Raw genomic sequence first — 72089 nt, 5'->3', positions numbered from 1 at the left:
GATGGATTTCTTGAAAATAATTTCTAATGGAACAACAATCTCATTTTTCATTTCCTTTAAGATTCTTGGATGCCAACCGTCAGGCCCTGGTGTTTTATTAACTTTGAGTTTGTCTATACACCTTTTAATTGTTTCTTTTGTTATATTTACCGTAGTGAGTAAGTTTACCCCAGACTTTTCACAGGTTTCAGTTTGGAATTCACTTTGAGGTGTTTCGTTTACGAATACCGAGCTAAAATAATTGTTTAAGAGATTACACATTCCTTCATTTGAATATTCAAGTTGACCGTCAGCAGATAATAGTGGACCAATGTGATTCCTAACAACCTTTTTATCTCTAATGTAACTATAGAATTCTTTGGGATTCTCTTTGGATTTATCAGCGATGTTCATTTCGTATTGTCGTTTTTCTTTTTCTTATTGTCTTTTTTAAATCTCTCTGTATTGATACATAACTTTCATAGTCATTAGATGCACCCGAGCACTTATATTTCTTATAAGCCTGTCTCTTTTTAGCAATACTTTTTTCAGTTTCTTTGTCGAGCCACTTTGGGCGAGCCTGATTTGGGGGACGTCTGTCCTTAAAAGGAATGTAAGTTTGAATCATCTTAGTGAGCGTATTTTGAAATATTTCCCACATCTGATCTACAGGCCTTTCGTTTAATTTTTCCTCCCAATCTGTAAGCTGAAGCTCCTGACGTAGTTCTATGAACTGAGCTTTACTGAAATCGGGTATTTTAGAAGCACAAGTATCTATTCTAAAATTGTTTAGGAGTTTGAATCTGACTAAGTTGTGATCGCTATTTGCAACAGATTCACCGACTTCTACATCAGTTGCCATGCTTTCGCGGCTAGTGATCAATAAATCGAGTAAGTTTCCATATCTTGTGGGCTCTTTTACATGCTGAATTAAGTAATTGTCACCAAGAAAATCAATCAAGCGACTACCTATATGGCCATGTTCAAGGGTCATCCAATCAATGTCAGTAAAATTGAAATCACCCATTATCAATAAATCCCGGTTGCAGAAACTAGACAGTTCTTGAAATAACAGTTTTGTCGTCTGCTAATGATAATGTCTTTGGCCTATATATTACACCTATATTCATTTTTTGTCCATTTGTTTGGGTTAACTCAACCCACAAACTGTCATATGCATCCTGTTTCACTTTCTCTAAAACACAAGCATGAACATTGTTTTTAACGTACAATAGAACATCCCCACCTTTCTTGTGGTTTCTATCCTGATGAAAGTGTTTAAATCCCGCAATATTAAATTCAGCTTCGAACTCTGTACCATTTAACCATGTCTCAGTTATTCCTATCATATCGAGATTTTCGCTTTTGACATACGCCTGTATTTCTTGAAATTTGTTCCTAATACTACGAGCATTAAAGTACATAGTTTTAAGAAACTCCTGATTATTTCTTTTTGACACATTTTGAGTTTCAATATCATGTCTTATATTATCATTTTGTTTTTTATTTATGCCTTGCTCTATATTATTATTATTTGGTCCTTCATTGACATTCAATGTCTCATTAACATTTCTCCTATCAAAATTAACATTAACATTTCCCCATCACGGACATCTGGTCGATTACGGTCATCCGATCTATTTTGTACATTTTGTCCCCCTACGTCACCGTGATTCACGCCGGCCTCCCGTCGTTCAGTGACATTATGTCCGGCATCCCTTTCTAAAATCATATTTTGTCCTCCAGTGACATTATATCCTACCGTGATATTTTTTCCTCCACTATAATTACATCCCATCGTGATCTTTTGTCTTCCACTGTCATTACATCCTATCTTGATATTTTGGCCTTCATTGACATTCTGTCCGGTATCTCTTCCTAAAATTATATTTTGTTCTTCCCTGAAATTATATCCTACCGTGATATTTTCTCCTCCATTATCATTACATCCTATCGTGATATTTTGTTCTCCACTATCATTATTTCCCATCGTGATCTTTTGTCCTCCACTGTCATTACATCCCATTGTGACATTTTGTCCTAAGACATTACATCCTAATGTGTCATTTCGTCCTCTAGCGATATTACATCCTATCATGATATTTTGGCCTTCATTGACATTCTGTCCGGTATCCCTTCCTAAAATTACATTTTGGCCTTCAATGACATTATATCCTACCGTGATATTTTCTCCATTATCATTACATCCTATCGTGATATTTTGTTCTCCACTATCATTACTTCCCATCGTGATCTTTTGTCCTCCACTGTCATTATATCCCATTGCGACATTTTGTCCTATGACATTATATCCTAATGTGACATTTCGTCCTCTAGCGACATTATATCCTAAAATTATATTTTGTCCTATACTGATACATTGTTGTACATTAATGCTATACTCTACACTGTTTTCCCAAGTACATTCTATTTCCCCTTCCCTTTGGCCTTCTACCCTAAAAAAGGAGCTAGTTCATTACAAACTCCCACAATGAGGTTTGTAAGAACATCTTTGCCTCTGCGGGTAAGGTGGATCCCATCAGAAGCGTAAAGGTCATGGCGCCTAGAAAAGAGATACCAAGGATCAAGAAAGTGGTATCCCAATTGTGTGCACAACTGCGATATCCTATCATTGATCCCTATGGCTCTACTGTTCCAACACGAACCTGCGTAGATCCTCGGGAGGATCCCACAGACTACGTGACGGCTCCCACGTTCCTTCATCTCCTGAAGGAGGACCTTGTAATTCCGAACAAGCTCCTCTGATCTCACCCTACCTACATCGTTACTACCCGTATGTACAATCGTAACCGTGTTCTTCCGTCCTTGCTCCCTGATGGACCGGGTACAATCAACGATCCCACGGCCCGGTTGATGTCGGTCGACTGCTGTTGTCTGTCCACGGTGGCCGGGGGTGGGGTGCTCACTTCTTTCCAACGACGTGCCTCGGTCGCGGACCGTGGCGGAGCACCCCTTTGGACGGGCTAAGTTATGTCGATTGACTGGTGTTGTCTGTCCACGGTGTCCGGGGGTGAGATGCTCACTTCTTTTGGCTGCGTGCCCCGGCCCTGGTCGTCCCGTCCCGGTCGCGGACGAGCTAAGTGATGTCGGGCGGCTGCTGTTGTCTGTCCATGGTGGCCGGGGGTGGGGTGCCCACTTTTTTTGAACGACGTGCTCCGGCCGTGGACCTTAGCGGAGCACCCGTTCGGACGGGCTAAGTGATGTCCACCGAATGGTGTTGTCTGTCCACGGTGTCCGGGGTGGTGTGCCCACTTCTTTCGGCCGACGTGCCCCGGCCCGGCCCGGCCCGTCCCGTCCCTTCCCGGCCGCGGACAGGCTAAGTGATGTCGGCCGACTGTTGTCTGTCCACAGTGGCCGGGGGAGGGGTGCCCACTCCTTTCAGCCGACGTACCCCGGCCGCGGACCTTGGCGGAGCACCCCTTCGGACGAGCTAAGTGATGTCAACTGACTGCTGTTGTTTGTCCACGGTGGCCGGGGGTGGGGTGCCCACTTGTTTCGGCTGACGTGACCCGGCCGCGGACCGTGGCGGTGCACCCCTGCGGACGGGCTGAGTGATGTCGGCCGACGTCTTTTGCATGTCCACAGTGTCCGGGGGGGGGGGGGTGCCCACTTCTTTGGCCGACATGCTCCGGCCGCGGACCGTAGCGGAGCACCCCGCGGATGGGCTATGTGATGTCGACCGAGTGCTGTTGTCTCTCCATGGTGACCAGGGGTGGGGTGTCTACTTTTTTCGGCCAACGTGCCCCGGCTGCAGACAGTGGCGGAGCACACAACAGACGGGCTAAGTACTTTCGGCCGACTGCTGTTGTTTATCCATGGTGTCCGGGGGGGTGCCCACTTCTTTTGGCCGACATGCCCCGGCCGCGAACCTTGGCGGAGCACATTGCGGACGGGCTAAGTGTGGTCGGCCGAGTGCTGTTGTCTGTCCACGGTGGCCGGGGGTGGGGTGCCCACTTCTTTCGTTCGACGTGCCCCGGCCGTGGACCGTGGCGGAGCATCCCTTCGGATTGGCTAAATGATGTCGGCCGACTGCTATTGTCTGTCCACGGTATCCGGGGGTGGGGTGACCACTTCTTTCGGCCCACGTGTCCCTGCCCGGCCCTTCCCTTTCCGTCCCGTCCCGTCCCGTCCCTTCCCGGCCACGGACGGGCAAAATTATTTCGGGTGACTGCTGTTGTCTGTCCATGGTGGCCGGGGGTAGGGTGCCCACTTCTTTCGGCCGACGTGCCCCGGCCGCGGACCGGGGCGTAGCACACCGCGGACGGGCTAAGTGATGTCGGCCGACTGTTGTTTTCTGTCCACGGTGTCCGGGGGTTGGGTGCCCACTACTTTCGGCCGACGTGCCCCCGGCCCATCCCGTCCCGTCCCGGCCTCGGACCGTGGCGAAGCACCCCGCTGACGGGCTAAGTGATGTCGGGCGACTGCTGTTGTCCACGGTGGCCGGTGTGTGTGTGTGTGTGTGTGTGTGTGTGTGTGTGTGTGTGTGTGTGTGTGTGTGTGTGTGTGTGTGTGTGTGTGTGTGTGTTTGTGTGTGTGTGTATTTACTTAGTTGTATTTACCTAGCTGTATTGTATAGGAAGGGGAGTTATACCTGTGGTGACCTGCCTGTCTTTGTATCTCGCAACATCTAGTTTGTTGATAAATGATGGAGACTGACTCTGGATGGCCCAGGGTGGCCGGGTTGCCCGCGGAACTTGTAGCTTAAATACTCTTGATAGGACTCGGAATTTCAACTTCACAAATGCTTACTTGGCATGGCTGCGTACCGGCACCGGTCCGCGCGGACCACCACTTTGAGTAGAACTGGTTTAGACTGATTGCTGGTCTACGTCACGGTAGTGGGGCGGGCCGGGCCGGGCCCGACCGACCGTCCTCGAGGAGCAGGTAGGGGGATTGTAGGTTGGTGTGGTCGGCGTATTATTTGGACGCCAACCCAGAGGTTGATTCTGTTTTTCCATATTTCGCGTGCGCTCCCCCTAGACTCCGCCGTGGCCGAGAACTCCCGAAGGGGTTAAGTGATGTTGAGCGAGTGCTGGGTGACGGTGGTGGGCATACCTCGATAGTTGGCGGGAGGCCGGCAAGGTAGCGGGGGAGTGGATCGAAGCTGGCTCAGCCGGCTCGTTCCGACGTGAGCCTCGTTGGGCCCAATTTTGGGACTGTTGGCCAAGATTGGGACATGGAGGGCCGGTTAAGCCCAACTTCTCGGCGTGACGGAGGACGAAGTGAAGGCGAATTTCCCCTTCATATGAGGTCGGCAAAAGAAATCCGGGACCCGACATCCGCAACTCTGGCATCTTGCGTATGAAAGTGAAGGGCGAAATAAAAGTGAAGGGCCTCACCCGAAGGGGCCCGAGGGCCGATCCGCCTCGCGGCCGGCGCAAGCTCGTGACTTGCACACCCCACCGTGGATGGTGAGTACCAAAAGCAGACATGTTGGGACCCGAAAGATGGTGAACTATGCCTGGCCAGTACGAAGCCAGAGGAAACTCTGGTGGAGGTTCGTAGCGATTCTGACGTGCAAATCGATCGTTGGAGCAGGGTATAGGGGCGAAAGACTAATCGAACCATCTAGTATCTGGTTCCCTCCGAAGTTTCCCTCAGGATAGCTGGTGCTCGCTACAGAGTTTCATCCGGTAAAGCGAATGATTAGAGGTCTTGGGGACGAAACGTTCTCAACCTTTTCTCAAATTTTAAATGGTGAGAGGTCGGGTTTGGTTGACTGAAGCCTCGACAGTGAATCTGGAGTACCTAGTGGGCCATTTTTGGAAAGCAGAACTGGCGCTGTGGCATGAACCAAACGTCGAGTTAAACAATTATTTTAGCTCGGTATTCGTAAACTAAACACCTCAAAGTGAACTCCAAACTGAAACCTGTGAAAAGTCTTGGGTAATCTTACTCACTACGGTAAATATAACAAAAGAAAAAATTAAAAGGTGTATAGAGAAACTCAAACTTGATAAAACACCAGGGTCTGACGGTTGGCATCCAAGAATCTTAAAGGAAATGAAAAATGAGATTGTTGTTCCATTAGAAATTATTTTCAAGAAATCCATCATATCCGGAGATGTCCCAAGAGAATGGAAGCTAGCTAACGTTACTCCCATATTAAAAAAAAGTGACAAAAAGAAACCAAATAACTATAGGCCTATAAGTTTGACTTCAATCGTAGGGAAAATGATGGAAACTATCATCAGAGATGCTATCGAACATCATTTTGAAAGTAACTGTTTGATAAATGATAGCCAGCATAGTTTCAGACGGAAGCGTTCTTGCGTGACTAACTTACTCGAATTCTGGAACACAGTTATCTCAAATTATGACAAAAGAAACAATATAGATTTAATATATCTTGACTTTGCAAAAGCTTTTGATACCGTCCCCCACGAAAGACTACTTACTAAATTAGCTTCACACGGAATAGGTGGTAGCCTATTAACTTGGACTAGTAATTGGATGAATGATAGAAAATAGAGAGTTTTTTTAATGGAAAAACTTCTAGATGGAAAAATGTTACAAGTGGAGTTCCTGAGGGTTCCGTTCTTGGGCCACTTCTATTCATAGTATATATAAATGATATAGACCATGGACTAAAATCTAGTTTCCAAATTTGCTGATGATACAAAACTGTGCGGAGTGGCAAATGATCACTTAAACCAATTAGATATTCAAGAAGATTTAGGTAAATTACACCAATGGTCTGAAAAGTGGCTAATGAAATTTAACACGAGTAAATGCAAGGTAATGCACATAGGTAAAAATAACAGTAAGTACGATTACAAGCTATTTGGAAATTCATTAACAAATGTGAATAGTGTAAAAGATCTCGGCGTAATTATCAGTAACGATCTAAAATCATCCAAGCTGTGTATTTCAGCCTCTGAGAAAGCAAATAAGATTCTAGGACTGATTGCGCGATCTTTTGACTTCAAAAGCCCATCACTCATCAACAAGCTATATAATAAATTGTTAGTTCGTCCACATTTGGAATATGCTGTTTCTGTATGGTCACCGAATCTCATTAAAGACATTGACAGACTGGAAAATGTACAACGACGAGCCACAAAACTGATTCCAAGTATGAAAAATAAATCATACGAAAATCGACTAAAACATATGAATCTGTTTTCCCTAAAAAAGCATAGACTCAGAGGTGAGCTGATACAGGTCTTTAAAATTCTAAAGGGAATTGACAACATCAAAAGTGACAAAATTTTCACACTGAATGAGAGTCAGACAAGAAACAATGGTCTCAAACTGCCCGGAAATAGATTCAATTTGGAAGTGGGTAGAAACAATTTCGCCAACCGTTTAGTTAATGAATGAAATAAACTTCCTGCAGAGGCAGTGCAATGTAGTTCAGTTCGAAGCTTTAAGAATCATTTAGATAAACACATAAGCAAGATGCTGTAGTGATTATAATTTATTTTATATTATTTGTTTTTGTTTTGTTATAATTCGTTTGTTTGATTCTCATTTATTATTAGTCATATGTCAATTTATTATTATTTTCTAATTACCTGTTTGTTTTTTATTTAACTATGCATATTTATTTATTTATGGATTTTATTTGTCATTTACATTATTATAGTTTTTTATCTATTCATTCATTATTATCATGATTTTTTTTCGCATCCGACCTAGAAATGGACCAAAAAGTCTTTTGTCGGCATGCTCAGCTTTTGTAATCTTTTGTAATACTTTGGAGAAACCATGCTGTGTGTCACGAATTAAATTATGTCGCTCGATGTGTTCTCTGTGTCTATTTTCTATTATTGATTCAAGCATTTTACCTATAACTGGTGTCAAACTGATTGGCCTGTAGTTGCATATAGACGATATATCTCCCTTCTTAAAAACAAGAACAACGTTTGCCTGCCTCCAAGCAGTAGGCACAAAACCAGTGTCTACCGATTTATGTAATATTTCAGTTAACTGGTCGCAGATTTCAAATTTACACTCCATAAGCATTCTCGGAAAAAATTCGTCAGGTGGAAGAAATATATATCTAAATATCATTGATATTAGACAATGATGTTAGAGCATGTTATTCTACTCCTAGGTATACACACATTTTTTGGATTTAACGTCAACATCATTTACTAAATAATTTGGAAATTATTGAAACTCGCACAAGAGGGTCCCGTGTGGTAGCCCAGTGGATAACGTCTTGTGCTCGTGAACAGGTGGTCGTGAGCTCAAGTCCCGAGACCCTCTGCGGGCTTGTTGCATTGGTTCTTGTCAGCTCTGGCCAGAATGGGAGGCAATCCAACGTCGGCCTAAAAGCCCACACCAGATCAGGCCCAACAGAGAGTCCACTGTAGCCACGTTGCCAGGAACCAATGAAAAAAAAAAATGTACTTGGTCCTTCTTTGAACCAGAGCTGGTCTTGAAGTCTTCGTGGGCTGATGGGGACGTGTGGAGCAGCCGCAACTGTGGTCAACCGCTAAAAGCTGTTGGAACCGTGTCAAGTAGTCTCTTCGGATTTTGAGGCAGCTGTGGATTGTGTAATTCCTTTGGGTAACTGCTCAACTGCTCGCTATCAAGTTTTCGGGATCCCCTCAGCTGAATAAAAGTGCCTGCCAGAATGATATTTCAAACAAACTAGAACGGATAGAAATGCAATATCTTGAAAAAAATCCTCTTTGCCCATATCTCTTCCGACTTTACTTATATGGGGAAAGAATATTTTTGGTACACAGAATAAAACATATATGCCTATACATACGTGTGTGTTTCTGTGATGTGCTTGTGTATGAATCACTTTAGGAGCGAGGTAATGAGCATATGATTAAAGATATTTGTTTTAGTTGCCACAACACACACACACACACACACACACACACACACACACACACACACACACACACACACACACACACACACACACACACACACACACACACACACACACACACACACACACACACACACACACACACACACACACACACACACACACACACACACACACACACACAGAGAGAGAGAGAGAGAGAGAGAGATAGAGATGTAAAGTATGCTAAAACATATGCACATTATTTTAATACGTAGTAGACTTAAAAACAAGCCACTCTATTATCCCTCGTTACCATCCATGTTAGTTAGTTTGATTATAATTTTTGTATATCTAGATTTTTACATTCATCTTTTGACTTTAGAATAAAACTATGTAATACGATTTTTGTCTTTTTTGTGTCTTTTCAGGCAGACAAAGAAGAACTGATTAGCGATCTGCAAGATCCAACATATATATTTTCAATCAGTACTCTAGAATATTCTTAGCCTTTCTAGAATATGTTCTAGGATGTTTTCAATATGTTTAGATTATTCTAGAACCTACTTTAAAATACTCTGTATCATTCTAGAAAATAGTTGTAGATTCTAGAAAATTCTCGAATATTATACATATTTCTATTGTACTCTAGAAAGTTTTAGAATGTTCTGGAAATGTATACTTTGAATAGAATGTCTAAAATGTTCTAGAAACTTCTGAAAAATAGTATAACATTCTGGAAACTTTAAGAGGGTTTCTGAAATATAAGCAAATTCTTCTAAATATGAAACATTTCTTGCTTGATCTGGTCAGTTCAAGAATTTTCTTATTAAGATAAAAAGTCTTTAGAACATATAAGATTAATTCTTTAATTGTCTTAATTTATTTGCAATATTTCAAAAGCAATTAGATAGGCAATTAAGATTTTGCAAAGGTCCTTACCGGATATGAAAACCAATAGCAACCCATACTATAATAAAAGAAGGCAAAAATGTAAATTTATTGTTCTAACCACAACAGCAAATTTTTAGGATTTTTTTTTTTTTTTTTTTTTTTTTTTTTTTTTTTTTTTTTTTTTTTTTTTTTTTTTTTTTTTTTTTTTTAAGGAGATAACTGGAGAATTATGGTTTGGGGCCAAAGACAAGACAAAGGTGAAATGGTGTTACCCAGTGCAATAAGAAGTAAAGTTGTACTACAACTATCTTAAGCTCGTCTGGTGGAAGAGACATATATCTAAATATCTTAATATTAGAAGAGAATGTAAGAGTATACTATTCTATTCCTAGGATTACACATACTTTTGGATTTGACTATAACACACTTTACTAGGTAATTAGGGAGAATATATACTATACTCCCCATGAATTTGTTTCTTTGACAGTACTTCGATATACGAGTATTCGCAGCATTGCTAATCAAGATGTGCTAAATAATATGGAAATTATCTAAACTTGCATAAGAGTTGAAGAGACCTATATTCGCACCAACATTCACAGAGGGGGGGGGGGCACACGGTAGCCTAGTGGATACCGTCTTGAACTCATGAACAGGTGGTCATGAGGTCAAGTCCTGAAACCCTCTCTGGACTTACTAAGTTGGTTCTCGACAGCCCTGGCCAGGTTAGTTGGCGATCCAACATCGGCCTAAAAACCCACACCAGGTCAGGCCATAAGCCTACACCTGAGGATGGTGAGCAGGTGAGCAAGTGGGCATTACAACGGAGAGTCTAGTCACATTCCCGAAAGCCCCTGATGTTCTATTAACTGATTTTGGGTTACATGCTTGCTTGATAAAGGGGCTGTGAAATATTTCAGAGATTAGATGTATGGTTGCCATATCGGCCTTCGCTCATGGATATGGCGACTCACTTCTCCCAGTTATCATCTTTTGTCTACTTGAATCAAATCTCCTTTTTATTCTGATCTCTGTTAATTCTTATACACAACGCCCTCTCTAAAGTTCTTCCAAGGAATCCCCCGAGAGATGTATACAAGATCCTACGTGATCTTTGCAGTGACATAGTGGTTTTCTTAATCCAATGATCTTTAGCTTTATATTTAAGATTTTCCCCAAAGTGCGTAATCTTACTTACCAGTTGAATTTTCTCCTCCTCCACCCTTTCACCAATCAGATTCTTTGTTTCAAGTCTTTACGGCAATATTCTTTACTTGGAATAATCTCGAGAGTCTGCATAATTTCCACTTAGGTTACAAAGGAATGTCATGTCGGCAACATGCATATATACCCTCGAGCTCCAAGACTGTTATTTACAAGTAATGTTTTATTACCTATACAAAGGGGAAAAGTGGACTCAGGCAGCTCGCTCGGGCTATTATTTACAAACAACCTACCTATTAAATGCAACAATACGTCTTCTAATCCTCTTTCTTCCCTCTTTTCAACTAGCCTCTTACAGGGGGATATAATATTTTTTACCTGTCTCGCAAATACTTTGGGTATTTATAAACATGTTTTCTTTGTATATTAATTTTACCACATTTTTTTCTAAATCATATTTTTTACGAAGAAATTTTTTTTTTATTTCCTTCAGTTCAAATGCAACAATTTGTTCAAGAGGATAATATTCGTTGTCATCATTATCATCTATGGATACATGACATAGTTTCATTTTTGGCATAAACATATACCGCACTTTGTTACAAAAACAAACCCCTCTTTATTTTCTAAATCTTCTGTTTATCATCAAAGCTCGGTATCAGATGTCCTTTCCAAGTTTGTTTTGCCTTTTCTATATAGGTTTGAACTTTAACATTGGCACGTTTCTTTTGTTGTTGTTGTTGCTTACATATTTCAACTACTATTCTTGCAAAAATGTTCATTGTCATTGTCAGTTTATCTGTAATTTTTTGTAGTTCTCCTCCATTCTTCCATTTTTCTGATAATTTTGAGTATCACTGAATAGATCAAGGCTTTCAGTTTTGTTATCGTTATTATTCATCTCGTGGATCAATTTATTGATCTCTTGATAGATATTGTCTAATGAGCTGTGAAAGATCATCATCGCTCTTGGCCAATGAGTGAATTAATTTCCTTGCCAGTGACCCATTGTTTGAATTCATAATTCTATTTTCTCTATCTGGTGTGTTCTTATGCGTATTTGATATTTGTGAACATACTTCGTTGCAATGGTATCATCTACTACAAAATGACATATTGCATCTTGTTGAGCTTGCTCTCTCACATAATTTCTGTTTTAACCACTACAGCTTCGTTTACTTTCTTAGTTTTCCGACCTTTCTCTATATTCTGACTATGTCCTATTGCTAGACCTAAGATATCTCTAAAAAGGGGTTTTTAATATCTTTATGATTATTTAGTTTGCCCATTCCATTGTATTTTCTCCCTCTCGCCTGCACTATTTGATGACAAACTACGGGAATTTCACTCCTTATCAAAGTAAACAGTTGAAATTCAAAACGTACAAGATACCTACCACTAAAGATCAGTTGTTACATTTATACCCTCACCACTATTTAAAAACCAAAAGAAATGTATTGATAAGTATCTCCAAGCAATCGGGGCTTGCAATGACGTCGCCACAAACCTGGCTCAGTTATTTAATGCTAGCAACATGGAATTATTATGCAAACCAGGTACACAGACAAACTTTTTAAAAAACGAAAGAGAGAAAGAGAGAGAGAGAGAGAGAGAGAGAGAGAGAGAGAGAGAGAGAGAGAGAGAGAGAGAGAGAGAGAGAGAGAGAGAGAGAGAGAGGTTAGGTTAGGTTAGGTTAGGTTATATATATATATATATATATATATATAATATATATATATATATATATATATATATATATATATATATATACGTACCCAATGTGTGTGTCCTATCTGAGAGTTGACACACACACACACACACACACACACACACACACACACACACACACACACACACACACACACACACACACACACACACACATATATATATATATATATATATATATATATATATATATATATATATATATATATATATATAGTCACGTACCTAATGTTCACGTGTTTTCTTTCTTTCTTGTGATGATCGTAAGTTGTCTGCAAGCACACAGTTTTCATCCCCCCTCCTTATTGGTCAGCTGTGTAGACCAGTTGACACACCCAGAAGGTCAACATGGTCAGATCAGCTGCTGTCTTTTGTTGTCTTTGCCCTCACGTCAAGTAAGCGTTAGTATTGGAGCGTAATTTTCCAAGTAGTAATTTTGGTTATATTTCTTTTATTTGTATTTCACCATTTCTCTTTTATGTAATGCAATCAGGTTTCCTACAGCTTGTTCTTGTAACACAGCTACCATATTTCAGTACACTGCGACGTACTCGATTTTTTTTGTATTAATTTCTTAAGTGAATTTAACTTGAATACGTATGGTAACATTTTCTATCGCCGGCAGGCTGCGCATATCGAGTTACCTAGTAAACCCTATCATACTTCTCAGACATCTCATCTCAAACACATTCAAACTCCTCTATTCCTCTCTTATGTTCCATGTTTCTGCCCCATACAGTGCTGTCGGTACAATCACTCTTTCATACAATCTCCTCTATTTCTTATTACACTTTTTAGTCCACCAAGGCATTTACTCGCTTCTCTCAATCTACATTCTACCTCCACCTCCACTCCTCCCTTTCCTGCCACATTCGCACCCAAGTATCTAAAACTATCCACTTCCTCCAGTCTCTCTCCCTTAATATTCACTTCCAGTCTGCTGCCACTTTCACCCCTTGTACATCTCATCACCTTATTTTTACCCATATTCATCTTTAACTTTCTTCTTTCACACACCTTCCCAAACTCTGTCACTAGCTTCCTCAATCCCTTCTCTGATCCTGCTACAAGCGCAGTGTCGTCAACAAACAACAACTGGCTTATCTCCCACTTTTCTCCATTTTCTTTAACCATCTCCAATCTACGACCCACTACCCTTGCATTTACCTCTCGCACCACCCCATCAATGTATAAATTGAACAGCCAGGGTGACATAACGCATCCCTGACGAAGTCTCACCTTTACCTCAAACAACTCCCTCTCTCCATTTCTAATCCTGACACACGATCCATAAAAGCCCCCAAAAATCCTTACCTTTTCCTATAGCTTTCTCAAATATCTGTTTACCACAAAGATCTGATCTACGCAACCTCTACCTGTCCTAAACGTACACTGTTCCTCACCAGTTACTCCCTCTGTTCCTCTCCTATAATACATATAATATAAAATATACCGGTATATTATATATAATATAATATATATAATACATATAACATAAAATATATAGTACATATAATATAAAATAAATAATACATATAATATAAAGTATGTAATACATATAATATCGCATATTAAATATTATATATTATATATTACATATTATATATCATATACTATATATTATATATTATCTACTATAATAAAGTAGTAGCCTCTGTCTGTCTGTCTGTTTGTTTGTTTGATCACGAACTCCTCCTAGGGTTTTGCAGATAGACCCCCATAACCATATATATTCTGATACCCTATCACTCCAGGTACTTGGATAACTATATTTTATTTTAAAGAATCATTTTGGTTAGTGTCAAGGGTTAAAGTTAGGTGGTTTATGGTGTGGGAAAACGTCACTACTGTAGTATTCCCTTAAGTTACGTAGCATTTTTGTGACATAGGAATTAATATGATTATACAAACCATTGTATGTGTTCATAAACATTATTTATATTTGTGAAATTAATGTTGCTACAAACCATGATATCTTTTGTAAGAGGAAAGCATGTAAATGTAAAATGATTCTATAATTTTACCAAAATGTTGAAATATTGGTTATTTTCAGTTAACTTTAGTGTGGGCGGAAATTGTTTATTCACAAACTCCTCCTAGGTTTTTGCAGATAAACCCCTATAACCATGTATATTCTAAAGATAAATAAACGAGATACATTTCTTTATCTTTTAGTTGTAGACATTTATTGTCAATCCACACACACACACACACACACATGCCCATACACACGCACGCAAAAGAATGTATACATATGATATTTGTGTTTGTGTATGTATGTATTTTCAAACTAGGATTTCCGAACTTTGGGGGGGGAGCGCACACCTGGAAGGGGGAGTGCTTAAAGCTATATTTCATTAAAAAAGTAATAATGATATTGGTTAGGGTTAAGGGTTAAAGTTAGGTGGGGTATGGTTAGGTTAGGAATTATTCACGAATTCGCAGCAATGAGCGGGAATTTGGCTAGTATATTATATATAATATATCATATATTATATATTATATTTCACATATCATATATTATATATTATATATTATATATTATATATTATATATTATAAATTATACATTATATATTGTATATTATATATTATATATTATATATTATATATCACATATTATATATTATATATTATATGTTATGTATTATATCTTATATATCATATATTATATATAATTTATTATACATTATGTATAATTTATTGTATACTATATATTATATATTATATATTATATATGATATACTATATATTATATATCATACATTATGTATTATATACTATATACTATATATTATATGTTATATATTATATATTACATATTATATATTATATACCATATATCATATATCATATATGATATATCATATATCATGAATAATGCCTGACCTAACCATACCCCACCTATCTTTAACCCTTAACCCTAACCAAAATATTTTTCTTAATGAAATATAGCTACCTAAGTACCTGGAGAGATAGGGTATCAGAATATTTATGGTTATGTGGGTCGATCTCCAAAACACTAAGAATTCGTGAAAAAAAAAAACAGACAGACAATGAGAGATATTTATCCACGTACCTTGGGTTATAAGGTTTCAGAATATATATGGTTATAGGGGTCTATATGCAAAAACCTGGGAGAAGTTCGTGAATAATCCTTAACCCAACCATTGTAGTGGATTGTTAATACTACATGGCGAACGGTACTCGCACGTAAGAGACGAACTCCAACAAACTTTAGATATTTTACAGGTCGCCCGCCAGCGATAAAATCAAATAAAAATAACCAATACTTTAACATTTGGTAAAATTATACAATCATTTTTCATTTACATGCTTTCTCCTTAAAAAGGTTATCACAGTTTCTGGCAACATTAACTTCACAAATATAAATAATATTTATGGACACATACAATAGTTTGTTTAATCATAGTAATCTTTATGTCACAAAAATGGTATGCACTTTAAAGGGACACTACAGTAGTGGTGTGTTACCACACCATACCCCACCTAGATTTAACCCCTAAACCTAAACAAATGTTTTAATGAAATATAGTTATTCAAGTACCTGGAGTGACAGAGTATCAGAATATATATGGATATGGGGGTCTATCTCCAAAACCCTACGAGGATTTCGTGAACAGACAAACAAACAAACAGGCAGACAGCCAGAAGCTACTACGTTATTATAGTATATAATATGTAATATATAGTATATGATATATGATATATATAATATTTAATATGTAATATATAATATATAATATATAATATATAATATATAATATATAATATATAATAAATAATATATAATATAAAATATATAATATATAATATATAATATATGATATATGATATATAATATATAATATACAATATATAATATATAACATATAATATATAATATATAATATATAATATGTAATATACAATATACAATATACAATATACAATATATAATATATAATATGTAATATATAATATATAATATATAATATATAATATATAATATATAATATATAATAAAATATATAATATATAATATATATATATATATATATAATATATAATATATAATATATAATATAATATATAATATATAATATATAATATACAATATATAATATATAATACATATATAATATGTAATATATATATATATATATATTATATATATATATATATAATACATGATGAATCATATATAATATATAACATATGATATATAACATAAAATATATAATATACAATATATAATATATAATATATAATATATAATATATAATATATAATATATAATATATAACATATAATATATAATACATCATATATTATATATCATATATATCATATATATGATATATCATATATCATATACCATATAATATATCATATATTATATATGATATATTATATATAATATATCATGCACGATGTACAATGTACAATGCAGAATGTATAATGTATAATATATAATAAATGACATATAGCTCATAATGTATAGCATACATAATATATATCATGATAGTCACTTATCATTGCCCTCTATCAGAATAAGGACCTTTATCATATGGTTACCCATATCGGTTGCCAAGGTCCTTGTTCCACATAGTAACTCTTGGAGACGATGACAGAGGTATAAATACTTGCAACGAAGTCCACAACAGCAGTCGTGGTGCGGTCTTCAGACAGACACCATGGCGCGAACACTCCTCTTTCTCGTCACGACCCTTAGCCTTGCCTTAATTGCTCATGTTTGTAAGTTCTTTTGGCTATCCTGAAGATTTTTTTTCTATTTTCTCAATAACAGTATAGATTTTGCTTATAAACCACACACTTCGAATGCAAGTTGTGCCGATATTTTCAGTCATGTATTCGAAAAGGTTGGCGCAGTTTAATCTTGTGACTAGAATGTACAGAAACACAATTGTTCCTTTTCCATTCACACAGATTCCTACGACGGAGTGCGGTGCTCCACAGAGTGCCCGGTAACTGGAAGCCCCAAGCTCAGCTACGCCCCTGGACACACCTATGTTTACCAACAGCATGGGGAGTCCAACCTTCACTTCGAGAATGTGGAGAACGCAAACACCCGAGTCGAATGGAACTCCAAGGTGGAACTGTCGATGCTCACGCCCTGCGACGTGGCCATCACCATCAAGGAGTTCCAGATGAACGGAAAGGACGCGAGCGTCGTGCCAGAGATGGGCAAGGTGTCTGAGCGTCCCCTCATGATGGCCATCATGGACGGGCGAGTGCAGCACGTGTGCGTCGACCCCGAGGACGACACGTGGTCCGTCAATGCCAAGATGAGTGTGGCCTCCTACCTCCAGAACACTCTTCCCTCCTTCTCTGAGGTCAACAAGGAAACCACCATCACAGAGGTAAGGCTCACTACAACTCTACTCTCTATTTTCTTTTTATTCAACGACATCGGTGATTGCTCCTCTCTAAGATCTAACATGTTGGTAGCTCTGACCGATCTCATTCCTCTTTCCTCAGAGAGACATCCAGGGTAAGTGCCCCACCAGCTACACCCTGACTCCCGTCTCTGAAACTGATGTGCAAGTGGTCAAGGAGAAGGACAACAAGAGGTGCGAGGACCGTTTCTACCGTCCGGCTGAAACGATGAACAACCTACCCTGGCTCAACATGCCTCTTCCTCTCGAGGAGTCCAGCTCGATTTGCCAGCAAAACGTCCAGAGTGGTCTCTACACCTCCATCGAGTGTACTGACACCAACATCCTCAAACCCATGTATGGCGTCTACAAACACATCAAGGCTGTACAAAAGGCCACCCTTCAGTTCGAGTCCCAGGTAGAGGTGGACCCTGCCCTCCTCACCTTCTCGTCCGACCACCTGGTCAAGAAAGAGCTCAAGTTCGACTTCACCACTCCCAAGAAGAGGGACACTGTTGTGCCTAGACTCGACGCGATCCTCACAGACATTTGCGCCAAGGTCGAAAACACTGTCGAGCCCGAGACAGCCGCCCTTGTCTACCATGGAATGACTCTGCTCCGCCACGCTCCCGATTCTCACGTCAAGGCTATCCTCGACAATATTCGTGCTGGCGCCTACTGCCCCAACTGGCATAAGATCGAACAGATGTACCTCGACGCCATCGCCTTCCTCGGTGAGTCTGGAGCCGTTCCCGTCATGATGGAAGAGATTTCGCAAGGAGTGGCCTCCCCAGGAAGAACTGCCCTCTATGCCACAGCCCTTCACATGATGGCCCGTCCCAATGCCCTCGCCATCAAGTCACTCGCCCCTCTAGTCACGATGGATCATCCCCCTAAGACCGTCCTTTTGGCAGCTGCTTCCATGGTCAGTACCTACATCCGCCAACACCCTAGATACAGAGAGGAAGGGATCGTCGATGAGATCATCATGCTGGCCACCAGTAAGCTTGCCGAGACATGCCACGGAGCCACACCTGAGGAGCGCGAGCACGCCAAACTCCTCCTCAAGGGTCTTGGCAATGTCGGCTACTTCCCTGAAGCTGTAGCTGCCACAGTCAAGCAGTGCTACCATGACATCAACGTGGAAACTTCCGTTCGCGTGGCAGCCGCCCAAGCCTTTAGGAAAGTGCCCTGCAACTTGTGGGTGAGTCCCAGTGCAGTAGCCTCTTTACACTACATCCGTTTTTTGTTCTCAATCTGAACACAAAGTAGGAGGGTGCGTACTCACTTTTCCGTTTTTTTTTTTTTTTTTTTATTCCAGAATCCACATGAGATGTTAAACCATTACTATGACATGAAGGAAGAGACCGAAATCCGAGCAACCGCTTACCTGAATGGCGCTAGATGTGTCGAAGATATGGCGGAAGTAAAGCGCATCATTGACTATGCAAGGAGGGAGACAAATATCCAGAGTAAGTTCAACGTGCGCGTTATAGCTTTCTATAATAATTTCTTTATTCAGTAACCCCACCTCTCCATCTATGCATATTGAAAATAAAGAGGATGAGAAGTATATGTCAAGAGCCTTGTACGTGTCGCTGTAGCCTTTACTTTGGTCAATGTGTTTGCTTCCCACACCATCTTACGAAAAGGATAAAGTGCCTCTTTCACTCGAGGCTTCATATAGGATCTCTAAAATTTATGTTAGGTGTGCCTAGAAGAATGCATGTTTTTTCTGTAACCTGAGTCAATTTTTATAGAAAATGTCTCTCTATTTGTTGTACTGTTCCCCCTTTGCCCAGGGACCCATAGTTCTCCCTTATCATGGGGAGCTGCCTTGGTTCAGCCCAAACTAATGGAAGATGATAGATCTCATCCTTCTAATGCAGCATTTTGCCCTCGATCTATCCTTCAAGATTAGTGTTGAATTCGATGTCTTCCATGCACAATTTTTCTTATGTCATATCACATAGGGGTAACCCATAGAATGCAGCAGGAAAACGACTTAAATTGTATTTTTGTCAGATTCTTTAAGCAACCTATCTCCAGTACCCCACAACGCATCCATCCAAAACGCATATGTACAATGGTCACAAAACAAACGTCCTTAACTTGATAAAAAAAAGTCACTACCTCACCAGATATATAACTATAAGGGAGATCACTCTCAAAACATGCAAGGGTTGCACTAGTAAGCCTACGATCAGCTAATCACTCGGCAGTGTAGAATATATCTGGCAATAGACACCAAGTAACTTAGGTGCCATCATCACACAGAAAATACAACACCCTCATCTTACACTTTTCTAGATTCAGTCGAGATAAATCCACAAAATATTTTCACTAAGTGAGCTTTAGAATGAGCCGGTGACCAAATTTGGTTTCCTAGGCCCATCGGGTTTTCTGCAAAAGAGAACTGGGGCGATGAATTGATTGATACAACTGACTTTTCCTTTATATTCATCTGTAGTCATACAGTCTTCCCTTCCTTCATATTTGATTTCATCTCCCTGCGTATTGCTCCACTCCCAGAAAGTGGTCAGTCCCGATAGAATCATAATCACTAGATATGAAGTTTTACTCAGTAGAACCCGTGAATACAGTGGTTTGCCTCTTTTTAATTGCTTGCCGAGTATGGATGGAGATATACTTTATGAATTTACCTATATACGTGTGTACACATGTATCTGTGTATGTATGTATGTATGTATGTATGTATGTATGTATGTATGTATGTATGTATGTATGTACGCATGCATGTATGTTTGCATATATGATAATGTGCGTGTGTATATTAACAAAATGTACGTATGTGTATAAGCATACGTGTGAATTTATTTGTGCCACATCCTTATTCATTCTGTATAAAATTACAGACCAATTCTATATTTCGTTTCAGTTCGCAGCTTGGTACTTACTCATCTGACTAACCTTCAGGAGACTAATTCACCACACAAGGAGCACCTCCGTTACCTCCTCTCCAACATTGTTCTTCCTGCTGACTACAGTGAAGACATCAGAAAGTTCTCCAGAAATACAGAAATCTCCCATTTCTTCCGCACTATCGGTTTGGGAGCTGAAGTCGATTCCAATCTCATCTATTCCCGCAGGTCTACTCTTCCACGATCTGTCAACTTCAACGTAACTGCCGATATCTTTGGAAACATGATGAACTTGGCTGAAGTAGGCTTGAGGCTAGATGGCTTCAACTCACTTCTGGAAGAAGTCTTTGGTCCTAGAGGATATCTGATGTCTACTCCTTGGAACAAGGTGATCATGGACATCGCCGCCTTTGGTCAAGATAAGGGATCCAAGGTTGTCGAGCATTTGGCCAGCTCACTTAGAGCCAAGAGAAATGTAGAATTCCAGGTTGCCGAAGACTTCGTTGACTCCAAAGTGCGTTCTCGTAACCACCAGGAAAAACAACCTATGATTGATCTAGCTCTTCGTCTTTTCGGGCAGGAGATCTCTTTCGCTTCTCTCACATCTGACCTTAAGAATATCGACGTTGACCAAATCATCGGTGATTTCTTCGCTTACATGGACCACAACATGGAATCTATGTCCAAATACCTCATAAATACTGCCAGGACTCTTCCCATCTCCTTGGAATATACAATCCCAACTATGCAAGGAATACCACTTCATGCTGACCTGTGTGGTGCTGCAGTTCTTGGCCTTGATATGGATTCCGATGTCGACATCAGACAAATCTTATCCGGTGAGAACCCACACGCTTCCTTGAAATTGATGCCTAGCCTATCTGTTGAGTTGGACGGTTTCGTTGGCTTCAAATCTGTACTCAAGCATGGCGTTAAGGTTAAGAACAATCTCCACATTTCAAACGGTGGAAAGCTTGACATCGATTTAACTGGTGGATTGAATATCAAATGGAGTATACCAGAAAAATGGGATCTCATTTCATTCAAGAGCGAAACCTATATGGTCAACGAAGAGATTGAAATACTGAACGAAAACCCAGAACACAAAATCATCCCTGAAGGCATTGTCGACGCTCGTTTGGTAGAGAAGGACGAGTGCACCGACTTCTTTGATAGCCACCTGGGTCTTCGCTTCTGTTATAAACTCAACTTGCCCAACATCATCAGCAGCACCTCTGTACCATTTGGTCACCCAATTGAGATCAGCCTGACTGCAGAAAAAACCGAGGCTTCCATGGAAGGCTATAGACTGGCAGCCTTATTGACCAATGAACCCGACAACAAAGTCATCGACTTCACCATTGACACTCCTGGATCCAGTGCTCCTCGCGGCGCATCTGCCAAGGTCTCCTACGACAGGAAAGAAAACACCCAAACTCTCTTCGCTTCCATCACCTCCTCTTTCTTGGAGTATGCTACTCAGACTACGCTTACCACCGATGCTGACAAGAAGGCTCTGGAAATGTTCTGGAAGTATAAGATCATGCATGAGTCCGGCGAATATGCCTATGGTTTCAAAACAGATATGATGCTGAAAACAGAAGATCCTCACAGGAAGTTGGACTTCAACATTTACTTCAGCCCAAGCTGGGAATTCCCTGCCGAGTCTCAAATGTTTGAGGCCTCTGTCCTTACTGAGATGCATGAGGGTAACACCGGCATTGATGTAGTAGTTAGATCTCATAACGCACTGAGGAACTTCATCGTATTGGACTTTGAAGGTAAGTATTAAGTTTTATAATTGAAAAAAATTTCTGTTTAATAGGTGTAGTAAAATGACAAAGCTTTTTTGCGGTAATCTTAAAACAAGTGGTTCATTTTACAGCCGGATTTGATTTCCATTCCACGCCCCGCATTTACTTCCCACTTATCGACAAGCTGCGTAAGTGGAACGTCAATGTCGAAATTATCGATTGGAAACTCCACCAACATATCGCACCCACAGCAGAGGCCGAAGACAGTGCAGAATGGTCCGCTAAATTCAGCTTGATGAAGGGAGAGCATGTTTACTTTGACATCGAGTCCCTCGCTAAGAAGAACGGCATCTTCCCCGCCAACTTGAACGTTGATGTGGAAACAACAGGTAAGATTACCAAGCCTACGGACATCCATTTGAAATGGAATTGATAGTTTAATTGATACACACTGTGGCAACTTATTTTGTAACATCTGTCCTTAGCCATTGTGGGAGACATTGACCTGAAGTCCCTTAACAAGCTGCATTATGACGGCATGCTATTGGAAACCTCTTGGGAACTTGAAAACAGGAAGACTGAGGAAAAGATCGCCCATGCATTGCTGTCAATCACGCGAAAGGAGGAAGGGAAGCTGTCTTTCGAAAATAAACTGGAGGTAAGCCCTCCTTATTTTCAAACTAATAGTTTTCCAATAGATAATCTAGACTTTCTAAGTTTGTTGATGAGCGTATTAGCTACTCATATAATGTCAATCCTTTAGAATTCAGTGGATAAGCAAACATTCTTACTCATAGTACTAATAACTGCGCTTATACTCCTCTCCTTTCAGTTGCAGGCACCCAAGCTTATGGAGCGACTGGACATCGTGGTTCATATCGACGAGGTCGAAGAGTCCAAGTATGATCTGACAGGCACTGCTGTGTACAATGAGGAAATGACATACGAGGCTAAAGGTCCTGTCACACTGGAGCTTAAGAAGAAATGGCTCCAGGAGATGGATCTTGAGATCTTAGGATTCAGCGAAGGACCACATAGATTGACAACTGCTATAGAAACTTCGCCCAAAAAGAAAAGAGTCCTTCTTCAATTAAGTGACTCCACCGGTATTCTCCTCAACTCTATGATCGACAGAACAATCATCTCTGAAGAAGAGAGTGATATCAAGACCAGCTTTGCCTTCCTCAAACTTACAGATACCAAGGCAGATTTCCATCTTTCCAAGGAAGCACTCCACATCAACTTTAACAGTCTTCTCTTCCCTCAAGAAGAGTACCAACGCAGGATTAAGGGCGTTTACGATCGAGATTTTACCACTAAAACTATCAAGGCTGAGGTCTTCTTCGACGCTGAAGGTGATACTTCAAAAATGATTGGCACTGAAAGTAACTACGATCTCGCAGAGGATGGACTCTTCAATATGCAGTAAGTCAAAATAAATAAAGAAATATATAAATGAATAAGTATACAGATAAATCAATAAACAGATAAACAAATCAATCAAATAAAAGATGAATAAAAATATATACATTATACATTTTCTGTTATATGTTTCACATTTTTTTCATGTATCTTTTTATAGTGGTAACTTGGTTTTGATGGGAGAAGCTCATCAGTACAACCTGCAAGTTCAGCTAGCTTCACCTCTTCGTATGTTTGAGGGTCACAACGAAGTTAGTTTGATCTGGACCACACCTGACCAGAGAACTTTCACTTTCCAAACTTCCCTAAACAAGAATACCCTTGCTTATGAAAAGTCTTCTATGAATGGTCTAATCTATTTTAAGACTCCTGATGAAAATAACTACGAGTGGAAATGGGATTATGTTTTTGAAAACTTACCCGAACCTCTCAACTATAAATTAGATGCCATGGTGACTCTTAAATCTCCTCAAATTGAAGAAGTCGTTTCCCAGATCCACGCCTATCATAAACTGACTCCAGAGGCAAGGGAAGTGTCATTCAAGGTAAGAAGGATTTCGTGCCTCATACTATCTGAGATGTGTGTTTATTTCTTCTTGTCTAAACAAAGGTTAACGATTTATTTCTGTATTTTATTTTTATTGGCAGACGGAGATCTCCCAGAACAAATTGACCGAGGCAATGTTGCTTGATATCTTCGGTAATCTCATGGAAAACTCTTACGAGGCTAAGATCGCCTTCAATCATGCAGACAAGCAAACAAGTATCGAGTCACACGGTACACGGACGTCTGACGAAGAGAGCTGGGTGAAGTCTGGAACGATCACCATTGAGGCTGTCCTGCCCTTCGAAGCCATCAGTACCTTCAAGGCCAGTTCTGAGAAGAATGATGACGGATCCATGCATCTTGAAATGACCAAGAACGACGAAACCTATTTCAACATCAGGGTTAATCACCCAGAACCTCTTTTGTGGAACGTGCGTGTCGAGACACCTTCTCGTACTTTGGAGGCTGTAAGTAGTTTGGATTCGTCAAAGCCTTCAGTTGAGGTTTGGACCAACAAGGATAAAAGTGAAGACAAAATCGAGGTTTCCGGTAATATGATTAGCCAGGAGGTGAAAGGCACTCAGGGAACTCGTATTGAAGGTAAAATCAGCTACCCTACCCTATCTAAGGACATCATGATTTCAGCAGAGTATGGATTCTCACCACTAACTGTAGTTGGCTCTCTGGAACTAGATATATTCCAGTCCCATGAAGACATGGTGGTCCTGACACTTCAAGGCATGAAGAAGGCAGAAGGAAGCTACAGGACGGACGTGACCATGTCAACAAAGGTAAACCTTTTTAGGCAAAGACAACACGTAGATTTTTTTTAAGTAACCTTCAACATGGGTCAATTTTTCACGACAAAGTCAACTCCAGGGTTTGTTATATTCTTTCTATTCAAGAGTATTTATGTCATATCTAATGATGTTTTGTATTTCCAATTAAATCAGGCTCTCCTGTATGACCCGAGGGTAATATTGGATACCGCATGGACAAAATCAACAAAGGGCATCGAATTGCACTACCTGTACGATCCTTCGGTTCCTGAGAAAATGATTGCTCTCAAATATCAAAGAACCATGCCAGAGGAAGCTGTTCTTTCGGCAAAGTTGAGGACACCATCCATTGATATGGAAATCTCCAACATCTTGCGACCTGAGCAGACAATTCACTGCCACGGTTTTAATCTGAATACCCACTGGAGTTTACAGGCTCAGGAGTACGAAACTAAGAGTCACTTCTGCTATCCTGCTCACGTGGAAGCTGTAACCTTCAAGGTTGGTGAAGAACAAAACAAGAAATATCATTTGAACGCTGGCTGGAAGAGCCCTGGTAAGGTTGAACTTGACATTCGTGTTGAAAAGCCATGGGAGAACCCTCTGATGAGATTTGCCGATGTCGCTGGAATTAGGGCCGAGCTCACTTCCCCCGTTACTCTTGATTTGGAAGGTCACTATCATCATGAAGAAGTCCAAGAAAACATGGTTCGTATTTGCAGTGAAATAGAAGTTCATTGTTTGAAAATCCACCAAAGAAACATTCCTTTTCATTTAATATTTCTATCTAATTACAGAATGAAATCCTGGAAATCATCAGATCTCAAGTAAACACCTTCCTAGGATGGTGGGAATCCACCTACCAGCAGTTGCAAGCTGATGCGGCAAGCCAGAGTGCCGAACTGCCCGTCATTGAGGCGGACAAGGTCTTCCAGTATTTCCTTAGCGAATTCGCACATATCTACGAAGACCTTCGCACTGACGGTCTGATCCCCGACCTTGTTCACATCTTCCAAGTTGCTATAAGCGAAGTTCAAACGCTTGTATCTATGTTTAGGGAAGTTTACCATTATCTTGATGAATCTGTAGTCAACATCTACAGCGAATATGTGGATCTCATGTCGAAAATCACAAAAGCTTACGAATCCGAGATCATGGAAAGTCTGATGGAAATAAGGACGGGTAAGTTTAAGTTCCATTAGGTAATTCCCATCCTTTGCTACACCCCAGATAAGATAGTTGATTGTAGGAAGTTTCGTTATAATCACTGTTATTTTTATTTCCCCAGTCCTGCTTCGCTTGAGAGAATTGTACGAGATGAACCAATTCACTCCAGAGGAAATCGTGCGTGCCCTCAAGGAGACTCGCTTCTGGGAGAAAATTGAGGGAATACTACTTAGGCTGCAGGAGACACATCCTCAGGAATATCAAGCAATTATCGATATCTGGACTACAATGGAACACAGATTAAACCCAGTTGAGATGATTGGAATGCTTAAAGAAAACTTCCCTGAACAATGGGAAGCTCTGACTTACGTCACAAGACACATCGTTGAAGACGTCAGGAAGGATGCCCATATCATATATCGGCAAATCATGAGGAGACCATTCATCCGTCAGACTGTCGACTGGTTCCTTCACAGCTTTGGATTTGTAAGTGCTGTTTTGCTCTGTATATTCTCTCACGAAAAGATTAGACATGAAAGTAAGTTTGCTTTGGCTCATTTCTCTTTTGATTTTCTTTACAGGAAAATATCCCTCAAGCAGAGGAGGTACTTCATTTCCTGTACCAGCTTCTTGAAGACACCTTACAACTGAACTACAATGCCAAGCAAGGAAAACTTCATCTGGTGCTTCCTCTTAACCGCCCTGTGTATTCCTTAACAACTGTGCCTTACGGAGTCAGCGTCTCTTCTGGACTTCCCGTATGGAGGAATTTTGTAGGCCTCATGCAAACCGTGATCCCTATTCAGTACAAGTTCTTTAACGCCCTCACATCTTCTCCTGCAATCTATTATGGAGACGGGAGTCTCTACACCTTCGATGGGAAAATGATCAAACTGCCCGTGACTCCATGCCAGTACATCCTGGCTACTGACGGTTACGACCATGTCACTGTCAGAGCATTACCAGATAATAAGTATGAATTTGGAATCACTCTCGGTAACAGGCTGCACAAGATTGTCATCGACAGCGAGTACAAGGCTTATTTGGACGACCAAGAGCAAACAGAAGAGGAACAATCTATCTACCCATATGTTACCGTTTACCAACGCCCCGCTGAGGTCATCGTAAATGCCAGAAGCCTTTACCTGTCTGTGTCCAAAACCTCACCAACCTTCCGACTCTATGCCAGCGTTGAGCTTCTGGGTCGCCTGGAAGGTCTGATGGGCACCTTGAACAACTTCGAAGGCGACGACATGATGATGCCCAACGGTGAACTTGCACCCGACGCCGCCACTTTCCTTAGTAGCTGGCAATTGGACTCGTGCTAATCACGTTAGGTGTCGCATCGACTCTGGACACGAGTCGCGATTATTATAATATCAAATATCATGTTTTCGCAAAAATATTTTCTCATGTAACATTTGGAAATACCAAATGCTGTTCAAATAGAGCATACGAGCAACCAGAAAAAACGAACAAAAATAAAATGCATTGTTTATACACTTAGCTCTTTTATAACCTAAGATGGACAGTTTCAAGGACCTAGGAGACGATAGATATGTCTCGCATTCCGTCCAAAACATACAAAACATTCTCGAAAAAATTGTGATCTTATTTTCTTTTCTTCTAAATACGTAAACTCGATGAAAAAAAATCATATGCATAGAAGATGTTGAGTGAGGAGAGGAGTCAACAATTTATGAGTCTTGCAACGGTCCACCGACTGTGAATTAGAGTCTAGGGCAAGAGCTGACCTTACAAATGGTGTAAGGTCTTAAGTAAACACAATATAGTTTAATATCAACTATTCTTAACTTATTCCTTACACATATAAACAAAAAACAATAACAAGTGAAAATGTAAACCAATTAATATTCCTTAATCAATGAACGAGTGCAAAATGTAAGATACGTAATAACCATAATAACAACTACATGTCAAAATAAACCACAAAAGAACAAGATATATTTTATCGTCAGGGCGGAGTAAAGGTTTGCTGATCACCTGGGGAGGAAGGATACCTTTCCAACCATAGGTGAGTCGAGACTGCTTTTTCACTGGTCTCGTGTGACATTTATATGTTTTTGAAGCCCGTAGCTAGGTATGAGTAGTATCTAACGCACAATGAGGTGATTAGGGGAAACCTAGTGACGGCTCAGCAGGTTGGTCGCTTGAATGGCTGTAGAAAAATTCTTAAGGAAGCAGCTAGGTGGTTAGGGAAAAACCATCGATGGTTTGGCAATTCGATGGTAGACGGGAATGGTAAAGAATAATTACACCGAACAAAATTTCTTCACGAGCAATGATTTTTCATATATTCCGACCTAGTGTTGAAGTCAATTCCGAAGCACGTGGTTTATGGCACATGATTAGATATTTTTTTCAGGACCAAAATACTATTTCCATTATCTCGTGACCTACAAGGTGTTGTCTGCCGTGTTGTCATGTACTGAATCAAAACATTCAGAATATACCGGAAGGTATCCACTACCCCGATTATGTTAAGATGGACTATTCTAAATGCATATTGCTTTTTTCATTAAATGGTAGGTGATATGAGTAATTATTATACATGTAAAGAAAAGAAGAGACTTGTTAAACGATGTGGCATCTCAGGTCAGGCGACGTTTCCCATGATCCCGCCCCAGGAATTTCCGTGAAGTTGGGGTGTGTGTGTGTGTGATGTATTAATTACATGGAGAAGTTGAGTGCGGGTCTTTGGGCCGCTTGCAGTCTATTCAATATTCAATTATACCGGTCATACATGCAAACATAAAGACAACGGTGTTTCCCCCATTTTCTTTGGAGATGGTTTAGACGTGGCTACGCTGCTGGTTTTGCCGGCCACATCCTATGGGTCACCAGATTTGTTTTGTTTTAATCAATTTATTACGCTCAAGGAGCGTCAAACCTAGTACAAAAGTGTAGCTATGTACAGAGTACTAGTGACACACAGGACACTCTCGAATCATAACTGAAGGAATTATTTGTAGTTTATCACCCATTAGTGCGGGTGATACAAAAATATATACAGTGATCACCTTCTGGCAAATATTTACATATAATAATAAGTAATCGTCGATGGGGTATCAAGGTTATTGGCATATGGGGTGTAGCGCAGCCTGCACGATGTGTACCTCGGCACCTTTCTGGTCTCACCCGTCTACATCGTGCGGTAGTCGGGTTTGCGTCGGGCACGTATAACACTGTGTCGTCTCACCAGATGTTCGCTGCGTTTGTATGCATGTGGAAGTGGAAGGACATTCTTGTGGTGTTGGATGGTTACACTTGAAGTCCTCTCAGCATTACCACGGTGACGTGTAGGGAAGTGGCGGCTTATCGTACCATCCATTTGTAGCAGCTGACAGATCCATACTACAGACATTCCTTGTTATTATGTTCAGGGAACAACAAACCTAGTGCAAAAGATAACTATATACAGATTATTAGTGATACTTAAAACATTTCCGAATCATGACTGATTTATTTATGTATACTTTAACATCCACCAAAGTGAGGGTGTTGCAATAGGATTAATTCTAATTTATCACCTTCAAGCAAATATTTACAGACATCAAGTACTGATTGTCGATGAGGTATTAAAGAGGCTATCGTGGGGCAATCAATGCAGTAGTGCTCTAGACTGTTGGCATTAGGGGTGTCGCACAGCCTGCACGATGAGTACCTCGGTACACCTTCGGTCTCACCCACTTGCCACAATGGTCTGTAGCCGAGCCTGAGTCGGGCACTCACAACATTGTGTCTTCTCACAATAAGTCCATTACGTCTATACTTATAGGGAAGAGGAAGAAAATTCTAGTAGTGTTGGATGGATACACTTGTAGCCCTCTCAGCATTGCTACGGCGGCGAGTAGGGGAGCTGGCAGCTTGTGGGTCACCAGATAATGGAAGAAGTATAACAGATATATTTTCACAATGTCACTGCCATACCTCTCAGGGAAAAGGTTTCCTTAATGTTGTTTAAAAGTCTGCAGACAAAATGCACACTTCAGACTTATATTTGATCCATAACCCTATCCATTCTCTATTATATTAGTATGCTATTTCATATCATATAAACCCCTGGTAGAGCAAAACTCTGCCAGTTGCTGAAAGCCGCCAGGTTAGGTTAGGTTATGTGTGTGTGTGTGTGTGTGTGTGTGTGTATTCATCTTTGTCTTTGGGTCAAGTGCCGGAATCGTGATCGACAGCTATTTCCCTCCCGGAAGAGAGCTCAGAGCTCGTATGACCGATCTATGGGTAATGCTGTGACTTTACACACACACACACACACACACACACACACACACACACACACACACACACACACACACACACACATCTCCCCGCCCACGAAAGTTGGAGTAACGACTCGAAGCGCAGCGATACTGAAATAATTTCAGCCCTGGGCGGGATTCGAACCCGGACCTCCGTAGTGGCAGCCGGGAACTATACCAACTGCGCCACGAGTTGTGTGTGTGTGTGTGTGTGTGTGTGTGTGTGTGTGTGTGTGTGTGTGTGTGTGTGTGTGTGTGTGTGTGTGTGTGTGTGTGTGTGTGTGTGTGTGTGTGTGTGTATGTGTGTGTGTGCATGTATGTATGCATACGTTTTGTGTCATTATGACATTTGGAAATATACTCTCCTACTGGGATTCGAACCCTCGCCGGAGCGTCTTGCTTATTATAAGACGAAGGCCGTACGATCGTGTCACGACGACCCTTCAAATTGGAACGACTTAGTTCACGGCCTGTCGTTCCACCGAGGGCGCACATGTGAACACGGTATGTACTGTCTTGCATCAAATCCTTTATGGATTTGATGCAATACGGTACACCTTTATGCCAACTCAGAACCCTTGCATACCGCTTTAGTGTTTATCTCCCTCACCACCCTATCCATATACCCGCTGAACAGCCACGGCAACACTACAGAACATTGGCGGCCCACATTCACCTCAGGCTATTCAATCACTCTCTTCATTCCGGACTCTCACACAAGCATTGCTACTAGTGTAGAAAAAAAAAGGTCATTCGTCAACACTTTCCTCCATTTTTCTTCACTCAGAGAGGGTAGAGAGTTTCATCTATTGGTGGCTCAGTAACTGTCACCCGAACACCAGCCAGGGAAAGCTGGCTGCTCGGAGGGACAGTCACGTGTAACTTCTTGAACCACTCGGTCCTTCGAGTTCTACATCTATCCATTTCTGACCTTAGTTGTCTATTAGTTCTTGGGACAGTGCACACCTGTGTCACAAATTTGGAGCAGAACTTCTACAGTGCTCGATGACCACAATGCTTCATGGGAGGTATGCCAGGAACATGAAATGCAAAAGGCTATGGGAATTACCTCTATGCTCCTGGGAAATGACTCGGATTAGATGGACCAGATTGATGACATGCTTGGGTTAGGTAAACACAAGAGAGATGGCATATGTCCAGTGAAAAAGAAATTAAAGTCTCAAGCCATGGCAAATGAAACAATCAGCAAGTCTTGGATGTTAGGTTAAGAAGAAAAGTTTAAAAAGCATTTAGCTTGGGAAAGATGCAACTTAGCCTCTTCGATACGATGACGCCCAAGTCGACGTCACGAGGCACGAGTGTGTATACGAGGATGCCTGCGTCGGCGTGTTGGTTATATTTATTTTGTAGTTGTAGTGAGTTACTCCCTCATTCTGTTAACTGGTTTCATTATGTTTTCTGTGTTTATTATTACTTAGAGTGAAAGAGAACGAGTAATACAATAGTAACTTTATATCTTATAACGCGAGCAGTGTAATGCATCGTACATTAGGCATTCGATGCTGCGCGCGAGAATTTGAATCAAGAGATACAAGAGTGCTAGACCCTGTGTTAGAATGGGAAATGGAAAGAGCAAGTAGTTTGAGGTAAAGGTGGGGTTGTGTCAGGGGTGTGTCGTGTCACCATGGCTGTTCAATATGTACATGGATGGGGTGGTGCAGGAAGTAAATGCAAGGGTAATGAACAGGCGACGGGAGACTGTTTAAAAATGGAGTAAAGTGGGGGGGTGAGCCAGTTGTTGTTTGCTGACGACAATGCGCTTGTAACAGGATCACAGGAGATATTAAGGGAGTTAGTGACTGAGTTTGGAAAGGTATGCGATAGGAGAAAGTTGAAGGTGAGTGTGGGTAAAAGTACTAGATGTACTAGAGGATGGCAGTGAGTTGGAAGTAAGTCTAAAATGAGAGATGTTGGAGTAAGTGGATAGCTTTAAGAATTTGGGATCGCATGTGGAAGGAAAGGGAGGAATGGAGTAGGAGATAAGTTGTAGATTGAGAGAAGCAAGTAAACGCCTTGAGGGACTAATAAGTGTCAAGAGAAATAGACATTTGGGAATGGATGCAAAGAGGAGGTTGTATGAAGTGGTGATTGTGCCGATAATATATAATATATAATATATGATATATAATATATAGTATATAACATATAATATATAATATATAATATATAATATATAATATATGATATATAATATATAATATATAATATATAATATATAATATATAATATATAAGATATAATATATAATATATAATAAAATATATAATATATAATATATAATATATAATATATAATATATAATATATAACATATAACATATAACATATAATATATAACATATAATGTATAATATATAATACATTATATATTATATATCATATATATCATGTATATGATATATCATATACCATATACCATATAATATATAATATATGATATATTATATATAATATATCATGCACAATGTACAATGTACAATGCAGAATGTATAATGTATAATATATAATAAATGACATATAGCTCATAATGTATAGCATACATAATGTATATCATGATAGTCACTTATCATTGCCCTCTATCAGAATAAGGACCTTTATCATATGGTTACCCATATCGGTTGCCAAGGTCCTTGTTCCACATAGTAACTCTTGGAGACGATGAGAGAGGTATAAATACTTGCAATGAAGTCCACAACAGCAGTCGTGGTGCGGTCTTCAGACAGACACCATGGCGCGATCACTCTTTCTCCTCGCGACCCTTTGCTTTGCCTTAATTGCTCATGTTTGTAAGTTCTTTTGGCTATCCTGAAGATTTTTTTTCTATTTCGTCAATAACAGTATAGATTTTGCTTATAAACCACACACTTCGAATGCATGTTGTGCCGATATTTTCATTCATGTATTCGAAAAGGTTGGCGCAGTTTAATCTTGTGACTAGAATGTACAGAAACACAATTGTTCCTTTTCAATTCACACAGATTCCTACGACGGAGTGCGGTGTTCCACAGAGTGCCCGGTAACTGGAAGCCCCAAGCTCAGCTACGCCCCTGGACACACCTATGTTTACCAACAGCATGGGGAGTCCAACCTTCATTTCGAGAATGTGGAGAACGCAAACACCCGGGTCGAATGGAACTCCAAGGTCGAACTGTCGATGCTCACGCCCTGCGACGTGGCCATCACCATCAAGGAGTTCCAGATGAACGGAAAGGACGCGAGCGTCGTTCCAGAGATGGGCAAGGTGTCTGAGCGTCCCCTCATGATGGCCATCATGGACGGGCGAGTGCAGCACGTGTGCGTCGACCCCGAGGACGACACGTGGTCCGTCAATGCCAAGATGGGTGTGGCCTCCTACCTCCAGAACACTCTTCCCTCCTTCTCTGAGGTCAACAAAGAAACCACCATCACAGAGGTAAGGCTCACTACAGCTCTACTCTCTATTTTCTTTTTATTCAACGACATCGGTAATTGCTCCTCTCGCAGATCTAATATGTTGGTAGCTCTGACCGATCTCATTCCTCTTTCCTCAGAGAGACATCCAGGGTAAGTGCCCCACCAGCTACACCCTGACTCCCGTCTCCGAAACTGATATGCAAGTGGTCAAGGAGAAGGACAACAAGAGGTGCGAGGACCGTTTCTACCGTCCGTCTGAAACGATGAACATCCTACCTTTGCTCAACATGCCTCTTCCTCTCGAGGAGTCCAGCTCGACTTGTCAGCAAAACATCCAGAGTGGTCTCTACACTTCCATCGAGTGTACTGACACCAACATCCTCAAACCCATGTACGGCGTCTACAAACACATCAAGGCTGTACAAAAGGCCACCCTTCAGTTCGAGTCCCAGGTAGAGATGGACCCTGCCCTCCTCACCTTCTCGTCCGACCACTTGGTCAAGAAAGAGCTCAAGTTCGACTTCACCACTCCCAAGAAGAGGGACACTGTTGTGCCCAGACTCGACGCGATCCTCACAGACATTTGCGCCAAGGTCGAAAACACTGTCGAGCCCGAGACAGCCGCCCTTGTCTACCATGGAATGAATCTGCTCCGCCACGCTCCCGATTCTCACGTCAAGGCAATCCTCGAAAATATTCGTGCTGGCGCCTACTGCCCCAACTGGCACAAGATCGAACAGATGTACCTCGACGCCATCGCCTTCCTCGGTGAGTCTGGAGCCGTTCCCGTTATGATGGAAGAGATTTCGCAAGGAGTGGCCTCCCCAGGAAGAACTGCCCTCTATGCCACAGCCCTGCACGTGATGGCCCGTCCCAATGCCCTCGCCATCAAGTCACTGGCCCCTCTAGTCACGATGGACCATCCCCCCAAGACCGTCCTTTTGGCAGCTGCTTCCATGGTCAGTACCTACATCCGCCAACACCCTAGGTACAGAGAGGAAGGGCTTGTCGATGAGATCATCATGCTAGCCACCAGTAAGCTTGCCGAGACATGCCACGGAGCCACACCTGAGGAGCGCGAGCACGCCAAACTTCTCCTCAAGGGTCTTGGCAATGTTGGCTACTTCCCTGAAGCTGTAGCTGCCACAGTCAAGCAGTGCTACCATGACATCAACGTGGAAACTTCCGTTCGCGTGGCAGCCGCCCAAGCCTTTAGGAAAGTGCCCTGCAACTTGTGGGTGAGTTCCAGTACAATAGCTCCTTTACACCATATCCGTTTTTGTTTTCAATCTGAACACAAAGTAGGAGAGTGCGTACTCACTTTTCCATTTCTTTTATTCCAGAATCCACATGAGATGTTAAACCATTACTATGACATGAAGGAAGAGACCGAAATCCGAGCAACCGCTTACCTGAATGGCGCTAGATGTGTCGAAGATATGGCGGAAGTAAAGCGCATCATTGACTTTGCAAGGGAGGAGACAAATATCCAGAGTAAGTACAACGTGCGCGTTATAGCTTTCTATAATAATTTCTTTATTCAATAACCCCTCCTCTCCTTCTATGCATATAGGAAGTAAATAAGATGAGAAGTATATGCCAAGAGGCTTGTGCGTGCCGCTGTAGCCTTTACTTTGGCCAACGTGCTTGTTTACCAGGCCATCACGTCTCTCTATTTGTTGTGCTATTCCACCTTTGCCCAAGGACCCATAGTTCCCCCTTATCATGGAGAGCTGCCTTGATTTAGCCCAAATTAATGGAGGATAGTTGATTTCATCCTTCCAAAGCAGCATCTTACCCTCTTTTTATCCCTTTTTAATGTTTTTTCTATGTTTTTCTGTATATTTTTTACAATGATCACAAAATGAACACCCCTAATTTGATCAACAAATTCAATACTTGACTGAAAACCCCAGATATCAACCTACAAGTGAAATCCCTCTCAAAACACACAAGCATTGCACTAGTACACCTACGCTCAGTTAATCACTCGGCACTAAAACAGTACCAGTGTAGAATTTGTCTGGCAATAGACGCCAAGTGCCCTAGGTACCATCATCACACAGAAAACTCAACATATCATCTTACACTTTTTTTAGATTTTCTCCAGATAACTCCACAAAATGTTTTCACTAAGTGAGGCATGGGAGGAACCTGCGACGAAATTCGGTTTCCAAGGGGCATTGGGTTTTCTGCAAAAGAGAACTGGGCTAATGAATTGATTAATACAGTCTTCTCTCCCATCATTTTTGTTTCATCTCCCTGTGCATTGATCCACTCCCAGAATGTGGTCAATCCCCACAAACTCATTATCATTATGTATAAAGTCGAACCCGTGAATACCGTGGTTTGCCCCCTTTTTGATTGCTTCCTGGGTATGGATGGACATATACTTTATGAATTTCCCTATGTACGTGTGTGCACATGTATATATGTATATATACATGTACGTATTTATGTATGTATGTACGATTATGTACGTATTTATATTGATAGAATATGCGAGTGTGTATAAGCGTGCGTGTGGTTTTATTTGTGCCATATCCTTATTCATTCTGTATAAAATTACAGACCTATTCTATATTTCGTTGCAGTACGCAGCTTGGTACTTACTCATCTGACTAACCTTCAGGAGACTGATTCACCACACAAGGAGCACCTCCGTTACCTCCTCTCCAACATTGTTCTTCCTGCTGACTACAGTGAAGACATCAGAAAGTTCTCCAGAAATACAGAAATCTCCCATTTCTTCCGCACTATCGGTTTGGGAGCTGAAGTCGATTCCAATCTCATCTATTCCCGCAGGTCTACTCTTCCACGATCTGTCAACTTCAACGTAACTGCTGATATCTTTGGAAACATGATGAACTTGGCTGAAGTAGGCTTGAGGCTAGATGGCTTCAACTCACTTCTGGAAGAAGTCTTTGGTCCTAGAGGATATCTGATGTCTACTCCTTGGAACAAGGTGATCATGGACATCGCCGCCTTTGGTCAAGATAAGGGATCCAAGGTTGTCGAGCATTTGGCCAGCTCACTTAGAGCCAAGAGAAATGTAGAATTCCAGGTTGCCGAAGACTTCGTTGACTCCAAAGTGCGTTCTCGTAACCACCAGGAAAAACAACCTATGATTGATCTAGCTCTTCGTCTTTTCGGGCAGGAGATCTCTTTCGCTTCTCTCACATCTGACCTTAAGAATATCGACGTGGACCAAATCATCGGTGATTTCTTCGCTTACATGGACCACAACATGGAATCTATGTCCAAATACCTCATAAATACTGCCAGGACTCTTCCCATCTGCTTGGAATACACAATTCCCACTATGCAAGGAATACCACTTCATGCTGATCTATGTGGTGCTGTAGTTCTTGGTCTTGATGTGGATTCCGACGTGGACATCAGACAAATCTTATCCGGTGAGAACCCACACGCTTCCTTGAAACTGATGCCTAGCCTATCTGTTGAACTGGCCGGTTTCGTTGGTTTTAAGTCTGTACTCAAGCATGGCGTTAAGGTTAAGAACAATCTTCACATTTCAAACGGTGGAAAGCTTGACATTGATTTAACTGGTGGATTGAATATCAAATGGAGTATACCAGAAAAATGGGATCTTATTTCATTCAAAAGCGAAACTTATATGGTCAACGAAGAGATTGAAATACTGAACGAAAACCCAGAACACAAAATCATCCCTGAAGGCATTGTCGACGCTCGTTTGGTAGAGAAGGACGAGTGCACCGACTTCTTTGATAGCCACCTGGGTCTTCGCTTCTGTTATAAACTCAACTTGCCCAACATCATCAGCAGCACCTCTGTACCATTTGGTCACCCAATTGAGATCAGCCTGACTGCAGAAAAAACCGAGGCTTCCATGGAAGGCTATAGACTGGCAGCCTTATTGACCAATGAACCCGACAACAAAGTCATCGACTTCACCATTGACACTCCTGGATCCAGTGCTCCTCGCGGTGCATCTGCCAAGATCTCCTACGACAGGAAAGAAAACACCCAAACTCTCTTCACATCCATCAGCTCCTCTTTCTTGGAGTATGCTACTCAGACTACTCTTACCACCGATGCTGACAAGAAGGCTCTGGAAATGTTCTGGAAGTATAAGATCATGCATGCATCCGGCGACTACACCTATGCTTTCAAAACAGATACGATGCTGAAAACAGAAGATCCTCACAGGAAGTTTGACTTCAACATTTACTTCAGCCCAAGCTGGGAATTCCCTGCCGAGTCTCAAATGTTTGAGGCCTCTGTCCTTACTGAGATGCATGAGGGTAACACCGGCATTGATGTAGTAGTTAGATCTCATAACACACTGAGGAACTTCATCGTATTGGACGTTGAAGGTAAGTATTAAATTTTATAACTGAGGAAAATTTCTGTTTTATAGGTGTAGTAAAATGACAAAGCTTTTTTGCGGTAATCTTAAAACAAGTGGTTCATTTTACAGCCGGATTTGATTTCCACTCCACGCCCCGCATTTACTTCCCACTTATCGACAAGCTGCGTAAGTGGAACGTCAATGTCGAAATTATCGATTGGAAACTCCACCAACATATCGCACCCACAGCAGAGGCCGAAGACAGTGCAGAATGGTCCGCTAAATTCAGCTTGATGAAGGGAGAGCATGTTTACTTTGACATCGAGTCCCTCGCTAAGAAGAACGGCATCTTCCCCGCCAACTTGAACGTTGATGTGGAAACAACAGGTAAGATTACCAAGCCTACGGACATCCATTTGAAATGGAATTGATAGTTTAATTGATACACACTGTGGCAACTTATTTTGTAACATCTGTCCTTAGCCATCGTGGGAGACATTGACCTGAAGTCCCTTAACAAGCTGCATTATGACGGCATGCTATTGGAAACCTCTTGGGAACTTGAAAACAGGAAGACTGAGGAAAAGATCGCCCATGCATTGCTGTCAATCACGCGAAAGGAGGAAGGGAAGCTGTCTTTCGAAAATAAACTGGAGGTAAGCCCTCCTTATTTTCAAACTAATAGTTTTCCAATAGATAATCTAGCCTTTCTAAGGTTTGTTGATGAGCGTATTAGCTACTCATATAATGTCAATCCTTTAGAATTCAGTGGATAAGCAAACATTCTTACTCATAGTACTAATAACTGCGCTTATACTCCTCTCCTTTCAGTTGCAGGCACCCAAGCTTATGGAGCGACTGGACATCGTGGTTCATATCGACGAGGTCGAAGAGTCCAAGTATGATCTCACAGGCACTGCTGTGTACAATGAGCAAATGACATACGAGGCTAAAGGTCCTGTCACACTGGAGCTTAAGAAGAAATGGCTCCAGGAGATGGATCTTGAGATCTTAGGATTCAGCGAAGGACCACATAGATTGACAACTGCTATAGAAACTTCGCCCAAAAAGAAAAGAGTCCTTCTTCAATTAAGTGACTCCACCGGTATTCTCCTCAACTCTATGATCGACAGAACAATCATCTCTGAAGAAGAGAGTGATATCAAGACCAGCTTTGCCTTCCTCAAACTTACAGATACCAAGGCAGATTTCCATCTTTCCAAGGAAGCACTCCACATCAACTTTAACAGTCTTCTCTTCCCTCAAGAAGAGTACCAACGCAGGATTAAGGGCGTTTACGATCGAGATTTTACCACTAAAACTATCAAGGCTGAGGTCTTCTTCGACGCTGAAGGTGATACTTCAAAAATGATTGGTACTGAAAGTAACTACGATCTCGCAGAGGATGGACTCTTCAATATGCAGTAAGTCAAAATAAATAAAGAAATATATAAATGAATAAGTATATAGATAAATCAATAAATAGATAAATAAATCAATCAAATAAAAGATAAATAAGAATATATACATTATACATTTTCTGTTATATGTTTCACATTTTTTTCATTTATCTTTTTATAGTGGTAACTTGGTTTTGATGGGAGAAGCTCATCAGTACAACCTGCAAGTTCAGCTAGCTTCACCTCTTCGTATGTTTGAGGGTCACAACGAAGTTAGTTTGATCTGGACCACACCTGACCAGAGAACTTTCACTTTCCAAACTTCCCTAAACAAGAATACCCTTGCTTATGAAAAGTCTTCTATGAATGGTCTAATCTATTTTAAAACTCCTGATGAAAGTAACTACGAGTGGAAATGGGATTATGTTTTTGAAAACTTACCCGAACCTCTCAACTATAAATTAGATGCCATGGTGACTCTTAAATCTCCTCAAATTGAAGAAGTCGTTTCCCAGATCCATGCCTATCATAAACTGACTCCAGAGGCAAGGGAAGTGTCATTCAAGGTAAGAAGGATTTCGTGTCTCGTACTATCTGAGATATGTGTTTATTTCTTCTTGTCTAAACAATGGTTAACGATTTATTTCTTTATTTTCTATTGACAGACTGAGATCTCCCAGAACAAATTGACCGAGGCAATGTTGCTTGATATCTTCGGTAATCTCATGGAAAACTCTTACGAGGCTAAGATCGCCTTCAATCATGCAGACAAGCAAACAAGCATCGAGTCACACGGTACACGGACGTCTGACGAAGAGAGCTGGGTGAAGTCTGGAACGATCACCATTGAGGCTGTCCTGCCCTTCGAAGCCATCAGTACCTTCAAGGCCAGTTCTGCGAAGAATGATGACGGATCCATGCATCTTGAAATGACCAAGAACGACGAAACCTATTTCAACATCAGGGTTAATCACCCAGAACCTCTTTTGTGGAACGTGCGTGTCGAGACACCTTCTCGTACTTTGGAGGCTGTAAGTAGTTTGGATTCGTCAAAGCCTTCAGTTGAGGTTTGGACCAACAAGGATAAAAGTGAAGACAAAATCGAGGTTTCCGGTAATATGATTAGCCAGGAGGTGAAAGGCACTCAGGGAACTCGTATTGAAGGTAAAATCAGCTACCCTACCCTATCTAAGGACATCATCATTTCAGCAGAGTATGGATTCTCACCACTAACTGTAGTTGGCTCTCTGGAACTGGATATATTCCAGTCCCATGAAGACATGGTGGTCCTGACACTTCAAGGCATGAAGAAGGCAGAAGGAAGCTACAGGACGGACGTGACTATGTCAACAAAGGTAAGCCTTTTTAGGCAAAGACAACACGTAGATTTCTTTTGAAGTAACCTTCAACATGTGTCAATTTTTCATGACAAAGTCAACTCCAGGATTTGTTATATTCTTTCTATTCGAGAGTATTTATGTCATATCTAATGATGTTTTGTATTTCCAATTAAATCAGGCTCTCCTGTATGACCCGAGGGTGATATTGGATACCGCATGGACAAAATCAACAAAGGGCATCGAATTGCACTACCTGTACGATCCTTCGGTTCCTGAGAAAATGATTGCTCTCAAATATCAAAGAACCATGCCAGAGGAAGCTGTTCTTTCGGCAAAGTTGAGGACACCATCCATTGATATGGAAATCTCCAACATCTTGCGACCTGAGCAGACAATTCACTGCCACGGTTTTAATCTGAATACCCACTGGAGTTTACAGGCTCAGGAGTACGAAACTAAGAGTCACTTCTGCTATCCTGCTCACGTGGAAGCTGTAACCTTCAAGGTTGGTGAAGAACAAAACAAGAAATATCATTTGAACGCTGGCTGGAAGAGCCCTGGCAAGGTTGAACTTGACATTCGTGTTGAAAAGCCATGGGAGAACCCACTGATGAGATTTGCCGATGTCGCTGGAATTAGGGCCGAGCTCACTTCACCCGTTACTCTTGATTTGGAAGGTCACTATCATCATGAAGAAGTCCAAGAAAACATGGTTCGTATTTGCAGTGAAATAGAAGTTCATTGTTTGAAAATCCACCAAAGAAACATTCCTTTTCATTTAATATTTCTATCTAATTACAGAATGAAATCCTGGAAATCATCAGATCTCAAGTAAACACTTTCCTAGGATGGTGGGAATCCACCTACCAGCAGTTGCAAGCTGATGCGGCAAGCCAGAGTGCCGAACTGCCCGTCATTGAGGCGGACAAGGTCTTCCAGTATTTCCTTAGCGAATTCGCACATATCTACGAAGACCTTCGCACGGACGGTCTGATCCCCGACCTTGTTCACATCTTCCAAGTTGTTATAAGCGAAGTTCAAACGCTTGTATCTATGTTTAGGGAAGTTTACCATTATCTTGATGAATCTGTAGTCAACATCTACAGCGAATATGTGGATCTCATGTCGAAAATCACAAAAGCTTACGAATCCGAGATCATGGAAAGTCTGATGGAAATAAGGACGGGTAAGTTTAAGTTCCATTAGGTAATTCCCATCCGTTGCTACACCCTAGATAAGATAGTTGATTTAAGGAAGTTTCTTTATAATCACTGTTATTTTTATTTCCCCAGTCCTGCTTCGCTTGAGAGAATTGTACGAGATGAACCAATTCACTCCAGAGGAAATCGTGCGTGCCCTCAAGGAGACTCGCTTCTGGGAGAAAATTGAGGGAATACTACTTAGGCTGCAGGAGACACATCCTCAGGAATATCAAGCAATTATCGATATCTGGACTACAATGGAACACAGATTAAACCCAGTTGAGATGATTGGCATGCTTAAAGAAAACTTCCCTGAACAATGGGAAGCTCTGACTTACGTCACAAGACACATCATTGAAGACGTCAGGAAGGATGCCCATATCATATATCGGCAAATCATGAGGAGACCATTCATCCGTCAGACTGTCGACTGGTTCCTTCACAGCTTTGGATTTGTAAGTGCTGTTTTGCTCTGTATATTCTCTCACGAAAAGATTAGACATGAAAGTAAGTTTGCTTTGGCTCATTTCTCTTTTGATTTTCTTTACAGGAAAATATCCCTCAAGCAGAGGAGGTACTTCATTTCCTGTACCAGCTTCTTGAAGACACCTTGCAACTGAACTACAATGCCAAGCAAGGAAAACTTCATCTGGTGCTTCCTCTTAACCGCCCTGTGTATTCCTTAACAACTGTGCCTTACGGAGTCAGCGTCTCTTCTGGACTTCCCGTATGGAGGAATTTTGTAGGCCTCATGCAAACCGTGATCCCTATTCAGTACAAGTTCTTTAACGCCCTCACATCTTCTCCTGCAATCTATTATGGAGATGGGAGTCTTTACACCTTCGATGGGAAAATGATCAAACTGCCTGTGACTCCATGTCAGTACATCCTGGCTACTGATGGTTACGACCATGTTACTGTCAGAGCATTACCAGATAATAAGTATGAATTTGGAATCACTCTCGGTAACAGGCTGCACAAGATTGTCATCGACAGCGAGTATAAGGCTTATTTGGACGACCAAGAGCAAACAGAAGAGGAACAATCTATCTACCCATATGTTACCGTTTACCAACGCCCCGCTGAGGTCATCGTAAATGCCAGAAGCCTTTACCTGTCTGTGTCCAAAACCTCACCAACCTTCCGACTCTATGCCAGCGTTGAGCTTCTGGGTCGCCTGGAAGGTCTGATGGGCACCTTGAACAACTTCGAAGGCGACGACATGATGATGCCTAACGGTGAACTTGCACCCGACGCCGCCACTTTCCTTAGCAGCTGGCAATTGGACTCGTGCTAATCACGTTAGGTGTCGCATCGACTCTGGACACGAGTCGCGATTATTATAATATCAAATATGTTTTCGCAAAAATATTTTCTCATGTAACATTTGGAAATACCAAATGCTGTTCAAATAGAGCTTACGAGCAACCAGAAAAAACGAACAAAAATAAAATGCATTGTTTATACACTTAGCTCTTTTATAACCTAAAATGGACAGTTTCAAGGACCTAGGAGACGATAGATATGTCTCGCATTCCGTCCAAAACATACAAAACATTCTCGAAAAAATTGTGATCTTATTTTCTTTTCTTCTAAATACGTAAACTCGATGAAAAAAATCATATGCATAGAAGATGTTGAGTGAGGAGAGGAGTCAACAATTTATGAGCCTTGCAACGGTCCACCGACTGTGAATTAGAGTCTAGGGCAAGAACTGACCTTACAAATGGTGTAAGGTCTTAAGTAAACACAATATAGTTTAATATCAACTATTCTTAACTTATTCCTTACACATATAAACAAAAAACAATAACAAGTGAAAATGTAAAGCAATTAACATTCCTTAACCAATGAATGAGTGCAAAATGTAAGATACGTAATAACCATAATAACAACTACATGTCAAAATAAACCACAAAAGAACAAGATATATTTTATCGTCAGGGCGGAGTATAGGTTTGCTGATCACCTGGGGAGGAAGGATACCTTTCCAACCATAGGTGAGTTGAGACTACTTTTTTAGTGGTCTCGTGTGACATTTATATGTTTTTGAAGCCCGTAGCTAGGTATGAGTAGTATCTAACGCACAACGAGGTGGTTAGGGGAAACCTAGCGACGGCTCAGCAGGTTGGTCGCTTGAATGGCTGTAGAAAAAATCTTGAGGAAGTAGCAAGGTGGTTAGGGAAAACCCATCGATGGTTTGGTAATTCGATGGTAGACGGGGATGGTACAGAATAATCACACCGAACAAAATTTCTTCACGAGCAATGATTTTTCATATATTTCGACCTAGTGTTGAAGTCAATTCCGAAGCACATGGTTTATGGCACATGATTAGATATTTTTTTTCAGGACCATCGAGGTACATAAACACATAATGGCCTGTGAAACCTACAAGCACTGTGTGCATAAGTCATGTTAACACTGAAAAAGCTGAAACGAGACCCATGGCTAGTCATTTGAAGTAATAGTGTCTTGTACGGGTATTGAAGGCCGTCAGGGGTCTAGGCTCTGGAGCAAGGAGAATTTGGAAATATCCCGACATAGGGTCCAAGGTCGTGAAAACTACGCCGTTTTCACCGACGAAGTGTAAGAGATCTTGCAATACAGGGATAGGATGTCTATCTGGGATAGTTAACTTATTCAATTCCCTTAAGTCTACTGCTAGACGGAAGGAACCATCGTGTTTAGGGACAACAGAGGGAAATTCCATTTATTGATTGACGGTTCAATAATATCCTGAGTAATCATGTCTTGGACAAGGTTATCTACAATTATGCGTTTGCTGTATGGCATTCTGTATGCGGGATTGTAACGTGGTTTTGAGTTCTCACGAAAGGATATGTGATGCTGAATGAGGTAACTCCAAGGGGTTCACCTGGAGTGGCAATAGTTTGTCTGAACTTTTTGCAAAGTGCAACCAAGTCTGCTTGTGCACAAAGAAATCGTGTAGGGTTGAAATGTGATGCATCAATTAGTTCCAATGCCATGGGCACGTCGGAAGTTATAGTACAAACTTGAGAAGTAGGTAATTGGTCATCCATGACTTCGATGCGTGAGAGATATGTTTCAAAATAGCAAATGTTTGTACCAACTGTGAGATGGAGGGGTGCATTAGTGTCATTGGCAATACAAGTGCAAGTGTGACCTTTCTTTGACGTTGAGGTGATGGCTGAAAGGCAAAGGATGCCACTGACACGGCAAGCTCCTAGCATAGAGAGTACACCGGTGTCTGAGGCTGATGAGCACCGCGTGAGTGTGTTTGAATGTAGATAACACTTCTGATACTGGGGCGGATGTAATGTTGAATTCCTGAATGAGAGGCAAGAAAATTTCCTCAGTTGATGAAAAACCAACGGTATTTATTATGTATTTAATCTTGAGTTTAGCTGATTTGGACATGCAGGTGGAGTAAGTACATCTGTTACGTTTAGAATGCATGTCCACAGCTGTCAGTAATATGGAAGAGGTAGAGTCCTGGGGAGGGTTTGGAGTAGTCAGTCTGCTTTGTGACCTCAGCTTGAGAACTCGTCCTCTGTTGAGACACCAGCTAGCGAAACTTTGTATTAAGTTGATTACTTCTTATGAAGTTTATATCTTCAAATAGTGACTAGTGATTGTGTTGTGTTTTTGTAATTGTATACGGATAGCGCTATACAGTTACAGGTATGATATAAAGTGTAATGTAGTGTTCTAGTAATTTAGAATCAAAACAGTACTCCAAATGTAAGAGTAATAGTATAAAGTAAGCTTCGTGTGTTTAGTTTATTTAGTGACCGCTTTTGTTTTCTTTTGTTGTCTTATATTTTCTCTTTGCCATTTGTATTGCCGAAGGAGGAGCGATATGGTTTGTGAAGGTCCTGTGAACCTGGAGGACCGTCTCAGGAAGTGTGAGGAGGAAATTCGTCTTCTCAAGAGTGCGCTCTGTGAGAAGAGTGAATCTTCCCCGCAGCCCAAAGAGCGTTCCACCTCTTCTACTTCTGACACTGCCGTGAGCGAGTGGCGCTCCGTGGGGTCCCGTTTGTCGAGCCCGCGTTCGGTAAGCGGGTCCCCTGTGGAGCAACCGCTGGCTCTAGCCAATCGTTTTGCTCTGCTGGAGGATGAGGTGGCTGAAAATCAGGAGTTCTTGGTGGGGGACTCCATGGTGCGAGGCTATGACGACATCCTGCAGCGGAAGACTAAACGACGTTGCAAGCTTGTATGTCAACCGGGCCGTGGGATCGCTGATTGTACCCAGACCATCAGGGAGCAAAGGCGGACGAACACGGTTACGATTGTTCATACGGGAAGTAACGATGTGGGTAGGGTGAGATCAGAGGAACTTGTTTGGAATTACAAGGTCCTTCTTCAGGAGATGAAGGAGCGTGGGAGCCGTCACGTAGTCTGTGGGATCCTTCCGAGGATCTACGCTGGCACGTGTTGGAACAGTAGAGCCATAGGGATCAATGAGAGGATATCACGATTGTGCACGCAACTGGGATACCACTTTCTTGATCCTTGGTATCTCTTTTCCAGGCGTCATGACCTTTATGCTTCTAATGAGATCCACCTTACTCGCAGAGGCAAAGATGTTCTTACAAACCTCATTGTGGGAGTTTGTAATGAACAAATTCTTTTTTTGGGGTAGGAACTCAAAGGGAAGGGGAAATAGAGTGTATTGGGGAAAACAGACTAGGATATAGTAATATTGTAGAGCAATATTATATATTTTTTCGCATCCGACCTAGTTATGAACCAAAAGGTCTCCTGTCGGCATGCTCCGCTTTTGTAATCCTTTGTTAAACACTGAAAAATCTATTGTATGAGGGTGATGGAATAATTTGTACTAGCAGCTAGTGCATCCTCGTGTGCTGAAGCGGAGTGAATTTGAAGGGATGGAGTACAAGCAATTGACTAGGGGTCATGGTCTGCCTGTGCCTGCTCGGCCACGTGAATGTGATTTACGTTATAAGGAGTTGCTGATGGTAATGCAGGGAGGAAATGGTTTGTATAAATTATACCTTTTTGAGCAGAGTAAATGACTATTACTTTGCTTCATCAGAAAAGTGAATATCAGCTACGTAGGAAATAACTGGAATAGATGGGCACCGATCTTTGAAGCTAATGTCTAGGGAGAATTTACCGACGGTCAGGAGTGGTGCACCATCTACATTGCAAAGGTTGACGTCGGTGGTTCCAAAATGGTGACACGCTTTCTTGCAGTGCGGAATTTATGGAAAATCTGAATTGACATTATGTTGACTAGGGAACCCGTGTAGAGAAAGATTTTCACTTTGGTGTTACTAGAAGTTGCATTTAATGTTTATGAAAGGGAAGACATGTCTGGGATATCGAGGGTATGAAGAGGTAGGGTTGACGAGGGAACTTCAGGGTATGGACTGATTGGCCTTGATGCGCGCTGAATCTTGGTGTTCGTTAGTCATAATGATGCATTACGTGAGTGTCTTCCGGGAGAGTAATCTGGGGAGTTTGGTCTGTGTTGCCTCTGTGCTAACAGCACACGACAACGATGACTCGTGAGGAAACATGTTCCTTGATAATCGCAGTGACGGTTTGGTTGTGAAGGTTGTCTATGGTAACATGTGTTTCCAAGGTGTCCTGGTTTGTGACAGTGTGTACAAACCAGTTGTATTCTTGATGGAGAGCATTGGCATGAGCGATGTCGAGTGCGAGATGTATGTCTTGACTTCATGTTATGTGGTGTGGACTGTGTGACTTGGGCTATTGTGTGGCTGGGTGTAATGGGTACTGACTGGCTCTGGATCTGGGTGATTATGCTGTTATTGTCAGAGAATTTCCTCGAGAATTCGTCTAGCGTGATAACTGATGTGAATGAAATAGTACCAGCTTTCAGAAGTGTGCCTAGATAAAATTGGGATAGTAGTCGAAACTACGCCAAAAGTGAGACTGCGTGTTCCAATAAAACTTTGTTGTCTAAGACCCATTCGGAGTTTTTGAGGCTCTCTCTCAGTTTGCTTTTAAATATGGAAGCAATTTTGACAGCTTTTTCTTTAGTGTGGTGTGGACTAAGTATGTCATAGCTAATGAGTATAGAGGGGAAGGGATCCAAGTGGCTCAAGATGATGCAAAGGACTTCTTAAAGTGCTCTACGAGATCATGATAAGACTTAGTTTCCTCAAAAAGTTCAAACTGAATGACATCACCAGCTCATATGTTATATTGGTCTATTCTGGATGCTAGAATGGATATTTTACCTTTGTCTTCTGTGTTGTTTCTACCTGTTACTTCTAATTCAACCTCAGAGAGGAAATTGTGTACAGGAATGTTCCTCCCGTTTAATATAGGTAGTATTATCTCATCATCAACAACGGTGATAAGATTCTGTGTTGTCGTGATGTTTTCTGCGGTAGGTGAATTATCCGAAGAGCTGTTAGCAGAAGAGAGGACATGTTTGGCGTTTTGCAATTCAGAACAGAGCGGCTGCGTGTACAAGGTCCGTATATCGTGTTAGAAAGAGGTTTGGACAACTTCATTAAAAAATAAAGAATAAACACACATGCACAGAGTAATTTATATTCCATGAGTCTCACTGTTTTGGGTGATTAGGGCGAGTCTTTGTTTGTAGGTTAGCGCGTTGGTTGCTGCTGGCAAGGTTGAATCTCGTCGGCTGGTACGATGCGCTGATGGAGACTGGACGATGCAGCGAAGAAGGGTTGCCTCGTAAGTATGATGCTTAGCGATACAGCATAGATTGTGGGTGTGGCTATGTTCGACCAGAGTGTAGATCTCTGGCGTATCTTCTCAGCAAGAGGAATCCGCTTGGGAGCCTCTTAAGAATATGGTGTTGATGTTCGAATCCGTAACCGCTGCCGCCAGAATGCAAACTTGTGTTGGTCTACACTGGTTGGAGGAGTTGTAGATAAACTTCGTGGTTTCTGGTCTTTATTGTGTTGCCTCCGTGACTAATCTTTCCATCAGCGGAGGTGACGAAGAAAATGGTGGCGGTTGCCAACAATATGTTTTACAGCTAGAAATCAAATGGTGGTGGTTGCCAACGATATATTTTACATTTATTATTGTATAATCATCTGTCAGATTATCTACATTAATATACAGTACGGAACTGAGTATGGACACTATCTATTTCAACTCTATATAATTTCTATTTATAAAAAGTGATGAATTATAATAACTAACCTCGGCGGGTGAACCCCAGGTCAAGCCAACTTCACCGCGAGTCAGATCACACAATAGAGGCCACACTGAACCTTCCTACTACCACCAAGATCTGACGTTGTGTAGCTAATGCATGCGCCTGCGGGTGGGCACGCTAGTATACAATGAATCAATGAAACATAATCTACAGCCATTTCTTGCAACAAATATATAATGTATAATCTATAATATATATGATATATAATGTATAGTATATAATATATAATATTTAGCATATAATATATAATATATAATATATAATATATAATATGTAATATACAATATATAATATATAATATATAATGTATAATATATAATATATAATATATAATAATATACAATATATATCATTTAATACAAAATATAATATATAACATATAGTATATAATATATAATATATAATATATGATATATAATATATAATAAATAATATAATATAATATATAATATATAATGTATAATATATGATATATAATATGTAATATATAATATATGATATATGATATATAATATATGATATATAATATATGATATACAATATATAATATATAATATATAAAATATAATATATAATATATAATATACAATATATAATATATAATATATGATATATAATATATAAAATATATAACATATAACATCTAATATATAGTATATAATATATAATATATAATATATAATATATAATATAATATATATAATATATAATATAATATAATATATAATATGTAATATATAATATATAGAAATAGTATATAATATATAATATATAACATATAATATATAATATATGATATATATGATATAATATATAATATACAATATACAATATATAATATATAATATATAATATATAATATATGATATATAATATATAATACATAATATATAATACATAATATATAATATATAGTATATAATATATAATATATGATACATAATATATGATATATAATATATGATATATAATATATATATATATAATATATCATATATCATATATAATATATAATATATACTATATGATATATAATATATGACATATAACATATAATATATGATATGATATATCATATATCATATATGACATATAATATATGATATATGATATATCATACATGATATATCATATATCAAATAAGATAAGTAATATGTAATATGATATATAATACATAATACATAATATATAATAATACATAATATACAATATACAATATATATGTAATGAATATATGAAATATAATATATAATATATGATATATGATATATAATATATATATAATATATAATATATGACATATAACATAATATATGATATATAATATATAATATATAATATTTAATATATAATATATAATATATGATATATGATATATAATATGTAATATATGATATATGATATGTGATATGTGATATATGATATATATGTAATATGTAATATATTATATATAATATATAATATATAATACATAATATATAATATATAATATATAATATATAATATATAATATATAATATATAATATATAATATATTTATAATATATAATATATAATATATAATATATAATATTTAATATGATATATAATATATAACATATGACATATAATATACAATATATAATATGTAATATATAATATATTATATATAATATATAATATATAATATATAACATATAACATATAATATATAATATATAGTATATAATATATAATATATAATGTATAATCTAAAATATATAATATACAATATATAATATATAATATATAATATAAAATATATAATATATAATATATAATATATAATATATAACATATAATATATAATATGATATATAATAAATAATAAATACCATATGATATATGTAATATATAATGTAATGTAACATATAATATGGTATATTAAACGTGACTCCACGTACTCACTAAACGTCATGTTATCAGTAATTGCCAGAGATGTATTTTTTTATCATTCTCCAGATCATGAGTGTACACCTTATCATACATTCGAGTCCGGTGGTTGCTAAGGTCGTTATATCGCCTCGTAACTCGCCGTATATATACCAGTCGAAGCGATGCGAGCATCAGTCTTGGTGGGGTCTTCAGACGGACACCATGGCGCGCTTGTTCCTAATCACGATCCTTTCCTTCGCCTTGGCTGCTCGTGCGGGTAAGCTTACAAAACTACTGCTGAATGCTGCTGAACAAAACAGCTTATGAACGTAGTTACATGAATACATACTCTTTCATATAGGGAAGGGTCTGGGGTGCTTTTTAATGTAGTCTCAATTAACAGTTTTCTCTATCTTTTCTTTTAGCCTCCTACGAAGGAGTGCGTTGCTCCACAGAGTGCCCGGTAACTGGCACTCAAAAGCTCAGCTACGCCCCTGGACACACCTATGTTTACCAACAGCATGGGGAGTCCAACCTTCGTTTCGAGAATGTGGAGAACGCAAACACCCGGGTCGAATGGAACTCCAAGGTCGAACTGTCGATGCTCACGCCCTGCGACGTGGCCATCACCATCAAGGAGTTCCAGATGAACGGGAAAGACTCGAGCGCCGTGCCAGAGATGGGCAAGGTGTCTGAGCGTCCCCTCATGATGGCCATCATGGACGGGCGAGTGCAGCACGTGTGCGTCGACCCCGAGGACGACACGTGGTCCGTCAACGCCAAGATGAGTGTGGCCTCCTACCTCCAGAACACCCTTCCCTCCTTCTCTGAGGTCAACAAGGAAGCCACCATCACAGAGGTAAGGCTCACTACAGCTATATTCTCCAATTTTTCAGTCAACGACATCAGGGATTGCTCCTCTCCAAGATCTAACAAGATTATAGCTCTGACCGATTTCATTTCTCTTTCCTCAGAGGGACATCCAGGGTAAGTGCCCCACCAGCTACACCCTGACTCACGTCTCTGAAACTGATATGCAAGTGGTCAAGGAGAAGGACAACAAGAGGTGCGAGGACCGTTTCTACCGTCCGGCTGAAACGATGAACAATCTACCTTGGCTCAACATGCCTCTTCCTCTCGAGGAGTCCAGCTCGACTTGTCAGCAAAACCTCCAGAGCGGTCTCTACACTTCCATCGAGTGTACTGACACCAACATCCTCAAACCCATGTACGGCGTCTACAAACACATCAAGGCTGTACAAAAGGCCACCCTTCAGTTCGAGTCCCAGGTAGAGGTGGACCCTGCCCTCCTCACCTTCTCGTCCGACCACCTGGTTAAGAAAGAGCTCAAGTTCGACTTCACCACTCCCAAGAAGAGGGACACTGTTGTGCCCAGACTCGACGCGATCCTCACAGACATTTGCGCCAAAGTCGAAAACTCTGTCGAGTCTGAGACAGCCGCCCTTGTCTACCGTGGAATGACTCTGCTCCGCCACGCTCCCGATTCTCACGTCAAGGCTATCCTCGACAATATTCGTGCTGGCGCCTACTGCCCCAACTGGCATAAGATCGAACAGATGTACCTCGACGCCATCGCCTTCCTCGGTGAGTCTGGAGCTGTTCCCGTTATGATGGAAGAGATTTCGCAAGGAGTGGCCTCCCCAGGAAGAACTGCCCTTTACGCCGCAGCCCTTCACATGATGGCCCGTCCCAATGCCCTCGCCATCAAGTCACTGGCCCCTCTAGTCACGATGGACCATCCCCCTAAGACCGTCCTTTTGGCAGCTGCTTCCATGGTCAGTACCTACATCCGCCAACATCCTAGGTACCGAGAGGAGGGACACGTCGATGAGATCATCATGCTGGCCACCAGTAAGCTTGCCGAGACATGCCACGGAGCTACACCCGAGGAACGCGAACATGCCAAACTCCTCCTTAAGGCACTTGGTAACGTAGGATACATCCCCGAACCTGTATCTTCCACAATCAAGCAATGCATCCATGATGTCAGTGTTGAAACTTCGGTTCGCGTCGTGGCCGCCCAGGCCTATAGGAAAGTGCCTTGCAACTTATGGGTAAGTTCCAAAATAATGGGTTTCTTCACACATAATTTACTTATTTTAATCCAGTTATGAAAGAGGAGGACGTACACTCACCTTTACCCTCCTTTTCTAGTACCCACGTGAGTTGTTGCACCACTACTATGACAAAAAGGAAGAAACCGAAATACGATCAGAAGCCTACCTCAATGCAATCCGCTGTATCGACGATATGACTGAGATGAAACACATCATCGACTTTGCAATCAAGGAAACCAACATTCAGGGTACGTTATATCAGACTTCGGGGTTACATGCATTAGTTTTTATGAAATTGTGTTGTTGTTTTTTTTTTTTTAGCAATTCTAGGTTCGCTTTTCCTTTCCACTTCCTGTTGCGTCTTTCAGTCATATTTCCACGCTGGTGAGGAATGTTCTGTTTTTGCAACTTTTTGGTTTAAAGTTTATCTATTTTGCAACATAACGAATATATTTTGGGCGAAATCCTTTTATTTGATAGACAATGTTGCAATCTGACATGCTCTATGAAAACTAATAAAGTTTCATGTTATATGTTATTAAAGTACTAATTATTTCTTGCAGTCAAGGCAGACCAATTTTCACTATAGTTAATTTGATTCACAGTACGTTTTGTTATTAATCAGCACCCACTACCACCTTGTTGGCACTTGTATCCTGACCCCGGTCAACGGAGTGATGTCTTGTAATCGTATACACATATACATATACATATTCATATACATATACATGTACATATACATATACATATACATATACATATACACATACATATAAATGTACATCTACATATGAATATGGTTATACATACACATACATCTATATAATGTGTATGTACACTATGTATGTATATGTACAACATTTAAGTATGTGTAAATGAATGTAAAATATATCGAGTTCACATGAGCATTGTTTTATATTTTTTTTACAGTGCGCAGTTTGGTGCTCACTCATCTGAGCAATCTTCAGGAAGCCGATTCTCCCAACAAGGACCACCTCCGTTACCTCCTCTCCGGTACTGTCCTCCCCGGTGACTACAGTGAAGACATCAGAAAGTTTTCGAGAAACACGGAACTCTCTTATTTCTTCCGAACTCTTGGTCTGGGAGCCGAAATCGACTCCAATCTCGTCTATTCCCGCAAGTCGGTCCTTCCACGCTCCCTTAACTTCAACGTCACGGTCGACACACTTGGAAACATGATGAACTTGGCGGAAGTAGGTGCCAGGGTTGAGGGCTTCAACTCATTTGTGGATGATGTATTTGGTCCCAAAGGATATCTGAAGTCTACTCCCTTCAACCATATCATCGGAGACATTTCGAACTTTGTTCAAGGCAGAGGATTCAAGATTGCTGATTATTTGATGGGAACATTCAGGTCTAAGAGGAGCGTCGAATTCCCAGCTGTCGAAACTTTCCTGGAAACCAACGTGCGCCCTCGCAAACACGAAGACAAACAGCCCCATGTTGACCTGTACCTCCGTCTCTTTGGTCAGGAAGTCTCTTTTGCCTCTCTGACCTCTGACCTCAAAAACATCGACGTGGATATGATTATTAGTGATTTATTCGCCTTCTTGGACCAAGCTATGTCCAAGACTCAGATAAAGACGGCCAGGACTCTTCCCTTCGATTTGGACTACACCATTCCTACCATGCAAGGAATCCCACTTCACTTGGACCTGGGTGGAGCAGCAGTTCTTAGTCTGGACGTGGATGCTGAGGTCGACGTAAAGAATATAATTTCCAGTGACAACCCACAGGCCTTCATAGAACTTGTACCAGGCTTAGATGTAGAGCTCGACGGCTTCGTTGGATTCAAGTCTGTACTCAAACATGGCATCAAGATGAAGAACAATCTCCACATCTCCCATGGTGGAAAGATCAGGATCGATCTCAAGAAGGGAGAAGCCCTATCTATCAAGTGGGACCTGCCCGAAAAGTGGGACATCATTTCATTCAAGAGTCAAACTTATATGCTCAATGAAGAGATCCAAGTACTAAACGAAAGCCCAGAGAATAAAATCACTCCTGAAGGTATCAATGATGTTCGTCTTGTGGAAAAGAATGAGTGCACCGATTTCTTTGAAAACCCACTCGGTCTTCGGTTCTGCTATATCCTCAATCTCCCCGATCCTCTTCATAGCAGTTCCATGCCATTTGGCAAACCACTTGAATTCAGTCTTACTGCAGAAAAAGCCGAAGCTTCGATGGAAGGCTACGCAATTACGGCAACCTTGACCAACGAAGCCGAGAACAAAGCTATCGACTTCGTCGTAGATACTCCTGGATCTTCCATCCCTCGTGAATGTAAGGCCAAGATATCCTATACGAAGCAAGACAACTCTCATATTGCATTTGTTTCCATCACTTCCACACTCTTGGAGTATTCTGCCCAGACCACCTTTGTCAACGATGCTGAGAACAAGGCCCTGGAAATGTTCTGGAAGTACAAGCTAATGAATATGGCCGACGAATACGCCCACGCTTTCAAGACTGACCTCCAGATCAAAACAACGGATACTCACAAGAAACTGGGTCTCATTCTTTACTACAGCCCCAGTTGGACCTTCCAGCCTGAGTCGCAAATATTCGAAGCGTCTTGGCTTACTGCTACTCAAGACAAATTAACTAATATCGATGTCACAGTCAGAACCAACAACATCTTGAGGAATCTCATTCAAATTGATCTTGAAGGTATGCTGATTTGATTCTAAATTTCTATGAATATGATACAAAATAATCTACTTATACAAATGGAGTTAAAGTGAAATTTTTCTGTTTTCTTTGCAGCCGGTATAGATGTACGCTTCTCTCATCTCCTTCACATGCCGAGCATAGACAACATTCGCAAGTGGGAAGTAGATATTGAAGTATTAGCCTGGAAACTACACGAACACATCAGAACTATAGAAGAGTCTGAAGACAGTGCCCAATGGTCCACCAAGTGTAGCCTAATGAAGGGAGAACACACGTTCATTGGTATTGAAACTATTACTAAGAAGAGCGGTACTTTCCCCATCAACTTCAACATTGATATGGATACCACAGGTGAGGCTAATGTACGGTATACTGTTAGGCAACTCTATTGCCTTGCTAAAGGTGGAAGTACATTCCGAAAAGTAGAAAGTCATCATGACATCCTTTCAAATCTTTTTTTATAGCTATCCTGGGTGAGGTCGAACTGCGATCACTTAATAAGGTGCAACATGATGGAACAGAAATGAAAGTCACTTGGGATCTTGAAAATAAAAAGACCACTGAGCAAATTATTCATATTTTGGCATCATTCATGAAGAATGAGGCTGAGAAGTTATCTTACGAAACCAAACTACAGGTAAAGCATTTTCATATTAACGATTATGCAAATATATGTCCAGAGGTGCTAGGGAATATTTGACCAAAATGTCGATAACAGGTGCAATTCATGACGTTATTTCTTATATTTGATCGAGTTTCCATTTTTTTTCTCTCTCTTAGTTCCACATACCCAAACTAACTGAACGTTTGGATATTGTTGGACATATCGATCCCGTTGAAGAATCCAAGTATGACGTCGTGACCACTTTTATGCACAATGACCAAGTTGTATATGAAGCTAAGGGCCCTGTCACACTGATCCTGAATAACAAGAAGTGGCTTCAGGAGATGGAGCTTGAAATCACAGGGTTCAGCGAGGGACCACATAAATTGACAACTGTTATGGAAAATTCAAACAAAGTTAAAAAAATGGTTGTTGATTTGAGGGACCCCACCGGCATTCTTCTCAACTCTATGGTTGATAGGACGGTCATTTCTGATGAGGAGAGTGACATAAAAACTAGCTTTGCATTCTTCTTGCTAACAGATACCAAGGCAGATTTCCATCTATCTAAGGATACGATTCATATTAATTTTAACAGTGTCATGTTCCCACAAGAAAGCTACCGACAAAGGATTAAAGGTTTCATTGATCAAGACTTTAGGGGTAAAGTTATTAAATCTGACCTTCTTTGGGATGCCGAAAATGATGAGTCAAAGAAGATCAGCATCGAGACTAATTACGACTTCCCTGAAGGCGGTCCTCTCACTATGCAGTAAGTTGATTAAAAGTGCAGGTTTGATGATCATCTTAAATACCACCTTTCTTGTGCAATATAATCAGGAGCAAAGCTAGTTTTCCCTTAATGTCTTCTCTCCATCTGTTTCTCTTTACAGTGGCGGTGTTGTTTGGAGAGGCGAACCCCATCAGTACAACCTGAAGGTGCAACTAGCTTCACCTCTTCGTATATTTGAAGGTCATAATGAAGTTGATTTGGTTTGGACCACACCTGCCCAGCAAACTTTGAATATCCGAGCTCTCCTCGACAAGCACACCCATTCTAACGACAAATCATCTATGGCAACTCTCATTCACTTCAAGACAGCGCATGACAACATCTACGAATGGAAAGGAGAATACAATCTTGAGTACTTGGATGAACCTATGGACTACAAACTGGATGCCGGTCTCACACTGAAGTCACCTGAGATTGAAGAAATTGTTTCCGCAATCCATGCGCATCACAAAAAGACGGAAAACACTTTCGAGGCCAAAATTACTTTCGACTACGCAGGTAAGCATAGTAGTATCGAGTCTGAGAAGAAGGAAGACGGTTCCATGCGTCTTGAAATGGTTAAGAACGACGAAACCTACTTCAACATAAGGATTTCCCAGCCTGAACCTCTTGCATGGAACGTGCAAATCGAGACACCTTCCCGCACTCTGGAGGCTATGACCAGTTTGGATCCGACCAAGCCATCAGTCCAACTCTGGACCAACAAGGAAAACAGTGAAGACAAATTTGAAGTTTCCGGTAATGTGGTGACCAAAGAAGTTCGAGGCACACAAGGAACACGAATTGAAGGTAAAGTCAGCTACCCTGGCCTGTCCAAGGATATCCTGGTTTCTGCTGAGTATGGATTCTCCCCACTGGCCGTAGTAGGCTCTCTCGAGCTGGACATCTTCCAGACTCATGATGATATGATCGTCCTGACTCTGCAGGGGACCAAGAAATCAGAAGGAAGCTACAAAACCGAAGTGTCCGTATCTGCAAAGGTAAGCTCATCATACAAGTGAAACTCTTAGTTCTCTTGGAAAAATTAATTCAGTACAACTTTTACCAGTAATTACTAATGTATATTCTTTTCCTATCAATTCAGGCTCTGAAGTTCAGCCCTACAATAGTTCTTGACACTGCACTGACACCCTCGACAAAAGGCATTGAACTACACTATATATATGATCCCGCAGTACCACGAAAATCCATTGCCCTGAAGTACGAAAGAGTCGTCCCAGAAGAAGGTATTCTATCGGCCAAACTGAAAACACCTTCCATTGACATGGAAATTTCCACCAACCTACGATCCGAAGAGACAAATCACTGTCATGGACTCAACCTTGACACACATTATGTCCTGCAGTCTCAAGAATACGAAATCAAGAGCCACCTCTGTTATCCCGCTCATGCAGAAATTGTGGCTTTCAAGAAAGGCGACGAAAATAATAAAAAGTACTTCTTAAACGCCGGATGGAGGAGTCCTGGCAAAATTGAATTGGACCTTAAGGTCGAAAAACCCTGGGAGAATCAACTCGACAGGTTTGCTAATGTCGTTGGTATCAAGGCCGAGCTAACGTCCCCCATTACTCTGGATCTGGAAGGTCATTATCACCACGAAGAAGTAGAAGAAAACATGGTTTGTATCTACGTACTCCGATAATAGTATCTTTTGATGATATGTAGAAATTTATTCTATATTGTCCTATCAATCTGACCATCTTACTATCTTATTGCAGAAGGAGATTATGGAAACGATTAAAACTCAAGTAGATACTTTCATTCAATGGTGGCAATCCATTTATCATCAACTGGAAGAGGATGCTGCAAGCCAAAGTGTAGAATTGCCTATTGTTGAAGCGGACAAGGTTTTGCTTTATTTCCGCGACGAATTTTTGCACATTTATGAGGACCTTCGTAAGGATGAAGTGATTCCCGACTTTTATCACGTTTTCCAAGTTTTAATCAACGAATTACACACAATCATAACTCAGTCTCACGAGGCTTACCTTTATGCCAGCGAAATTATAACTCAAATCTACACCGAATATGCGGAATTTATGTCCAAAATCTCAAAAGCTTACCAATCTGAAATCGTGGAAACACTGGTGCAAATCAGAACGGGTGAGTAAAAGAATGCACAACAACTCTTAGTGCACGCTTGCAAATGTTCCTATAAGATAATTGATCTCGGTAAAATGCTTAAAATCACGATTTTCTTTTCCCAGTTCTAATTCAACTGAAGAATCTCTACGAGAAAAACCAACTGACCCCAGAGACCATAATGCAAACTCTTAAAGGTACTTCCCTATGGGAGAAGATCGAGGAGTTAGCAAAAAGTTTACAGGAGGAATATCCACAAGAATACCAAACTATCGTCGATGTATGGAATGCCGTCGGCGGTGAATATAACCCAGTCGAAATCATGAACCACATCAAGACTTTGTATCCCAAAGAATGGGAAGCTGTCATCGACATCCTGGGTCATGTTATACAAGACATCACAATGGATGCTAACAATGTATACAGAAGGCTTATGCAGAGACCATTAGTCCGCAAGGTCATCGAGTGGTTCCTTCAAAGCTTTGGATTAGTAAGTGTTACTTCGCCGGTTTTATTAATTTTAGTGATGAGATTAAATGTGAACACTGCATTTGTCTTAAGCGTGATTTTTTATTTTCACTCTCTAATTTCGATTCTCATTCCCTTTCAGGAAAACATCCCTCAAGCAGAAGAAGTGCTTCGTTTCCTCTACCAACTTCTCGAGGAAACTCTTCAACTCAACTACAGCAAGAAGGAAGGAAGACTTCACTTGGTTCTTCCTCTCAACCGTCCTGTGTATTCTTTAACAACAGTCCCCTACGGAGTTTCTCCTAGATTCCCTGTATGGAAGAGCTTCATTGGCCTCTTCCAAACCTTGATTCCTATGCAGTACAAGTTCTTCAATGCCCTCACATCTTCTCCTGCAATATACTATGGTGACGGGAAAATGTACACCTTCGATGGAATGATGTTGAAACTGCCCGTGACCCCATGTCAATATATCCTGACTACTGATGGCTACGATCATGTTACTGTCAGAGTCTTGCCTGAGAACAAGTACGAATTTGGAATCACTGTCGACAATGGGCGGCACAAGATTATCATCGACAGTGAGTACAAGGTTTACTTCGACGATCAGGAGCAAACAGAAGAAAAAGCGTCAATCGACTCCTACGTCACTGTTTCGCAACATACCGACGAAGTGACTGCAAGAGGAAGAAGCCTTTACCTGATCGTGTCCAAAACCTCGCCAACCTTCCAGCTCTATGCCAGTGCTGAGCTTCTGGGTCGCCTGGAAGGTGCAATGGGTACTTTGAACAATTTCCAGGGTGACGACATGATGATGCCCAACGGCGAACTTGCACCCGATGCCCCTACTTTCCTCAAGAGCTGGCAAGTGGACTCATGTTAACCCTTTTGCTTCACACCTATGATGGAAGTCAGTAATGATCAGCGTTAGATATCATACACGAATTAATGGGTTAAATATAAAAAATATATATAAATGTATATAAAAAACAAAGCCAGCAAATAAAAAATATTGAATAAATACTTTGTATGTAATCCATTTAGCCTAATGTCGTGCATGCCGGAAGGTTGTTGTTGAGCTGATTGTTGAGAAAAGCTGTATTTTGGTCACTGGCGCGATGTTTTACACCTACATTATCCTCATATATTGATAGCCTAATTGCCAGATATGTAAAGATATCTTATACCTGAAATAATCTTAATATACTCTCAGTCTGATACTACTTTATCATTCTTAAGCATTTTGACGACCTCAAATATATTTTCTATAAAGTAAATAAGTAGTAGATTTGAAAACAAAGGACACTATTATCCTTGCTTAGCATCCATGTTAGTTAATTTGGCTATAAAGTTTATATCCCTAGATTCTTACATCCATCTTTGGCTTTAGAATACTATGCAATAAAGTTGTACTACAACTAATCTAAGCTCTATTGGTAGAAGAAATATATATATATATATATATATATATATATATATATATATATATATATATATATATGTATATATATATCTGAATATCATTAATATTAGATAAGGATGAAAGAGTAGGTTATTCTACTCCTAGGAATACACACATTTTTTTTTACGTTAACAACTTTAATTAGGTAATTAGAGAAAACAGATATTTTGTTACCCCTGAATTTGTTTTTTTGACAGTACTTCGATTTACTTACGAAGTTATTCTCAGCATTGATCATCAAGATACACTAAAATTATTTGGAAATTACTGCAATTCACGTAAGAGTTGAAGACTTACTGCATTGGTCCTTGACAGCTCTGGCCAGGGTGGGAGGCAATTCAACATTGGCCTAAAAGCCCACATCAGGTTAGGCCCAACGGAGAGTCTACTATATCACGTTGCCGGGAACCCCTGATATTCTAATATATATATATATATATATATATATATATATATATATATGTATGTATATATGCATACACACACACACACACACACACACACACACATATATATATATATATATATATATATATATATATACATATTCAAGTTTCCTCACTCAGGTTCTAATCTTGGGAGGATGAGCGGAAACGAGCTTTCCAAAGTTCTCCATTATAATTATCGACGTTTTGACTGCAAGGAGTCATTTTCAAGATACAAATACAGTTCAGACAACAGAATTTTACAGATACGTTACATGGTCACGGGAAAAAATTAGAATGCTACACTCTTGATGTCATGCGCGACATTTAAACCTCCGAAGACCTCACTCTGGTTGACCTTCTCAGGGCTTGAGGAGGGGTATGGGAAGGGGCAAGGAAAGGTAAATTTCCCAGTGAGAGTGAATGTACGGTTGAGTACAAAAGAGGTGTAATTAAGGCCTACGTGCGACGGGCGTTTAAGGTTTGCTCGTCTTGGCATTCACACCACTCAGAACTACAATACCTACGACAGCTGTTACTGAATAACGGTTATTCCAACACAGACTTTGACAGCATTACTAATAATATGCTTGACAGTAGTTTGAATAACCATACCCCTCACCGCAATAACATAATCAAAGTTTTTTATAAGAATATCTTCAGCAGTATATACCGGGAAGAGAAACGCATTAAAGACATTGTCTTGCGTTTGGTGATATTTTATATATATATAAAAAAAACGCACTAGTTCCCTAGTTCTCAAAAATTATTTGTCTGGTAATTCTGGGATACTGTCGAAAACCAACGTAGTTTACTAGTTCAATTGTACCTCTGGAGACTGTGAGCTCTTTTCTCGTAGCTATGTTGGTTTTACGACATGCAGCCTTAGCAGACGTTTAACTCTCCATCTCTAACAGGGGGCCATTAAAAATAATTTTGAACAGTATCACAAGTCTGTGTTGGATAGAGCAACCGTTGTTCATAACACTGAAGTGCTAGCCCAGTGTAACGAGATTAAGGAACTGAAAATGTTAGAGGCTGTGTATATAAGAGAATTGCCTCCTGTTATCAATGTACAGGCCAATTTGGTTTCTGTTATTTGCCTGTTTAGTACCTCCACGCGACATATAGTACATAACCTCCCTAGGCATGCTAGGCATATTAGTTCACCTCACTTTACACCGACTCCTAGCATGATAAAGGAGCTGTGAAATATTTCAGAGATAGGGTGATATGTATATACACATTTCACCAGTCTTGCAAGTACTTTGGGTATTTATAAGCATATACTCTGTATATCAATTTTACCAGGAGCTTTTTTTTCTAAATACTATTTTCTACAAAGACAATGACAATTTTATTACGTTTAGTTCAAAAAGTAGTCATTCATCTATGAGGATAATGTTTATTATGTCATAATCATCATCCTTGGATACATTAAATAGTTTGGTCATTGATACAAGTTTCTTTTTTCAAGACATATATGTCTCTGCTACAACACGAACCTTTTTTTTTGTTTTCTACATCTTCTATTTATCATCAAACCTCGCTATCAAATATCCTTACAAAGTTTGTTTTACATTTTCTACATGGATTTCAACTTTACTCATGACACTTTTTTGTTGTTGTTGCCTACAACTTTTTAACTGTTATTCTTGCAAACATGTTTGTTTTCATCTGTCACGTTTTTCGTTCTCCTTCATTCTTCCATTCGTCTGCTCATTTTGAGTATCATTGAATACTTGATAATGGTTTTCAATATTGATATTTTACTTATTATTCATCTCAATTTATCTTATGATAGATAATATCTAGTGAGCTGTAAAATCTCATCATCGATTGTTGCTAATGACTACATTAATTTCCTTGCCACTGACCCACTGTGTACACAAATTATTTTATTTTCATTATTTGGTACATTCTTATGAATACTTGATATTTATAAACATACTTCGTTGTAATGGTATCATCTACTGCAAAATGATATGTTGCATCTTTTTGGGCTAGCTTTCCATATTCACTTAATTTCTCTCTTAACCATTGCAACTTTGTTTTCTTTCTTGATATTCTGATCTTTTATATTCTATGTCCAATTGCTAGACCAAAGACTTCTCAAAAAAAGGGTTTTAATTTCTTTATAATTTTTTAGTTTGTTCATTCCATTGTTTTTTCTTTGTCTCGCCTGCACTATTTGATAACAAACTTCGGGTATTTTACTCCTTAATAAACAAGATAACCAGTTGAAATTCAAAAAGTACAAGAAACCTACAATAAAGATGAGTTGTTACATTTGTGCTCTCACCACTATCTAAAAACTATTGTAATGCTCTAAAAATGGCCAATGAAATTTAAACCACGTGAATTTAAAGTTACTACAATATATTTGGAAAACCTTTAACCAAAGTAGAACATTGTATGAAGCTAGATGTAGTCATCAGTGACGACCTTAAAAGAGTTAAGTATTGTATTTCTATATCAGAGAAAGTGTAAGAGGCTGGTAGAAAAGCTGGTAGAAGGAGGGGTAAAAAAAGGGGTGTTACATTTTTATTGGTTGGGTGTTTATAAACAATAGCTAGCAAGCGAGGAGTTGCATAAGTTCGCTCTCCGCTTTGTGTTTATAAACAATAGCCGGGGGCCCGAATGAATTGCTTACTTGTAGCATTTGTAACCTAAGTGTAATATGCAGAAATTTGAGATTGCTTAAGTAAACAATATTGCCATGTAGACTTGTATCAACGGATCAATTGGTTCGCAATTGTAAGAGGACGTCCTTTGGGGAGGATCTTAAATATAAAGGTCATTAGACTAAAGAAATTACTACGTCATTGCAAACCTCACGTAGGATCTAGGATACGTGATCTCGTGGGATTCCTTGTGTGTACCTCAGAAAAGCACGCTATATAAGAATTAACGGGAAAAGGAAAAAAGAAAAACTCTACAAGTTTCATTCTTATGGACAGAAGATTATAACTAACAGTTCTAACTTGACAAAGTGGGATGTTTGGAGGAAACAGGGTCTACCGATTAAAATATATGAAATAAAAGCAGTAATAACAAATTGAAAATAAGGGGAGAAAGTGAAGAAAATGAAGAAAGGGGAAAAGATGGATGACAGCGGAGAAAGTTTGGCGAAAAAAAGCAAATAGATTACTGTGGTTGTTTGCACAATTTTTCATTAAAAAAAAAAAGCTAGCTATCATCAACTAATTACATAGCTCTCTGGTCCGTCCACACTTGGAATATGCTGTTTCTGTATGATTCCCAGATATCTTATGATATCTTATGATTGGAATGAATGTAGTGGCGAGCCATAAAACTCATGCCGAATAAAAGTAACAAAGCAAACGAAAGCCCATTAAATTTTTTAAATCTAGTCTAAGAAAAAAAACAAGATAAAGCAAATAAATAAATCAATGAATGAATATATGAATAGATAAATAAAATAAATTGATAGATAAAGAAATGTATAAATAAACAAATAAAATAATTAACAAACAAATAAATAGATAAATATATAAATAGAAAAATGCATAAATCTATAAATAAGTAGGTAAATGAATAAATATACGATCAAATATATAAATAAATGAATAAGTAGAAAATTAATAAGTAAATAGATTAATAGAGACTTAGATGGATTTTATACAAGCCTTTAATGTTTCAAAAGAAAATGATGAAATGAAATTCTAAAATATTATCAAAATAAACACTAACATAAGAAATAATGGCTTCAAGTTGTGAGGAGAAAATGGAGATAAATTTACCAACTGCGTCGTCAATGAATGAAATAACCTTTGTAGTGATAACTACTCTTTGAATCATGTATGTTATGAACTATAGTTTACAATTGCTTCTACCGTTCTGGAAAGTCTATTGCAACATTCATAGAAATACTATATAAAATTTTAATTAGAGAAACGCTAAAAAAAAAATCAAAGTAGTTGGAAATGAAATAATCTAACCAAGAAAATAAAAATGCAATATACAATTATGTTTATCAAAACAAGTTAAGATATCAACCAAAGAAGCGTTCGGTGTATGATCGTGATATACTCGTAGTTGCAAAGAAAAGAGCGAAAACGTGATGACGTTGAGTAGTAGGATTACGATGGAAACATTACAAAAGAAGAAGTAAAATGCAGCGCAATTTTTATTCATTACAGAATTGATTTCAAAGTAAAACATACGTAAAACATATATGGTTGGCCAGCTTTATCAAGTTGAAAACTATTGTAGATAATATAAATATGTAATATCATTTATGTAAGAGGATGGGATTTCAGAACAGCTGTACAATGGAATAGCACTGGCCGGGTAAAAAAAAAAATGGACAACAATGGTAATAAATAAATATAGTTACTGGTGGGATGTGGAACATAAAATTAAAGTCCCATACGTATTTGACTGCACGGAGCTTTGAAACACTAAGCCGTGACTTACACAAAAATTAATTAGGATCACTGACTATACCTAAACTTTCACTAAGTGGAAGGCCTGCAGCTCCACATTGTCGGGCAATGGTCCTATGGTCCTTCCACAGATCTCTCTGTGAAGAAACTTTGAACTATTGTCTAGGTTGTATTGGTGTGGGACAGTTTGTATATCGCCGGCTGAAATTGGTAGGGAGGAAGATAAGTTACCGACTGTCAGCTCTCCTCGCGTGGAAAACTGTAAGAAATACGTCAGAAAGTGATGGAGATCTTGGGTTCAGTCCGAAAACCAATTGCCATCCTCTCAGTGATGTATCTCCACATGAAAACGAGGGAGTTGATGGGTTTTGAAAATAGGCAGCTTTGCTGTCCATCTTGTAGGACCACCACATAAGGTACTTGCCGTTGGTTCATCTTTGATGATACAGCTGGAAGAGAAATAAAAAAAAAATCCAAAAAGGAACATGAAATAAATAAGCAAATAGATAAATAGATAAAGAAAGAGAATAAAGTTAGTCAGTTGGTGAGTGCATCTTTATAAATGAGAGTCTTGAATACGATAAGGGAAAGAAACATATGGCAATATAAAGGATGGGAATAAAACAAAAATATATATAGAACGAATAACTGCCTTGACACATGACCGAGTTGGAATAAAGAGTGGATGACAGGATAAATTGAGACCTCTGGTACTACAACATACGAGTATTAGGAATTGTGAAAGCAAATATATTCAGAAGCGAGGGAAAAATAAAAAGTACTTAAATCTGATATAATCATAGATACATTAATAGCTTGACAGGCAACACTGTCTGCTCAATTTGGAGAACGCGTCTGATAGAGTACGAGAAAGAAGAGGCAGACATACAGACAAGCAGGCAGAAAGGCAGACAGAGACGTAATAACCCAGAGGTCTGTCTACAGTCCAGGGGTTGTTCAACTGTGACTCAAAACCGTTATCTTTGTTTCTCGTTGAATGACCTTGATCATATCTTAAAGTATATTTTCCTTATACCCGAAGATGTTCTAAGATACTATGGCACATAATTTACTCTGCCAGAGTTATGGTGAATTTAAACCAACGACTAATGTTAGTGACTATATCTTAAAGTTTGAGTGACCTATACTGCACTGTGTCTGCCTTTTCTGTGTTTCTCATATCTTTTTATATATATTTCCTCCTTTAATTCTAACTCGAGTAGTATGTGGTCACTCTTCGCAATTGGTGTCTTGTATTCAATTTTGTTTAATGTTTCAGGTTCTGACGTAAATATTAAATCTAGTATCGATGGTTCTTTATTATTTCTAAATCAGGTGTTTTCGTTTACCCATTGTATCATTGTATGTTCCATGATCATGTCAAGTAATACATTTCCCCCAATGATCCTCTCAACCTTTCACTGTCATCTCTTCCCAACATATTTCTTTGCAATTACAATCACCCATGAGTATTGCATTACTTCCATCCGCCAGCATTATTGTTATTCCTTCTATCGACTCAAAGGCCTTTTCGTAATCTACAAAAGCTAAACATGGAGGTTTACTGTATTCTACCGTTTTATCGATTAGTTGCTTCATAGTATATAGTCAACTATCCACGTCAAAACCCTGCTTCTTCTTTTGGTTGGTTTTGATCTAAAAATCTACTTAGTCTGTCTGAAAGGATTTTAGAAAACATTTTGTATGCATTTGATAACAAACCAATCGGTCAATATTTATTAGGGTCTTTTTGGTCTACTCTCTTGTAAACTATAGCATTGCATTATAATTCAGGAACGATCTTCCGGCGTATACACAAGGAATATAGCTGAACTAATCAACAATGAACTTCTTTCCCCATGTCTTTTCGAAAGATCTGGTATACTACTAAAGCCTGCAAATGAATTTACTGACCTAAACGTAATATCTAACTAGCAAATACCTTGGCAATTTTCTTATACCACGTATTTCTTGGGGTATGATGCGAATTTATTTATTTGCTTATTCATTTATTTATTTATTTATTTATTTATTTATCTTTCCTTAAAAAAAATAGATACACCCTGAAACTAATTTGGGCATGTTGTGCCCGTAGATTTTGGTAGACTTATTGAACTTTAAATATCCCAACGCACGAAAGAGTAAATATCCCTGAACTCATGACCTAGCCCTGTAGAGGATCCTGTAAGAGTATTTTTATACACTATAATGTTGTAACTATAGTATATATATATATGCAGAAATATCACTGAAAACAACGAGTGATTCACAAATTTTTCTGGTAACCACTAAGGAAATCGGAAGAAAACAGTAATTCCCAAGCGCTTTCGTGTAATTCCCCTGAAGATGTGAATTACACGAAAGCGCTTGGGAACTACTGTTTTCTTCCGATTTCCTTAGTGGTTACCAGGAAAAAAAATATATATATGTATATATTTATATATGTATATATACATATATATACATGTATATATATATATATATATATATATATATGTGTGAGAGTCTCCTGCAGGTTCGTTTTCTGTCTTGGCATTTGGAGATCGAGAAGAGGAGAAAGAGTGTGTGAAGAAAAAAGAATTAATGGAGACATTAGAGCTCTTGGAGGTCAAATTGGAGCACGGAAAGAAACCTCAGCTGGACTCAGTAGTCTTTTTGGCGGAGCAGCCTCCCATGGGAGCAATACAGCTAAGAAGGATTTCCTCGTAATGGCAGCTTGACGATGTAGCGAAGAGCGTTGCTCCGTAATATGATGTTTGACAATACAGCGAAGAGCGTTGCCCCGTAGTGTGATGTTTGACGCAGCTCAGCGTAGAATTAGGAAGTGACTGTGTTTGACCGGAGTGTAGATCTTTGATGTATTCTCTCAGCACGTGGAATCCGCTTGGGTGCCTCGTAGGAATGTAGTGTTGAATTCCAGGGAAGATGTAGTGCCGAATGTCGAATCCACTAGCTGTCGCAAGAATGTAGACTTGTGTTGTTCAACATTGGTTTGAGGCGTTGGAGATAAACTATAGGTGGCTTCTGGAGTTTATTGTGTTGACACCGTGACAGGTGTTTTACATCAGCGGCGGTGATGAAGAAAATGATGGCGGTTGCCACCAATATATTTTACAATAATTTAAATTGTGCCGGTTGCCAACAGTATATTTCACATTTATTTTTCTAATATCTATCCGATTATTTACATTTACATACATTAGTGAACTTAGTATGGACACTCAGTATTTACTTTAATTCTTATATACATTTATATATGCTAAAAACGGTGAAATTGCGTTAGCGGATATCATATGGTAACATTGTATGGCCGACTCCCCGGTCGGAATGCAGCTGGCTTCACAGTTGAATCTGAGGTCAAGCCAAACTGACCGCGGGTCAGGTCAGACAATGGGAGGTCCGTAGCTACTCTAAAGATCTGGCGTCGAGTAGCTAATGTATGCGCGTATGTATGTATGTATGTATATATGTATGTATGTATGTATGTATGTATATATGTATGTATGAATGCATGTATGTATATATGTATGTATGTACGTATGTATGTATGTATGGATACATGTATGTATGTATGGATACATGTATGTATGTATGCATGCATGCATGTATGTATGTATGTATGTATATATGCATGTATGTATATATGTATGTATGTATGTATGTGTGTATGTATGTATGTATACATATATATATATATATATATATATGCATGTATGTATGGATGTATGTATGTATGTACATATGTACGTATGGATGTACGTATGTATGTATGTATGTATGTATGTATGTATGTATGAATGTATGTATGTATGTATGTATGTATGTATGTATGTATGTATGTATGTATGTATGTATGTATGTATGTATGAATGTATGTATGTATGTACGTATGTATATATGTATGTTAGTATGCATGTATGTATGAATGTATGTAACCATGTACATATGTACATACCATTGTACCTGGAACTATGTATCATAATGTGTATATGTTATCACATCGAACCATGTATGCATGTATGTATGTATGTATGTACATATGTACGTATGGATGTACGTATGTACGTATGTATGTATGTATGTATGTATGTATGTATGTATGTATGTATGTATGTATGTATGTATGTATGTATGTATGTATGTATGTACGTATGTATGTATGTTAGTATGCATGTATGTATGAATGTATGTAACCATGTACATATGTACATACCATTGTACCTGGAACTATATATCATAATGTGTATATGTTATCACATCGAGCCAGAAGTGATGAGATGAGTAAACTTCCTTTTCTTGTGTTTACTGACTTGCATGAATCGAATATTGCAGTTATCTATAATGTTTATCATAGCCATCGTCACTTATCATTGTTCTGGATCAGAAGAACGAACTTTATCATATGGTTGACCATATCTGTTGCCAAGTGTCCCTGTTTTGTCTGGGCATATCCACACGGGTATAAATACTTGCAAAGAAGTCCGCAGCGACAGCCGTGGTGGGGTCTTCAGACAGACGCCATGGCGCGATCACTCTTCCTCTTCACGACTCTTTGCTTTGCCCTGATTGCTCATGCGTGTAAGTTTTTTTTCGCTTATCCCGTAAAAAGTGTTGAACTTTCTCATTGATTGTATAGATTTTGCCTCCAAACCACAAAATTTGAAAGCAAGTTGTGGATAATCTTGTTCTCTTCCATCTGAAAAGGTTAGTGTAGTTTTGTCTTCTTACCAAAATTTACAGACCCACCATCATTCTTTTTCCCTTCACATAGATTCCTACGATGGAGTGCGGTGTTCTATCGAGTGCCCGGTAACCGGGAGCCCCAAGCTCAGCTACACACCTGGACACACCTATGTCTATAACCAACATGGGGAGTCCAACCTTCATTTCGAGAATGTGGAGAACGCAAACACCCGGGTCGAATGGAGCTCCATGGTAGAACTGTCGGTGCTTACGCCCTGCGACGTGGCCATTACCATCAAAGAGTTCCAGATGAACGGGAAGGACTCGAGCGCCGTGCCAGAGTTGGCCGAGGTGTCTGAGCGTCCTCTCATCATGGCCATCAGCGATGGGAAGGTGCAGCACGTGTGCGTCGATCCTCAGGACAACACGTGGGCCGTCAACGCCAAGATGAGTGTGGCCTCCTACCTCCAGAACACTCTCCCATCCTTCTCGGAAATCAACAAGGAAACCATCATCACAGAGGTAAGGCTCACTACAGCTCTAGTCTTCAATTTTTCAGTCAACTACATCGGAGATTGCTCCTTTCGAAGATCTAACCAGATGGTAGCTCTGACCAATCTCATTTCTCTTTCCTCAGAGAGACATCCAGGGTAAGTGCCCCACCAGCTACACCCTGACTCCCGTCTCTGAAACTGATGTGCAAGTGGTCAAGGAGAAGGACAACAAGAGATGTGAGGACCGTTTCTACCGTCCGGCTGAAACGATGAACAATCTACCTTGGCTCAACATGCCTCTTCCTCTCGAGGAGTCCAGCTCGACTTGTCAGCAAAACGTCCAGAGTGGTCTCTACA

At 39.9% G+C, this 72089-nt stretch overlaps 4 protein-coding genes across 5 annotated transcripts in view; all 4 read left to right on the top strand.

The window, feature by feature from the left end:
- The first annotated feature begins 17244 nt into the window (after positions 1–17244).
- LOC143019580 (vitellogenin-like) lies at positions 17245–27836 on the top strand. Its single transcript, XM_076175358.1, has 15 exons — positions 17245–17316; positions 17509–17942; positions 18061–19161; positions 19279–19429; positions 20857–22620; positions 22725–22982; positions 23079–23251; positions 23426–24018; positions 24176–24560; positions 24664–24785; positions 24891–25353; positions 25516–26049; positions 26139–26523; positions 26630–26994; positions 27090–27836. Exons 1-15 carry the CDS (start codon positions 17256–17258, stop codon positions 27834–27836), a joined length of 7536 nt encoding a protein of 2511 aa, XP_076031473.1. The 5' UTR covers positions 17245–17255.
- Positions 27837–33533: 5697 nt separating this feature from the next.
- On the top strand, positions 33534–43770 carry LOC143019377 (vitellogenin-like). The gene is made up of 15 exons (XM_076175014.1): positions 33534–33591; positions 33784–34217; positions 34336–35436; positions 35542–35692; positions 36793–38556; positions 38661–38918; positions 39015–39187; positions 39363–39955; positions 40113–40497; positions 40597–40718; positions 40824–41286; positions 41450–41983; positions 42073–42457; positions 42564–42928; positions 43024–43770. Exons 1-15 carry the CDS (start codon positions 33534–33536, stop codon positions 43768–43770), a joined length of 7533 nt encoding a protein of 2510 aa, XP_076031129.1.
- Positions 43771–51731: 7961 nt separating this feature from the next.
- On the top strand, positions 51732–61282 carry LOC143019579 (vitellogenin-like). 2 transcript variants are annotated; one of them, XM_076175357.1, is made up of 13 exons: positions 51732–51817; positions 51966–52399; positions 52515–53615; positions 53716–53866; positions 54549–56309; positions 56406–56663; positions 56777–56949; positions 57093–57688; positions 57810–58689; positions 58794–59327; positions 59431–59812; positions 59917–60281; positions 60402–61282. In XM_076175357.1, the coding sequence occupies exons 1-13, from the start codon at positions 51763–51765 to the stop codon at positions 61140–61142; spliced, it is 7431 nt and encodes a 2476-aa protein (XP_076031472.1). In that variant the 5' UTR covers positions 51732–51762; the 3' UTR covers positions 61143–61282. The 2 variants fall into 2 exon arrangements, with proteins under 2 accessions (XP_076031472.1, XP_076031471.1); XM_076175356.1 differs by having other exon boundaries at positions 59428–59812.
- A 9793-nt stretch (positions 61283–71075) lies between these two features.
- Positions 71076–72089, top strand: part of LOC143019581 (vitellogenin-like) — a 10473-nt gene continuing 9459 nt past the window's right edge. The window contains exons 1-3 of the mRNA XM_076175359.1: positions 71076–71133; positions 71327–71760; positions 71876–72089. The exon at positions 71876–72089 is cut by the window's right edge and continues 887 nt beyond it. Coding sequence (XP_076031474.1) covers positions 71076–71133; positions 71327–71760; positions 71876–72089 — 706 coding nt within the window. The remainder of the gene's footprint in view (positions 71134–71326; positions 71761–71875) is intronic.

Source organism: Oratosquilla oratoria, chromosome 37, assembly GCF_046742065.1.
Source record: "Oratosquilla oratoria isolate Oo_2021 chromosome 37, ASM4674206v1, whole genome shotgun sequence".
In the NCBI taxonomy this organism is placed as follows: domain Eukaryota; kingdom Metazoa; phylum Arthropoda; class Malacostraca; order Stomatopoda; family Squillidae; genus Oratosquilla; species Oratosquilla oratoria.
Note: the sequence above shows the minus strand (reverse complement) of the source record. Positions and strands in the feature narration are given on the sequence as shown.

Coding starts and splice junctions, on each gene's coding strand:
- LOC143019580 (XM_076175358.1), top strand. CDS start 17,256: ATGGCGCGAACACTCCTCTTTCTCGTCACGACCCTTAGCCTTGCCTTA. Junction 22,621..22,724: donor CATCGTATTGGACTTTGAAG/GTAAGTATTAAG, acceptor TTCATTTTACAG/CCGGATTTGATTTCCATTCC. Junction 22,983..23,078: donor CGTTGATGTGGAAACAACAG/GTAAGATTACCA, acceptor ATCTGTCCTTAG/CCATTGTGGGAGACATTGAC.
- LOC143019579 (XM_076175356.1), top strand. CDS start 51,763: ATGGCGCGCTTGTTCCTAATCACGATCCTTTCCTTCGCCTTGGCTGCT. Junction 56,310..56,405: donor CATTCAAATTGATCTTGAAG/GTATGCTGATTT, acceptor TTTTCTTTGCAG/CCGGTATAGATGTACGCTTC. Junction 58,690..58,793: donor AAGTGTCCGTATCTGCAAAG/GTAAGCTCATCA, acceptor CTATCAATTCAG/GCTCTGAAGTTCAGCCCTAC.
- LOC143019377 (XM_076175014.1), top strand. CDS start 33,534: ATGGCGCGATCACTCTTTCTCCTCGCGACCCTTTGCTTTGCCTTAATT. Junction 35,693..36,792: donor GGAGGAGACAAATATCCAGA/GTAAGTACAACG, acceptor ATTTCGTTGCAG/TACGCAGCTTGGTACTTACT. Junction 41,984..42,072: donor AAGAAGTCCAAGAAAACATG/GTTCGTATTTGC, acceptor ATCTAATTACAG/AATGAAATCCTGGAAATCAT.